This window comes from Carya illinoinensis, chromosome 1, assembly GCF_018687715.1.
Source record: "Carya illinoinensis cultivar Pawnee chromosome 1, C.illinoinensisPawnee_v1, whole genome shotgun sequence".
Lineage (NCBI taxonomy): Eukaryota > Viridiplantae > Streptophyta > Magnoliopsida > Fagales > Juglandaceae > Carya > Carya illinoinensis.
In genome coordinates this window covers 29706209-29778297 of record NC_056752.1, presented here as the reverse complement: position 1 = coordinate 29778297, position 72089 = coordinate 29706209, and the positions used below count along the sequence as shown (strand labels likewise).

Here is a 72089-nt window from a genome sequence, read left to right as displayed (position 1 = left end):
CTTTTGTGTTGTTAGGAAAAAATTTCTCTTTGTTGGGCATTGATGGTTGTGGCTAGTTGCCCAATTTTCACTTCAAGATTCTTGATTGTGGCTCCCATGTCACTACAATGAGTCTCAATGTTGTCTAACTATGAATTATTCTTTTTGAACCTTGCTTTTGTCTCCTCAACAAAGGAAATCATGGTATCCTTAAGTGACAAGTTCTTCTCGCTTGGTTGACTATCAAATCTCAGAGGAGGTTGCAACACATTCTTTATATTTCCATAAGACAAATTTTCAGGATTTCGAAATCTTGGATGGTAGTAATTTGGCATAGGATTACCATGATAGTTGTAGTTCTGATCGTTGATAGACTGAACTTGTTCTTGACTCACTTCATTACTTAAAACTGTCATACTTGTAGCTACAACATATTCTGCACTGTGTGGTATTTTTTTGTGTTGTCAAAGCTGAAATTTGATAGGATAAAGAAGCAACTTGAGTTGAAAGGAATGCTAACGGCTCCAATTCATGACTACTTGCAACTTTCCTAGCCATAGTTTTTTCGGTTGACTATTGATAGTTGTTTGAGGCCATTTCTTCCAAAAGAGAGGTAGCACCTTTAATTGTCTTTGACATCAAAGTTTCACCAGAAGCAGTATCAACTATAATCCGAGTTTTTCCATTTAACTCATTATAGAATATTTGAATTTGCAACTAGTCCATCAATTCATGTTGAGGATAACGTTGAATCAAATCTTTATACCTTTCTCATGATTTATAGAGTGATTCGAAATCATTTTGCTTGAATTAAACAGTCTCACTCCTAAGTTGGGCTGTTTTTGCAGGTGGGAAGAATTTAGCAAGAACAAACGCAATCCCCAGTTTATGTAAGTAAATATCAAGGTGTATATATTCTAGAGTTGTATATACATCAAAACTCTAAAATTCACAAGGTTTAAAGTTTCATTGATTACACTAGCTATAAATGATTCAATCTCTTTTTTAACTGCCAAAAGCATTAGCAATGATCCAGTCAATCATTCTAAGCTAAAAATGTTATCTAAACCCACCCTCTTTTTTATCTACATCAAATTAGTTTATGTTCAATTGAGGGTAATTTTCAAGATTTTAGTTTGATTTCCATTTTTTTTTTTTAATTCTGAACTTTGATTTGGAGTTTGGTTCATTTCGTATATGTTGTTTGTTCATTTCGAAATTACTTTGTGTTACTTTCATATTTGTAGTATTATTATTGTAACAACCCAAAAAAAATTTCCCTATTGAATTCTTTAGCCCTTAGAGATGTCGTGAAATCCCGAATGGATTTCACAAATCGAACGATTGATTAGGTTTTAGTCTATCAGTAGAGTCGGATCCCAATCCATAATAGTGACAGAGTTGCCTTTCAATTTAATTAAGAAACTTAGGAGTATAAATTTATGAAACAATTTACACCATTAGCCTTGGATGAATAATTAGGATTTTATAGTGCAATACAAAGTTTTAAATTTTTCAAGAGAACAATGAATGAGAGTGCCTTTAATATTAATTAAGGCACTTAGGAGTTGAATTTCATGAAAAAAATTGTACCACTAGACTTGTATGAGTATTTAGGATTTTATAGTGCAATAAAAAGTTTCAAATTTTTTAGATGAATATAGTAGAGAGACCGCCATGTGGCACCCATTTCAAACGGTTGTTTAATCATCGTGTAGGATCTTCAAATTCACTAAGGCATACTGGGAATTCTTTTTAGTTTAACATATGGTACAATTCTAGCCATTCATTGGGATAGTAATAGAACACATATCAAGAGAAGAATGGAGTGTGATGGAATGGAGTGTAAATCAAGACATGTGATCATGCCCCTTACACCAAACCCTATTTGGTCAACAAAATAGGATTTCAACCCTAATGATACCCAAACATTGAAATCCAACCAAAACCCGAAGCCACATGTGATGGCCGAAACCAAAAATTTGGTTTCCAAACCCTAAACCACTCGATTTTGATGAAGTCATTTATCATTTGATTAAATCACTTTCTCATATAATTAACCACTCGTTATACACTCATATACCCTTAACCATTCTCTTATATCTAAGTAATTCATTTAACCAACAAAAGTTTAATTTAAGCCAAGCACTTTCCAAAACCCTAACTAGACCCTGAACTAAGTGCATTTCAATTAGGATCTTTTTAGTCCTCCAAAAACTCCCACATAGGCCAAGCTTCTTGGACACATTTTTTCACTCTTACAAAGCCATACTTAGGGTGTCAAGCCACCTCATGATTGACTATAAATAGATGCTTGATGGCACCTCATGAAATTTGCTTAGAAGCTGCTTACCGAAGATAATCTATGGACTCGGTTTTTCAAATCCAAGTATGTTAAAAACTCCCATATCTCTTTACTTATTCCCTCAATAGGTATGAGTTTTTGGCAGATGCTTAGCATTCCAGAAGTAATATAGTTTGCAAGATGGCAAGTCAAGGATGGCAATGTATCCTTCTGGTGTGATACGTGGTTGGCGGATGGTCCACTTTGCAATGACTTTAGTAGTGTTGCAAATTTGTCCCTAAAAATCAAGGATTACACTTTGGAGGACGGCTAGAATTGTGAGCTCATAAATCAGTTGGTTGGTCCTAACCATGTGGAGCAAATCTTGAAGGTTTTGGGCAAGAGGAAAAATGGAGTGGATGTGCTGGTATGGACCCCATCTCCTGAAGGGGTATTCTCCACAAAAAGTGCATGGGATTTTGTTTGGATCAAAATGCCAACTGATGTGTGGGCTGGCTGGGTTTGGCATCCTTCTCTTCCTAAATTCATGGCTATTACTATGTGGAAGGGGCTCCATGGGGCTTTGAGTGTAGATGACCGACTGAGAAGAATTGGCATCCCTATTGTGTCAAAGTGCAACTGTTGTAACCATGGAGCTTATGAAGATCTAAATCATGTGCTGGCTAAAAGGGAGTTTGCTAAATGTATTTGGAGAAAAAGTGCTTTATAGGTGGGAATGAATGTGAGGGAGGGTTGGTCTTGGAAGGAAATAGTTGGTAGTTGGTTCAATACTGCCACTAAATCTTCTACTATGGGCAACCTTATTGGAATCATCCCTTCTATTATTAAGTGGAGATTATGGCTGAAAATGTGTAGAACCTATATGGAAGGCAGCGGCGAGTCCGTGAAACATGTTTGGAGAAGTATTCGGTTTTGGATTACCAGAATTGGTGAGAAACTAAGGGCTGGAAAAAAAAATTGGAAAAAAGAGATGAGGTGATTTAAAAGAGCTAAATGTTCCTCCAAAAATGGTTACAAAGAAAACACCACAGGTAGTCAAATGGCTTCGACCATACCAGGGTATATACAAACTCAATACCGATGGAAGTAGCTGGAGGAGTAATCAGAAATTCATCAGGTAATTTGGTTAGAGCCTTTTCGGTTTCTCTAGGTCAAGGAACAGTTTCCTTTTCAGAATTCATGGTGGTCTATCATGAAGTAAAATTGGCTAAGAGTATAGGTATTGTTCGATTAGTAATAGAACTGGATTCTAGTACTATGATAAAATGGTTGAAAACATCACTTTGTGGTTTATGGTATATGGAAGACTTTTAGGAAGAACTGGCAGTGATGATAAGAAGTATGAATGTAAATGTCACTCATGTTTACTGAGAAGCAAACGCTCCAGCAGATCTCTTAGCTAGAATGGGTTCGGAAGGATGCACTAATTACTGGGAACACTATTTTGACTTACCTTGGAAGCTTCGTGGCCTACTGAAGACGGATAAAGCTGGATTGCCATATAAACGAGATGGTTAAAATGATTTTTTGTATTTGGTTTTTGTTATATATGGAGTTTTTGTATCCATGATTTTCCTCCGCCACACGTGAGGTTTTGAATATACCTCGGAGGGTCCCTCCCCCTCTTCAAAAAAAAAAAAAGAGCATAAGATTTGCTATTGCACTTTGCAGCCCTCTTTCCTCCACATTTTCGATTGCCACTGATGTATTTAATTTCTATATAACTTTTTTCATATTGTTACTCTTATTTTTATACTAGTTTGTGTTTAATTTTTTTATTTATTAGAGTTTTTATTAATTTTGTTTATTTTTGTTTAGGAATAAAAAAATTGAATGAGTCATGGGAATTAAGGAAAAACTTTCATTTTCAAACTCAAATTCCCTTCATCAAGAGTCCATTAAAACTTTCCTTTCTTAAATTTTATGAAATACCCTTCAGGATTTTGAATATAGCTTTTCCTAGAGAACTCCAAAAAGGGCGGTCTAGGTATCTACAAAAATCTAAGACAAAACCCTACAACTTTCATGTTGAAGACTTTTGAAAAAAAAAAAAAAAGATCTCGATAGAGCAAAAAGCATATCAAGGTGACAGTAGAGAAATAACCGATTTGGGAGAATCTTGTTTTGGGGAGATAAGAGGGAGGACGAATAGAGTCTTGAAAATGGAGGATTTTGTTCACCATTGAAGGGGAATTCAAAGCTTGGGAAAAGCAGAAGAAGACAGAAGCCGAATTGGAATTGTTGACGATTGAGATTCTCGATCTACATACAGTTTCCTTCTTAACTATTTCATCTTCTCTTTGTACAATTTTTATTATGAATTTCTAAATTATTATGGTTTGTTTTGATTCTATTATGAGCTAATTTCTATTGCAAAGGCTATGATGTAGCTTCTCCATGACAATTTCAAATCTTATTTCTATATGATCATAATTTTATCATTCGTTTTGAGTACACTTAATTGAGTTTATTGTTTTCAATTATCTGGTCAATAATTGCGTGATTTTTTGTGCATGTTAATTTGAGAAATAATGCATATAATGTAGCTTTGTATGATGTATGCTATGAATTGAACGAAAGACAGGAATGTGTCAGCGTGATTTATGCGGCTTTTATGTGAAATATTATAAATCTTAATGTTCCCAAATACTTTTAAATTCGCATAAACATATCGTTTGTTATCATATGTTGGGTAATTCTAATTCTGCTTGAGAAAGGGTCTTAGATAAGTTAGAATATTTCACCGTCAACTCGAATAATTATTGATTGATTGCATGATTAGGATTTGGGATTTGATTGGTTAGTTGAGTCAGATGCTTTAGTGTTTTTTTATTGGGTGAAATCTTCTTCTTTTTAAGTATTTGGTCAATTCTTCATTTTCTGATTTAATTTTATTTATTTATTATTTTTATTTTTCAGATTCAAAATCCACCACTTTTCTTGATTTTCAAATAATTTAGAATCGAACAATTTCAATAGTTAACAGGTAAATAGTCTTCGTGAGTTTGACATCCTTCTTTATCACTATATTACTTGTGACGATTTCATGCACTCGCAAATTTTCATAACAGCCCCTTCCATCCAAAGGTCGCTTCCCACCCACCATGTCAGCCTCCATCTATACCTCACTCCCCTTGCTCCTCGCTTCACACACATTGCTTTTTTTCCACTTGCTTTCCAATAGAGAAACCGAGAGTGCAAGAAAGGAAAACTGGGCAGTTTTGGTTCTACCTTCCAGTCTTTGTAATTTATTTTCCTATGGCTCAGTCATCTTGTAGTTTTTTCTATTTTGAGTCTAGTTTACTTGGGTATGTGTTGGAAAATATTTCATAGAGTTTTAATTGGGGAAATTTGAGTTTGGATGTGCAAAGGTTCTGTTTTGACAGTTTTTGGTGTTCATTGATGAACCTTGGAAGTTTGGTATTATTGGATGAAATAATGTGTGGGTCTCAACTTGATAAATTGCTTACTTGGTTTATATACATGTTAGGATGTGAATCAAAGAATGATAGGTTTTTATAAAAGAGTTTTGCATGATCTTCAAAGTCATAGAAACCAAATGACTCAAAACAATTTTTGTTTTGGTGTAGTTTGTGCTTTTTCTTCTAAGAACTAGATCTAATGGCTTTTATTTTCATATATGTTGTTCTTGAGGCTTTTATATATGTGTTAAGAGGTTATTTTGAAAGATTCATGGTTTAGAGCTTTCATGGAATGTTGATAAACAAGCAAAAGTTTGTTTAAAACTCAATCTAGAGGCTCTCCGGTATGATGATTTGTTTGGATGAAATTTTGACCATGACATGCTAGATTTAATGCTTCGATCAAGTTAGAACTTGAATATGAGGTATATTTTTTTGTTATGTGTAGAGTTATTGCATAAAAATCAAGGATCTAGTCGCTTTGATTCAAGTCCATAGCATGCTATACTCAGTTTTAGTGTTTTAGAACAAGCCATTGTTCTATGAAGTGTCTGGTGATTTTTGGTTGTTTAGTCAAGCATATCACCTAGGTTTGAATGATGAATGTGTTAGGAGAGTGTTTATGGAATTTTGGAGTCATGCAGTTGATTTGGAACGTGTTAGACCAAGAACATCAAGGGTTAGTTCTCTTTTACCTAATCTTGATTTTTTTGGCATTTTTCTTTTTATGATGAGTCTAAGTTTCTGTGAAATGTATATTTTGATATCTTAGTATGATTTAAGAACTAAATAGATGGTTTTTTAGAGTTGATGAAATGGGTTTATGCATGTTAGTACGTTACGAGGTCAAGTTACAATAAAAATCAAGTTTTTGGCCTATGAGTGATTCGGCCTAAGCATGTTTCTCATGGTTGTGATTATTTATAATTTTCTGAGTTAATATTGAGATTAAGGGCAAAATTTATATGAGAAATGTAAATTTTGGTAAGTTTACATAACAGTAACCATGTCATTATCACATGCCACGAATGCCATGTCATCTATCACATGTTTATCTGTCACAAGTCATGAATGTCATGCCATCTATTACATACCACAAATGCCAAGTCTTAATTTCTGTTATGCGATTATCTGTTACCTGCCATGAATGCCACCATTGAGTATGTTATGAAATATTTCTAAGTCATGCATAAGTCTTTTATGTTATCACAACCCCAAGCGCATAAGAGTCTATCACAAAATATTTTTGAATCAAGCATAAAACATTTATCAAGCTAAATTGTATTACAGTCAAGGATATACGATCTCTCGAGTACTATGGCAAAAGGCATACATCTACCATAATATAAATGGTACTCAGTGTGAAGGCGTGCTGGTTGCCTAAGTACTCCTATTCTTAGTTAAAATACATAAATTCAGTTTACACGAGCAATCATGCCATGTTCATATCAATTTAATTGTTTTTACTCATGTCACGTTCATGTGAAGTTGTGCTACGTAGGGGTGTAATTAGTCCAATTCGGTTTGAGAAAGATTAGGGACCAAAAATTTAGTCTCATTTTTGTCAGACCAGACCATTAACTATGGTCTGGTCAGTCCATGAATATTTTTTCTCGTTTTACTTATTTTAACAAAAAAAATGATTAAATTAGTAAAATTAAAATATAGTGATCTCTTTAACATTTTATATATGGTTAAAACATTTTAAATAATTTCATTGAATATATGGTTAATGATGATCCCTTGGATGAAAGGTACATAATTAATTTATACAACTATTATATAAAATAATATATTATATATATAATATTTAAAAATATATACATTTGGTCAGTCTTAGTCCGGTTCGGTCCACAAAACCCACACCCTGAGATTGACCAATAAGACTATTGGTTTGGTCTGATTAGTTTTTCCAGTCTAAACTAATAGTCTTATACCACTAATGCCATGCTCAAGTCAAGTCATGTCACATTCATGTCAAAGTCATGTTCATGTATAGCAATGTTAATTTCAAGTCATGTCACCCATGTTCAAGTTCATGTCATGATGCACAAATATCATATTACTGTCATGCATGCATATTCATGCTATTAGTAATTTAGGAGATTTACTTCTTGATGTTTTATAAATTTCATTGTTATAGTCCCAACTACCATTCGGGTAGGAGTTATGTCAGATTGGATAAAGTCGAGTGGATCGGGGACAAGCCTCGAAAAATTAGTGAGGATGATAATTTAGTTTTTTAATGTGATCTTGGCACTGATAATTGAGCTACGTGATTGGCTTGGCACATAGTTAGATATCTTTTAGTTTGTAACTAAGGAGTTTGAACTCCAGTACCATGTCTATTTAATTTAAAATCTTATTGGACTAATGATGTTACTTTTGAGTATGCTTATATGAATGAAACATAAATATGTTTTTGGGATCACTATTATGGTATATTGTGTATTTCTTGAAAAGAAAAAAATTATCTATTGCAAGCACTGCATACTGTTAGATGCATGGTAGGTATACTATATTTTTAACTGTCATGAATAAGGGTTTATAACCTTGTGTTGTATGTTTCAATGCTTCAAGTTTCGTCAAATTGCAAGTGGAACCTATGGGCATCACAATTATATATAAAATTTTTGTGTTATTATCTTGATGAACATATTAATACTGCAAAAGATCAACTGTTAATCAATATGCGAGCAATCTAATTGCTATTATTCTGGTGGCTATTTATCAACAGAAGCTGAATGATTAAGATTAGTGTTATATATAAACAAGAATACTTGACATGTGGCTTGAGATGATCAGCCTGGTCAAACTTAGATTCGATTGGACTTATTTATTAAATGAGTCATTCATAAACAAAATATTATGACCGATTATTAAACTATAAAATTCATCTAAAACTTGGCTCGACTCGTATAAACTCAACTAACTTCTTAATTATTATTTTTTTTTTATTGTACTAACTATTTATAATGAAAATAATATTCCTAATACTGAATACGTTACTTGAATCATTATAAATATAATCATTGGAATATGTACCATATATTAACTTTATAAAGATATTAGCAAAAAGTACAGATTTTTTTGGTCAAAATTTGTAAATAATTTCATAAAATATAATATAAATAATCTATTATTTTATTTAAATGAAGTAGATTGTGAAAAGCTCGAACTTGCTTGAATGTTAAACAATCTACTTGTGAACATAAAATGCAACTCGTTGTAAAGCTTGAACTCGACTAACATCAAATAAAAGTTAAACGAATAAAGTTTGACCCACTAGTTGTCACTCGAACTCAACTCGTTTACACACCTAATAAAACTCTGGAAGGTATTGTTTATTGATAAAATTCAAATATCTCATTGGAGTGCATAAGCTACCTAAATAGCTTTAGAAATTCAAAACTAGGAGAAGTTTTTTCGAAAAGCAAACATCATAATTATCCCATAAAAATTAAATCGAACTAATTAAACAAGAATATTCAGCCACAAATCTGGCCACTGGAGTGATCAAAATCAGTAACTAATTATCAAGATCTAATTTTATATATATATATAGTTATATTTTATAATTTTTAATCTCTTTTATGTTACATGATAATGTGTCACACGATAAAAAAAATTGTCCTCCATTACAAGAAAAATAGATTTTTACGTCATTTAAATTAGATATAAAAAACATAAAATAGTTACCAAAATTTCCAAATGGTTGCTATTTTATCCATCTAATTTAAGTTATGCAAAAAATTACTTTTCTTATTGTTAGAAAGTACAGCGGAAAGTACCTCAAACTCAGCTTGTAAAGTTACTCCACAAGTTTCTCCAGATTGTCAAATCTCAAGAGTTTTCACTTAGTGGTAAAGCGTACTACGTAGTTTAAAACTAGAGTAACACTTTAACAAATCCACATCCTAAATACTATTTTAAAAGAGAAAAAAAGAGAGAGATTTTTACTAATTCAGATGATTACCAAGAACCAAAAGAGGGGGGCTATATACGGCTGACCTTAAAGGCCAACCTTAAACTGCCAATTAAATGGCAGTAACGCATGGCTTTAAGCCATGCGTTTAACCAAGTAACGCATGGCTTAAAGCCATGTGTTATGCAGTCCAGGGGAGGGGTCTGCCCCACGTGGGCCCCCTTCCATTTAACATCTCCCACTCGCACATAATGGGCATAACCCCAGATCAGCATCTCTCTAATGTTCTCAATCTTATTCATACAAGTAAATAGGCTGTGCAACCACCAAGCATATCTGTAGGAAGGTGGGAGTACATACACTAAATCTCTCCCAGAGAAGACTAGCATAGTAACATCCCTAAAGTGTCTAGTTTTGTCCTAGACTCATTCGATCACATCAATTCAAGCATTTTCGAAACCCTCTTGAGTTTCAGAAAACTCAGAACAATGCTTGACTACCTCTAAATCATTTCAATATGTTCAGAACCTTAGTCGCTACCAGTACGTAGCGTCATAGCTTGACGTCAGCAAATACTATCGAAGATGCGATATTGAAAAATCTTCCCTTTGCACTCATATCATTCAACTTTGGTCAAACCGCTTTTCCAGTAATGCCTCTTTAGACCGTATTGATCATGGCCATAGACAACATGCTAAAGTAGCAAACATCATAACCTCCATCTTGTGACATAGTCAAAAGTAAAGAACACTTAAAAAATGAGATTCACACAGTGAGAAAGAGGGGAACCATTTACTCACTTACTCATTTGGTCGAATAAGCACATGTAGTATGAACACATGCTACGGTGGATTTCTCTTTCTCAAAGAGCATATGTCTATATCAACACCGTACAGATCTTAGTCTAGCCGCTCCTTAAGCGCCTAACCCGAGTTCCTCTATTTGCTTACCTCCAAGGCGTTAAAGAGGATCTCACATCTGGCTAACAACAGGCTACATAGGTTGTGGGGTAACCCATGCATAGTCCTCTCATTGGACCTCATCTTAGCTCCCACTAAAATGACATATCTTTGTGTCAACTAACTTATCCATTTGGACAAGTATCCAAGAATACAATGTCTCATCTCTACTCGCTTCTCAAGCACTAGAGGCGATCGCTCGTGTGAGTGAGACGATCTAAGCCTGTTGACATATCTTGTGTGTGAATTAGAAAAACAATATGATAAAGACAATAACTAAATCATATTGTATTAATATCCCAAAAGGAAATGTTACATTTCAATTTCTTTTGAAACACAAAATACATTTACAGTCTACGTAGTCCTAGATTCCTAACATGAGCCTCAAATACATCTCTTGTTATGGGTTTCGTTAAGGGATCAGCAACCATGCAACTTGTAGAGAGGTGTTTCAGAACCACTTCCTTTTGCACTACCATATCTCTGATGTAGTAATATCTGATATCTATGTGTTTGGTTCTTCCATGGTACTTAGAGTCATTAACATATGCGAAAGCAGCCGTGTTATCGCAGAATATTGTCACCAGATCTAAAGTATCTGTTAGATCTAGTGACAATGTCTAAATGCTTGAGGAATCTCTGTAACCAAACAGCTTCTTGAACTGCTGCAGAACAAGCTATGTATTCTGCTTCCATGTTGGATAAAGCTATACAGGGTTGTTTCTTGCTACTCCATGTAATGGCGCCATTGTTGAGCAGAAAGGCATACCCAGTGGTTGATTTACGCTCATCTAGGTCACTGCACCAGTCAGCATTGTTGTAACCTTTTAGCTGCAAATCTGAACCTTGATAGCATAGCACACAGTCTGCAGTTCCCTTGAGATATTGCATAATCCTCTTGACTGCTTTCCAGTGAGCCAGTCCAGGGTTAGATTGGAATCTACTTACTAAGCCAACTGCATAGCATATGTCAGGCCGAGTACACATCATTGCATACATCAAACTACCCACAGCATTAGCATAAGGGACACAGGCCATCTTTTCTTTTTCTATTTGAGTCTTAGGACATAACTCTTTATATAAGTTTGCAACAGGGGTGTCAATGGGTTTACATCCATACATTAGGAAATGCTCGAGAACTTTCTTTATGTAAGTCTGTTGGGACAAACACAAAAGTCTCTTTGAGTGATCTCTGTAGATCTTAACTCTCAGAATGTATTCTACCTCACCCATATCATTCATCTCAAAATTGAAGGATAACCACTCTTTTGTGGTGACTATCAACCCTTTATCATTTCCAGTTAGTAGTATGTCGTCAACATAATGAAACTCTTCTTGGATCTTTCGACATAGACACAATGGTCCTCTGTGATCATCATAAACCCATTCGAAAGAATGGCTCGATGGAATCCAAGGTACCATTGCCTAGATGATTGTTTTAAGCCATATATTGATCGGTTGAGCTTGCACACTTTGCGCTCTTGACCTTTGACCACAAAACTCGTTGGTTGATCCATCTAGATCTCCTCATCTAGTTCTCCATTGAGAAATGCTACCTTAACATCCATCTGGTAGAATTCCAAATCCATGTTTGCTACTATAGTTAGAATCAGGCAAATTGAAGCAAACCTCACCACTGGTGAAAAAGTTTCCTCATAGTCTATACCCTCTTGTTGGGTATATCCTTTCGCCACTAAGCGAGCTTTATACTTATCTATCTATCCATCCAACTTGCGTTTGACTTTAAGAACTCATTTGTTCCCAATAGTCTTACGCCCTATCGGTAGATCAACTAGATCCCATACCTGGTTAGTCTTCATAGACTCAATCTCATCATTAAGAGCTTTCATCGACTTATCTTTAGTAGAAGATGAGAGAGCCTCATGAATTGTCCTAGGCTCATCATCATCATGCAGAGCTACCATAAAAGATTCCCCTTCAATCTCAAAACAACGACAGGGAATACTTTCACGTGTGCTTCTACGCGGCTGAAGTTGTTGTGATTGATTGACAAGTGGTGTGCTCCCACTAGGATTTAAGTCTTTTTTATTATTTGTAGGAGCTTGAAGAATTTCTTCCTCATTCTAAACTAAATTCCTTGGAGCACTTTCCTCTTGTTCCACAATCTCATGAAGTTCTAAACTCCTATCAACCTCACCTCTACGTGGAAATTCATTTTCAATGAAGTCCACATCTCGTGATTCAATCTCAGTTATACTTCCATCAGTTTGTTCACCTATTAACATATTCCCTTTGGAGTGTTCTGAGTGCCTTATAAAGATACAATTCTTCCCTCTAGGGCTTAATTTCCCATACTTATAAGAAAGATCATGAACAAAACCTGTTGAACCCCATGGCCGCAAGTTACTCAAATTTGGTTTCTCGCCAGTCCATAGTTCATATGGGGTGGAAGTTACTGATTTGGAGGGCAGTCAGTTAAGCATGTAGGCAGCAGTCAAAAGTGCATCCCCCCAAAAAGAAATTGGCAGGTTTGATTGTGCCATCATTGACCTAACCATCTCAAGCAGTGTTCAATTTCTCCTTTCCGTCACACCATTTTGCTACGGCGTATTTGGCATCGTTAACTGTCTATTGATTCCTTTTTCATCACAGAGCCTTTTAAATTGGTCAGAGAGATATTCTCGTCCTCGGTCAGTTCTTAGAGTTTTTAAACTCTTGTCTAACTGATTCTCAACCATTCTTAGATATCTCCTAAAACATTCCAATGATTCAGACTTATGGGAGATTAAGTAGACGTGACCGTAACGTGAAAAATCATCTATAAAAGTGATGAAGTAGACACCTCCGTGTCTTGCCCTCACACTCATTGGACCACAGATGTCTGAGTGGACTAATTGCAATGGAAAAGATGCCCTAGTGGCTTTTCCAAACGGTTTTCTCTTAGCTTTTCCCATTAGACAATGTTCACATATGGGCAAGATGACCCTAGTGAGATTGCCTATCAGGCCTTCTCTAGCTAACCGAGTCATTCTATCTTGCCCTATATGGCCAAGCCTAGTATGCCATGTATATGAATCCAAATTATCAACAGATGAAGAAAGATAAGCAATAGATTCATTTATATTAGAATAAACCAAATCCAATATCATAAAACCGTCTTGCAGAAAAGCATTGCCATAAAACACATGGCCCAAATGAAAGGAAACATAATTGTTTTAAAAAACAATCCGAAAACCAAGTTTTAATAGAGTAACAACTGAAAGTAAGTTTCGTCAGATCTCGGGAGCGTATAGCACATTGTGGAGGAAAAGAGTGTGGCCACCCCGCAAGTCCAGCTTGTAGGTACCAAGTCCCAGTACCTCCACGCTAGCTCCATTCCCCACCTTGATATCACGGCTCCCAGTTTGAATCTAGCTATACTCCACAAATCTAACTCTATCTCACGCTATGTGCTCGGTCGCTCATGAATCAACAGTCCATAAAGGATAGAAGTCGGTAACCATCACATGGCTAGTTACAAAAACAATGCGAAAAAAATCAGAGTGTACCTTCTTCGGCTCTGTGCAGTCACGAGCAAAGTGGTCAATCTTTCCACAATTGAAATACTTTAATTTTAACTTGTTTTTCTCGTGCTTGCCCCTCTTGGTGCGCTGACAAGTTCCTAACACCTTTTTAATTTGTCCAGCAGTTATCCCATTCTTGGACTTCTTGCACTTAGGCCTTGATGCCTTGCGTGAACCAATATTAGCCACATAGGCTGTATGATTGGGCTTAGCAGCCTCTAGGCACTCAGCCTCCAATTCCAAGTGACGCGAGACATCATCAAAGTCTTTTATATTCTCGTTATGCGTCAGAATCTGGCTCATATTCTCCCAAGAATTTGGTAGTGATCTTATCATTGCCTATACTTGCTGCTCATCTGTCAGGTTGTTTCTTGCCGACCTAAGCTCGTGGATCATAGTTGACATAGCCCTAAGATGCTGCTTCATCATGTGGTCAGAGCGTATCTTATAGAAGTTGAACCTCATGGTTAATCCATGCAACCTAGTAGCTGAAATTCCACCAAACTTCAATTTCAAAGCCTCCCACACGCTTTGGGTAGTGTCATAGACCTCGAATTCATACATTAGATCATTGTGCATGCTGCTTAACATTATTATGCGTGCGCACCGATTTTTCTTAGCCCATTGAGTATAGGATTGTTAATCTATCTTGTGTTGTTCCAAGTTCCCTTCCCCAGGCACAGTAAGGGTGTGAGATAAGGCCTCCAAGACCTCTTGCTCATCTAAGACATATTGGATCTTGCGATACCATATGTCATAGTTTTTCCCATCTAATTTCTCCCCTTTGTTTAAGTCGGCGACAATATTCTTGGATGCCATTTCACTACAATACGCAAAGAAGGGATATTAGTTACACACCTAAGAAATTTGCCACGTCCTTTCAACTAGAAAAAAGAATAATTTAGACATATCGCAAGATCGAAAAATCGCTAGACTTCAGAATCATCTCTTGCGCCACAATATCCAATTATTAAATTTCTAACTTAATTCCCGCGCAAATTTTAAAAACCAAATATGGGAGAATTTATCATCATAAATCTCAACCATACTCCCACTATCTTAAGTAGTCATCTAGGCCTAGTCAAATGTAAAGACATAACCTACTAAAACTGCAGTAACCTTTTGGGCCAGTTTACAAGGACAGCTACCCAAACCATAGCAAGCTGTTGGGCCAGTCTACAAAGACAGCCAGACTACAACAACCTGTTGAGCCAGTCTATAAAGATGGTTCATATGAGACCATTACAGTCTATTTTTCTTGTTCCATCAATGCATTTACAGTTTTTACTGGAGCCATTGTAGTCTTTTTGGCTATATAGTGCATTTACAGTTCTTACTGAGGTTACTGCAATTCTTTCAGCCTATCATTCACACTGACAATTTTAACTAGGACTACTTAGTGGGATTCTCTATTTTATCACTAAAAGAAATAAAGACAAATGTGTAAACATTCAAGTCTAACATTCATAAATGATAAAATATCACATTTCCACATGTTCAATACACACATACATGTTATCACATTTAATCTAAAAAATTAAATAAAAGATCACATGTAATATAACATTATGGAAAAAAATAGCATGAAAATAGCCAAATATTCACATGTAATCACATTTAATCTAAAACATTAAATAAAAGATCTCATGTAATATAACAATATATCTAAGCATATATTAAATCATGCCAAATTTTTTTTTTTATTAATTTTTTTTAACAAAAACAAACTATTATAAAAACATTTAAAACCCTCACCTAAACCAAAGGATATTTGCAGCCCAGTGGTGCACCCATTTCCTTAGTTTAGTAGGAGGTCTTGGGTTCAAAATCTATTATGCTACTTTATTTCAGTTTTTAAAAAAAGACATAACTTAAAAAATAGAAAAAACACTGGGCTGAAAGGCCCATTCCCCCTTTTTTTTTCCTTTTTAATCCCAAAACATAGTGGGCCCGCCCATGCAAAAAACCAGATGACTTAAGTCATCTTCTTCCTCCAGCAGTTACTGTTCACGTGAATAGTAACTGCAAAACCAACAAAAAAAGCCGCTGCTTAAGGATGTCACTAGTGACGATGTTCACCAGAAACAGCTCCCAGAGGAAGCTGGGTGCTACCGCAGCACCCTTGAGGCGGTGTTTACCACACCAAAATGGTGCTCCCATGGTGCACGGAGCACCGTGGGCCCCTTATGGTGTGCGCGGCACCGTGGTGCGTGTAGCACCATTACAGGCGTGCCACGCTACACCTCAACTAACAGGTGGTGCGCGCTGCACCACCGTATGTGGGTGGTGAGCGCAACACCCTTTGGTGCGCGCTGCACCTACATGCACAGGTGATGCGCACAACACCGCTACAAAGCGGCTTAGCCCACTTTTTCTTTTTCTTTTTTTTTTTTAAAAAAAACATTGCAGCACCACATGTGCACGAATCACATGAAAAAAAAACACAATCACAGTTTACATGCATATGCAAAAAAGAAACTAGAAGCAATTATAAAATCTCTGATACCAATGTTAGAAAGTACAGCAGAAAGTACCTTAAACTCAACTTATAAAGTTGCTCCACAAGTTTATCTAGATCGAAAAATCTCAAGAGTTTCCACTTAGTGGTAAAGCGTATTACGTAGTGTTGAACCCAAGATTTCAAGTTTTGTGTAATTATATATTTACACATGGATTTTGATGATAACAAATGAATTCAAAGAATAAAGAAGTCTCAAGCTCAAGTTATCTACACAATGGAGTCAAGCACATCAAGGAAACAAGCATGAGCAAGAAGGGAACAAGTTCACATTAAAATTATAGAGTAATGTTGTAAATCTCTTCAACATTCAAAATTAGGATTAATGCTCAAAATTAATATTTTATCATAAAGCATTAAAATACATTTTCCACATGTGCATGAATATTTTTGAAAATTAAATTTGAAAATTTTGAAAGATGATTGATTGTCATCTTTTGCATGTGCATGCCTTGATTAAAGGGTTGAACTTTGAAAATATTAAAGATGATTGATTGTCATCTTTCACATGTGCATGTTTTATTTGAATATTTTCAAAAGTGATTGATACTTTTTTGGACTTATACAAAAGGTAGATGATTTTGTTTGAAAAATTTGAAAAGTAAAGTGTGCTCATTTTGTCATATGCAAAAAGTAAAAGATTAGATTTGAATTTTTTGAAAAGGAAAATGTGCTCATTTTGTCATATGCCAAAAGTAAAAGATTAGGTTTGATTTTTTTGAAAAAGTGAATGATGTTGTCTTTGACAATTGAAAAAGAAGAACCTTTATTTGAATTTTTTGAAAAAGTGAATGATGTTGTCTTTGACATGTGAATCTTTTTAAATTTGAATATGAAGTCTCATATGCCTATAAATAGATCATTTGAGAGCTTCACATTCACAACACCAAGAGCATACAACATTCATTCAAAGCTTTCATTCTCTCTTCTCTAAACATTGAGCATTAATCCTTATTCATTTTGAGAGATATAGTTTGCGCTGTATTATTTTTATTTCACTCATTGAGGAGTGTTTTCTAATAACCTACCCACTATCAGCTTTTGTATCAGAAAAAGGGTGTGTATAACCCTTATACGTGTAGAAAGTATTCTACACGGGGAATAGTTGAATCACCACATGTAAGGTGATTGCAAATGTAGAGGGTGTCCTACACGGATCCTTTGTAGCAGTATTGTTCAAAGGTGTAATAGGTTTCTATCTCCACCTGAAGGAGGTTGAATAGTGAATTTGGAAATCCTCAAGGGGTAGCTTGAGGCGAGGACGTAGGCAGTGGAGCCGAACCTCGTTAACATACTGAGTTTACTTCTCTCTTACCCTTACTCTTTATATTTATTGTTATTTCATATTTTATTTATATTTTATATTATATATTTGATTTATAATTGTTATTTTTTTTAATACAACTCAATTCACCCCCCTCTTGTGTTAGTCATCTGGGCAACACGTAGTTTAAAACTAGAGTAACACTTTAACAAATCTACAACCTAAATATTATTTTAAGAGAGAATAAAAGAGATAGAGATTTTACTAATTCAGATGATTACTAAGAACTAAAAGAGGGGAGCTATATATAGCCCCCTACACGGCTGGCCTTAAAGGCCAGCCTTAAACTGCCAATTAAATGGCAGTAACGTATGGTTTTAAGCCATGCATTATAACCAAGTAACACCATGCATTATGCAGTCCATGAAAGGGATCTGCCTCACGTGGACTCCCCTCCATTTAACACTTATATTAGCTAGTACTGTTCCGCTACCACTTTCATGGAACTATAGCCTTGATAGAGAGGGGGGTGGAAGATCAATAATGAAGGTCAAAATAGTCAGCTGGAGAGTCTGGATCACAAAGTAATACGTAAATTAACATGGTGAAATTAATGAACACATCTCAGAGAAGCAAACAGTACTACCATATCTACGTACAGAGCTTGAATCACCTGTAAAGTAAAAATCTCGTTTTTCATGCAGGATGTATGGTTCTAACCTCAATATATATATATAAAGCTAGATAGATCAAATTAATTAAAAAATAATATTAGATATAATCATAAAATATATAAGTATCATATAATTATTTTAAAAAATAATAAAATTTACTATTAAAAAATTAACTTCTTTTATATAAATTTTATATTTATTTTTATTTAAAAAAAAATTATACAATACTTACACGTTCGTTATCGTAACTGTCACTTCTCTTTCTCCTGGTTGACCAAAAGTAGGTTAGATTGAGGTCCAAGACTCTGCACGTACTAATGTAAAGCAGATCATATATATCCCCCAAATCTTGGCCGGCATTGAAAGCTGGAAATCAAATCAAATCAACTGATTATCGATGGGTAAATAGCGGCAATAGACAAATTAAGTCAGCTTTCACTCACTCTTTCTTTCCGTCATTCTACTGCATTATTCATAATTCATCATACCAATTAGCGACAAAACCCGCATTAATCGTACACGGTCAAAAAGAAAAATAAAATGGAAACATTAACGGATGCTCGAGTCTTGACGTATACTGAAATGACAAATCCATTTTTCTTCGTAAACTCAGATTTTCAAAACGTTATACAGTTGGAAAAAATGAGTGCTTTGAAAGTGAGAAAAAAGACAGTTCTTTGAGGTTTGCTGAGAGTACTTAAAACTGTTGTAGGGAAAGGAACAAGCTAGCAGACAACATTAAAATAATTTTGTATGGAACAGTCCCGGATCGAAGCACTTCTGCTGATCCTAATAAGTAGCAAAATAAAGAGCACTAGTGTGTAACAGAACAGAGTGCAAAAGAATAATGTGCAGCAAAACCATTTTGTATTTCCACTATGAATTACAGTGTGCAGGACCCTCTCTTATATAGAGGTTGAAGGAAGAAATAAAAGACAAAAGAGAGGAATATAATTCCGTTACAATATGTCAGAGGATCAAGGTATTTTTCTTCTTGAAGGTTCTGCCAGATCATTGTCCAAGTCACTTGCTGAGTCACATTTCTTGTGTGATGTGCTGCTTATGTTAATATTCCCCCTCGAGTCCATTGGGATTTGCTTCACAGTGAGACTCGTTTTCAACATGTTGAATCTGTCAGCCATTATTGGTTTAGTGAAAATATCAGCTAGTTGGTCTTTACTGCTGCAGAAAGAGACCCGGAGGGTTTTGGCAGCCACTCGGTCCCTTACAAAATGAAAGTCAACATCCAAATGTTTGGTACGAGAGTGGTATACTGGATTGGCAGTTAGATACGTTGCACCAAGATTGTCACACCATAGAACAGGTGGTTGAGACAGTGAGAAACCGAGTTCTTTAATGAGAGTTTGCAACCAGATTAATTCAGCTGTGATGTTTGCCAAAGATTTATATTCGGCCTCAGTACTTGATCTGGCCACTGTGTGCTGTTTTCGTGAGCTCCATGAAATGAGGTGGCAGCCTAAGAAGATACAAAAACCTCCTGTGGAACGCCTATCGTCTGGACATCCAGCCCAGTCTGAATCCGAATAGGCATGCAGAGTAAAATTGGATTTATATGAAAAGAAGAGGCCATGATTGATGGACTGTTTGAGGTATCGAAGGATTCGTTTTACTGCAGTCCAGTGACTAAGTTTAGGCTCATGCATGAATTGACAAACCTTGTTTACAGAGAAGGAAATATCGGGTCTGGTCAAAGAGAGATATTGTAGGCTGCCTACAACACTTCGAAAAAGTGTGACATTTTCAAATGATGGAGAATCGAATTTAGAAAGTTTTAAGGAAGCTGACATGGGGGATGAAATGGGATTGGCTTCCAACATATTTGTTTTACGTAAAATATCATGAATATATTTTCTTTGGGACATGATGATTCCATCAGGTAAATAATTGAGTTCCAACCCAAGAAAATATGACAAAGTACCTAAATCAGTAACAGGGAATGCTTCTGCCAGATCAACAAGTAATGTATCAACAGCTTTAGATGATGATGATGTAATTATCATGTCGTCAACATAGACGAGAACGAAAATGCAGAGAGCATTCTTGTGATAGATGAAAAATGAGGGGTCACCTTGAGAGGCTGTGAAGCCGTAACTGAGGAGCCATGAGCTCAGCTGTGCAAACCATGCACGTGGGGATTGCTTGAGGCCATAAATGGCTTTGTTGAGTTTGCAAACATGATCCGGCTTGGTGGGATCAACGAAACCAGGGGGCTGTTGCATGAAGACCGTTTCCGTTAACTCGCCATGTAGAAAAGCGTTCTGGATGTCTATTTGCCTTAAAGACCAGTGATGTGAAATAGCGATGGAAAGGACCAGCCGGATGGTGGAGGGCTTGACAACTAGGCTGAATGTCTCCGTGTAGTCGATTCCCGGTTGCTGGTGAAAGCCCTTTGCAACGAGCCGTGCCTTTCTCCGTTCGATGGTGCCGTCGGCATTTAGTTTAGTCCGAAAGACCCACCTGCAACCAACAAGATTTGGAGCATAGAGAGCTGGAACTAAAGTCCATGTGTCAGTTTTAATCAAGGCATCATATTCACGAGCCATGGCCTGCTTCCATTCAGAGTATCGGGAGGCAATAGTAAAGGAGCTGGGTTCATCCGGCACCGTTGTGGTGGAGAGGAGACAGCGACGAGTGGGATACAGAACTGTGCCATCAGTGTATTGGCGTGGTTGCAAGGAATTTGTTTGAGACCTGGTGATTATTTGGGTGCGTGGTGGAATTAAGGGAGGTGAGGTTTGAGCTATGGAATCGGAAGGAAAGGAAGCAGGCAGTTCAGGAATGAGGGAAGAAGGTAAAGTTACGGAAGGTGAGTGACTTGTGTGAGCTGGAGAATTTGAGTGGGTATCGGTGCTGGTTTCAGGATTAGAATGGGCTTGGGTGTTGGAGTGGGCTTCGGTGTTGGAGTGGGCTGCCGAAATTGAATTGGGGGTGGGCATAGGAACTAAATAGGGAGGAATGGAAGGTCTTGGGCCAAGGATTGATGGAGTTAAGATAGGAAGAGTGGTGGTGGGTGTAGAGATCTGGGTGGGAGGGGAAGAAGAATAAGGAGAAATGTTTTCAGCAAAAGTGACGTCTCTTGAAATATAAAGACGTTTGGTTTTGAGATCAAGGCACTTGTAGCCTTTATGAGAAAGGCTATATCCAAGGAAAAGACAAGGAGTGGAGCGGTAATGCAATTTATGGCGATTGTAAGGTCTCAAATTTGGCCAACATAAACAACCAAAAATTTTAAGAAAGGTATAATCAGGAGGCTTATGATGGACCATATGATATGGAGATTTGTTTTTGAGAGTTGGGGTGGGGAGTAAGTTGATTAAATATGTGGCGGTTTGAAAGGCATCATCCCAAAAGGAGAGAGGGAGTGCAACTTGTGAGAGTAAGGTGAGTCCAGTTTCAACTATGTGACGATGTTTACGTTCGACGAGTCCATTTTGTTGATGAGTGTGAGGACAAGAAAAGCGATGGGAAATTCCAAGATTTTTGCATAGGTTAGTTAAAGGTCGAAATTCCCCACCGGCATCAGTTTGGATAGTTATGATTTTGGTGTTAAAAAATCTTTCAACAAAGATAATGAATGAATTAAATTCATGTAGCACATCGAACTTCAATTTAAGAGGAAAAAGCCACGTGAATCTTGTATAATGATCAACAATTGATAGATAATAATGGAAACCATTTCGTGAGATTAAAGGGGCAGGGCCCCATACATCGGCCCATAAGAGTTCAAGGGGCTTTGAAGTCCGGATATTACTAGGATAGAAAGGTAATTGACATGCTTTTGCAACTGGACAATCATAACAAGTGAAGGTCGAATCTCTGGGAAAATAAGGCAAACAGTTGGTGTTGAGGATGCGAGAAACAAGATCAAGTGAGGGGTGACCCAATCGCTTGTGCCACTGTCCGAAGGGAACTTTAACGTCGATATGTGTGGATGGGCGGAAGGAAGATGGCGGTGGAAATTGGTAGAGACCATCACGAAGAGGCCCGCTGATGAGGAGCGTTCCTGTCAGCTTGTCCTTGACCAAAAAATGGGTAGAATGAAATTCAAAAAAGCATTGATTGTCAGTACAGAATTGAGAAACTGAAACAAGATTTTTAGTGATTTCAGGAACATGAAGAAGATTAGATAGAGTAAAGGAAGAGGAGTGTGATTGGATGGAAGATTTACCAATGTTGCTGATAGGCAAGCCAGTTCCGTTTCCCACACGTATCTACTCAGGTCCATCATATGGTTCGGATGAAATATTGAGATGAGAGAGATCATGAGTTATATGGTGTGTTGCTGCAGAACCGGGATACCAGGAAGAATCGGGTATAGTAGAAGGAGTGGTGTAATTGGCTGAGAAGGAACGAGGAGGCTCATATTGGTAGGCATGATCAAAACGGTAGTGACATTGAAGTGCTACGTGACCTGGTTTGCTACAAACTTGGCATGTGGGTCTGTTCTGGGCGTAAGACTGTGAGCTGGAGGATGAAGTTTGAGAAAAACGGCCACGATTTTGGTAACCACGAGAGCGACCTCGTTGAAAGCGATTTCCCCTGTAGGAAGATCTTCCTCTGGGATCACGAGGTCCAGAGGTAAGATGTGCAGAGGGTTCAAGGGAGTTTGAGAAATGTTTTGAGTTATGAAACATGCGATTTTCTTGTATGAGCAGAAGATGATATAACTCAGTGGAGTTTATGGGATCTGTGCGAGTTGTGATTGAAGTTATGAAGTTTTCATAGGCTGGACCGAGGCCATTTAAGAGGTATGTGACAAACTCTTTGTTGGAAAGAGGAGTACCAGTGGTGGTTAAAGTATCAGATAGCAGTCGGGCCTTGTTGAAATATTCTGAGATGGATTGATCACCACGGTTGAGATTTGTGAGTTGAAATCTTATCTGAAATTCTTTTGCCTGAGAAAGGGAGCTGAACATGGAGTTAAGTAAGTCCCATAGTTGACGAGAGGTGGTTGCAGATACAACATGTCCGATGACCGACTCAGATAAAGAAGAAAAAAGGATGCTAAAAATTAGTTGGTCTGTGCGACGCCACGAGGTATATGCTGGGTTTGGTTTGGGAATAGAACCAGAGGAGGCAGGGAGAGTGGCGGGAGGTGCAACCACAGTGCCATCAACATAAGAGAACAGATCTTGACCTCTAAGATAGGCCGAAATTTGAACTTTCCATACCAAATAATTTTCGGAATTAAGTTTAATGGTAACTATGTGAGAAAAAGAGGGAGAAGAAATGGGCGGAGAAGGGTCAGTGATGGAAGAAGGGTCTGTTACTTCACTGGCCATGATGAAGATGATGGATCATGAGACTGCTAGTCAACAGCTCTGATACCATAACAGAACAGAGTGCAAAAGAATAATGTGCAGCAAAGCCATTTTGTATTTCCACTATGAATTACAATGTGCAGGACCCTCTCTTATATAGAGGTTGAAGGAAGAAATAAAAGACAAAAGAGAGGAATATAATTCCGTTACAATATGTCAGAGGATCAAGGTATTTTTCTTCTTGAAGGTTCTGCCAGATCATTGTCCAAGTCACTTGCTGAGTCACATTTCTTGTGTGATGTGCTGCTTATGTTAATAGTGTGGATTACAACTTAGTTAATATATATATTTATGTATATATATATATATATGTGTGTATATGATCATCATCACTTTCTGGGGCTCATGGACATGTTATCTCATTGGGTATGTGTGTGTGTGTGTGTGTTAACTTCTTAATTAGGCGAAGTATCATCTCAACTGTTGAGTTCTAGATCAGATAGGGTTTAATTAACTGAAACATGAACATGTGTATATGTATAATCTCGATTCTTCACTGCTCTCTTAATTTCTTTGACTAAAAGCCATCAAGGATGTAATTAATGGGAGACAGCCCCACCATTAGAGAATGAAACAATCACTTTTAGGTGTCAAAGTACCTATAGGTACTCAATTTGACATATACAGACCTTGTTTTTTTCCTCGACGACTTTCCATTAATGAAGCCATAGCTATACAAGCTTGATCTCATACGTACATAGAATTTAATGCTCGGAAAGAATATTGGGAGCCGGATTTGGTCATTATTGCAGTGAGGAGAGAACTTTAATTTGGTACGTGATATGAAAAACATGTAGGTAAATGTTTATAAACCAAGTAACAGGGCAGCATGGGTTTAATTAATTGACCGAGTTTGTTTAGATCGAACAAAAGCTGATCATGAGATCTTTGGGACCACAATATTCTCATTTACCTAACTGTATGTATACTAACATAAACTAATCTTCAGTGTTTTTCTTCTCATATATCGTGGATTGAAAATGCATGTTATGGGATCCAAATGTGTTTTACCTAACTAGCTATAATATGAACCTTTTTTTTTTAATAGTAGTTATAATATGAACTAAACTTTAATGCTTTAATTTGATCATGATCCGTATATATATTCTCTTAATTTATGAGGCATTTTGGTCATATAAAGCTGCGGACAAGAACCCTTGATCGCGGTGGAACTGTTATAGGGGAGAAAGTAATTTTTAACAGATATGACTATCTAGAAAATTAGAAACATCGTCCATGTGTTTCTTGCACTAATTAGTCAGTACTGTTGGGCTATACACCTAAAAAACAAGGCTACTGACAGAAATTATAAGCTTTGTGTCCTTTTAACATCACATATTCTGGCTGAAACGTCCCGTATTCTTCTGTTCTGACTGAACAACCAAAAAAAAAAAATATGAATTTTCCACAGGACAGAAGAATGTCCAAACTGAAATGATCAGCTTTTTGCATCCCTTCGGGCTTCAAAAACGATGAAATATATATATATTTATTGTAAAGCCTACTGTTCTTGCGTCTATTATTTTTTCCCTGCAACTTATACGGGCGAGAGGGAGAGGGAGATCAGAGAGAGAGAGAGAGAGAGAGAGAGAGATCGGGTGCTGACATCAAAGTGATCCAATCGTATATGCCTTGGAGCGTCAAAATGTTATGATCTGTGAAATGTTGTATGAACGACGTTCCTAATAGCATTGTACCTTGACGTTGCCATCAAACGTCTTAATTGAAAATCCCATTAGTAATCAGAAACGTCGCGTTCAAATGATACGATATGTACTCCATTAGAGCGACAGTTTCATTGCAAAAGTCCAACCCTCGGACCCAGAAATTAAGACCGCAGCTTTCACTCATTAATTTATTCTAGAAAACAATATTTTATCCTGGTACTTGTGGTCGGAAGCTTAACTGTGGAGGAAAGTAGTTATATTATTTTGATTTTCTTGATCTTAAATTGAACATGTTGTCTGACTTCATTATTATACTTAAAATATATAGCCTCCACTTAAACAGTTATTTCTAACTATTAGAAAATAAATTAAATAATTAGATTGGTCTCTATTTATTAGTTGAAATATTTAAGACAAATCGCCCCTAGTGATGTATATATAGTTGAATCTACTAGCTACCGGAAATCAATAAACAACACATGAAGAAGAGACTTATTCTCGGTGTGAAATCCCCCTTATTTCAAAAGTTTAAGTTGGTAAAAAATATGGAATTAATTATTTATATTATATATTTAATATTAAAAAATACACTAAATGATTAATTAATTTATCATTTTCTACCAGTTTAAAGTACATTTCAAAAAATCTGGAATGAAAAATCTAGAACTTTTGGAGGCATAATTCTGCAAAATCAATCAAAACATACACACTTGCAGCATGAAGTATCTTGAAATCGAAGGCAAATTCTTGATAAAACCAATATTAATATCATAATCACATGCTTTAGGTCGATCAAATTTCGCGAATAAACATATTAAATATATATGATGGCATGACTTGCGTTCGTATATTCAAATAATAGTCGTATCAAATGGAAAATGGGCTGCATCTTTCACCTGCAAATGATCTTTTGTCCTGGTCGACAAGGAGAAAGGACAAGGAAAGCTTCTCTCTCTCTATCTCTCTCAAGTGTTATCATCATAATATATAATCTTCTCATGTGGAGCAATCAATCAACCGTATACTCTGTTTACACCGAACATAAAGTCCCCCAGCATTTGACTTTAAATAATACTACATACAGTCATTTTTATATATTTTTTATACACTTTATTAATATAATTAGTTGTATCAATTTTTTTAATATACAACTAATTACATCAGTAGAGTGCACAAAAAAATATAAAAAAAATAACTACACTTAGAATTTTTATTTGAATTTTGAAGTGTAAAACTTCGCAGCAGAAGAGCACACTTTTTCATTTTTATATATATTTTCCCCCCTCTAAGCTTCTCGTAGAAGACATGGAAGGCTTGGAAATAGCTTAAGGGCCTAGGGTTGGTAATTTGACCAAACTATCTAATCTCATTTTATCATTATAAAATTTTCAAACTAGCACACAAAATATAATAAACTATTCAACTTTTTTAAATTTCAAAACAAAAATTATATTAAAAAATTATATTATAACAATATTTTATATTTAGTATTTGAAATATTATATGTTTGAACTTATCTATTCTTTTTGTTTTAGTAAATCGAGCATAAAGAAAAATGATCCTACAAGAAAAGTTGTATATGATCTGACTAAATAATATATATCATCTAACTTGACCTATGTAAAGTTATATTTCGATCAATGCCCAGTTGTTTTTAATATTTATGTCTAATCGCTTTGTAAATACAACAGGTTGTTGTATATTGGTTTGGTTATATTAAACTAAACAATCTCATCTCATTTCATCTCATATATTTATTACAAATTTTCTAAACTTTCACATAAGATATAATAAAAAATTCAATCTTTTCAAATCTCAAAACAAAAATAATATTAAAAATAATATTATAACAATATTTTATTCAACTTTCAATAAAACATTTTATCTCATCTCATCTAAATTACGTAACCAAACGAGGCCTAAATATTCGAGAAGAAAAAAGAATCATTTTCAATTCAAGTAAGATTTTCCATCATGAATTTGAGAGATGTTAGTTTATAAAATTTGATTTGATTGGCTGAGTTTCAGTAGTTGCAACGAAACGTTTGTGTCCAAATAGTGACAAATCCAGAATCGTTGCTATAGCCCAGATGCGGCGTTTTTTAGTGTCTATCCAAAGGATTCGAGCACTGGAAGAGGGCTCTTTCTTTGTAGTGTTATCACAATCAACTCTCATCTTAATTAAGAATGATTTGATTACTCAAATCATTGCCTTTTATTTTATTTGTTAGCGGGTAATCAAATTAAATCTAGCTTGATTTTATCTTCATATTTAAATTATCCTCAACTATCTCTCTTATAAATATTGAGAATTGGGCTAATCCCACCAAGAGCGGTAGACCGAACAATGCGAGCAAAGAGCAAGCTGGCAACCAAAATAAAGGCAGGCAAGGCTTACCCTAGCTAGTAGGGCGCGCAGCAAAACAAGGGCACGCAAGACCGAGAAGGCAAGCGGAAATAATCAAAAGTGGAGTCATCAATTGCACTGTTTAACACATAAAAAGCAGCTCACAAAGGCAGGCAGTGCGATTACGACAACAAGAAAATAAAATGCGCTTGCATTATTAAATCAAAGGAGGTATATAGTGCATAGTTAATGGATAAAAGGGTAATGACCTGACTAGCATTAAATGTAATTATGGGAAGTGGCTGACCGAGGACAACTACCGATTTGACTCGCTTCATTTAAATGCAATTGCACAAGCGCAATGTGGCAAAGGATATCCCTTTAACAATAGCTAGCATTATAAGCTCTACCATACATATTTAATTGTAATAATATATTGTTAAAATTGTAATCATATATATATTTTCTATTAAATTGTTATCATTTTTAAAGTAAATAAAAATGTCTATATATATTATATATTATGATTGACAATGAATTAAAATATTTACGAATTCATAAATTAATTTTATGTAATTAATTTAAGAATATTTTAGTTAAATAAATATTACTTTAAAGATAGTGTCATTTTTTCTACTATCGTGAACATTAAGTATAATGAAAAAAATATATAATTCGTGAACATTAAGTATAATGAAAAAATATATAATTAACAATAAAGAGGCTAACAAACACTAATAATAAAAACTATATATTAATTACATCCCAAAATGAGTTAGACATTCTATACAACATAAAAAAAGTAAAATAATAACAAACAATATTTATTTGTTAAGTAAATCAAAATCCTCCTGTAAGGTATATAAGCGTCCATCCAGGTCCTTAAGTTTCTCCATGATGGGCTCAATGAACTCCTGCTTTATAATTTGGCCGTGCTAAGCCAATAGAGCTCGTACCTCATCCAAACTAACCTCAGCAGGCTGTCTCTCAACACGGTTAGCAGCAGTAGAAGCTTGATTAGTAGGCAGAGGTAAATCTGTACTACATGAGTCTTCGGCAAGTGACCCTTACTCTTGCTGAATGTGATCTTGTTATCGGGCCCCATCTGTGGTGACCTCCGCTCACTTGAAGTCACTGTAACCCCCGATTGGAGTAGGAGGTTAGATATCAACAGTGCAAATGGTAGACTACCTCCACCCAAATAGCATGAATCTATTCGAATGCAAAGGAAGAAATACAATGCAAGAACAATCGGCTCCCCCTATGCTATATGTAACAAAAATCTAGCCCGCTCAATCCCGAAATCAATCTTGTGTTTTTTCAAATCAATGTTATATCTGACAATCAAATTAAGCATTCTAAAAAATGCTATACAGTCGGCATGTCGGATCACTTTACTGCCATCATATGGAGGAGCTGAAGGGTCTCGCACTAGCTCATGAACCTGATCATATGTGAGACTATCATCAAGTACCTCATTGCCGCTCTCACTATCATCTGAGCTAGCATCCAGCTCTACAATCTTTACACCCGGCACTGGAGATGAGGATACGGCTGGTGTGTCCGCATCAGATGGTGCAGTCGCTGCTCTCGGTGCTGCCGCTGCTGCTGCAGGATATGCACCAGGCTCTCGTCACAGATCAAGAACTCAGCAATAACGCGGGGAGAGAAGATAAAACTCATGCCTCGGACTACTAAGTTGTAGCACATAGCATCACCATACCGCTCTCTCATGGCATGGTAAAACTCACAGACCATCTCAGGATATGTTGTGCCCCTCTGCTGACAGATCGGAGTTTATCCACGATCAATGATGATGTCATGTATGCTCCGTCCCTCCCAAATAAGATCACGGAAGTCATCCAGAATGATCTCCAGCTCAACTAGTATAGGCCTCACGGTCGGCTGAGAAGGAGCTGCTCCTTTACTTTGGCCTGTCTAGGGTCGGGAACGTTTTCTTCTGCTGCTGCTTGCCATTAGTATACTTTTGATGCACAAAATAATTATGTAATCTAATTAAAGTAAAGAAGTTTGATGCTATTTGCCGAGTGTTTAACAACTGCTTATTCAAATGGATTCCAATCCGTTAGAATAAGCATTGACAAATATCATCTTTAATTCGAATGGCCTTAAATTCCATTCGAATGACCTAAAATTTCATTCGAATGACCTAAATTTTCATTCAAATGACCTTAAAATTCATTCGAATGACCTCATAAAACTCTATTCAAATGACCCTAAATTCCATTTGAATGAAATTATATTCCATTCGAATGACTTTAAATTCCATTCGAATGGCATTGAATTTCATTTGAATGACATTAAATTCCATTCGAACGAAACTGAGCCAAACAGACATGGCTGAGTCGAGTCAGTCCCGAATTTACAAATCTTGGATTCACCATAATCCTTGGTTTTAATCGGCAGAAATGTTTTAGGAGTGAAGCCCCATCATTTCTACCGATTACTTTTGTGTCATTTGGCCCCAAAACAACAAAATGGAGTCGAATTGATTCAAAATCCAACCCCTTCAAAACCAATGTTTATTTTCAAAAAATAACAAACCAACAGACAAGATGAGTACCCATGCCTCTTGTTCTTGGAGATTTGAGGACTTGGTCGAAGTTGGTGGCAGCGTTGTGGCTACGAACGGCTGAGGATTCAATCCGACAGTTTGAATGAGAGAGCACAAAATGAATGGAGAAGAAACTGTATTGCAACTTATATAACGTCATTTAATTAGTTCAAACGAAAAAGGGTATAAGTTCGAACGGTAAGGGTTTTAGTTCGAATGAAATATATAATAATGAGAAAAAATATATAAGTACAATAGGTAAAAAAATACATTTTATATTATTAATACTAGTATATAATACTAATATTAGTAATAATAAAAACCTATCTATATATATATTATAAGTAACTAGTATATATAATATACTACATATATTATGCATTAAATGAATATAAAATAGTATATAGTAAAACATTGCATTAAATATAAGTATAAAATACATAAATATACTTATATTGTATATTAGTAATAAACTAAGTACTCATAATATATTATAAAGTATTATAGTACTATTAGTTTTCATATATTTATGCTATTTGTATTATAATATCACTTAGTATTATACTATTAGTGATACTTAGTATTATACTTATAGTGATGCTAATAAGTATAACACTATTAATGATACTAAATAAAATATTATACTATTAGTAATACGTACTTAATATTATAGATTTATAAGAAACTTAGTATTATACTATTAGTGACACTTAGTATTATATAGTGTATATAGTGTTAATATATAATAATAATAATATTGGGTGTATTATGTATATTTATATATTGCTATAATTATCTGTTCGAACGAACTTCAAAATAGTTCCAATAGAGATAAAGTCTGTTCGAACGAATTTTTTTTGTATATGTTGTATATGTTGGAGAATATTCCTTTTTTTTGTTTGAATTTTAATATTATCAGTTCGAACGGAAAAATATTGTGGAAAAAATTCACAATTTTTTTATTTTCACATTCTAACTTCTAAAAAATCCGTTCAAATGGAAATTCACTCATTATTAACCCGGTCATTTCATTTCATTTTCACTCGGATTGAAGTTTGAGAGAGGGAGAGAGAGTGACAGACGGCTTTGAGAGAGTATTGTGGAGAGAGAGAGCTTGAAAGAAGTGAGAGAGAAGAGATTCTTGAGAGAGAAAAGAGGTGCCCCAAGAGGTAATATATTTTTATTTGTTATTTTTCATTTTGATTTTCGTTTATACTTATCTTGATATTTGTTGCATTTATTCCAGAGATAGAACAGATGTTTAATATGTTTTATGCATATACAGGTATTGTGGATTGATATTTTTATTGGATTGCAAAAATTAGGGGTAAGTTTTTATAATTTTCTAAGTTATTTAATAATCATATTTAGGTGTAATTATATAGTTTTCAATGTATTGTATTGAAATATGTCATCATATATGTGAAAATTAGATTTTGTGGTTCAGTTTTCTGCTCTGTTTCCTGACTAGTTTCTGACTTGGCCACATTCGAACATTCTGAATCCCGTTCAAATTGAATTTACCCAATTCGAATGGAATCTTACTCGAATAGAATTCGGTTCGAACATTTGGCTAATTTGTTTGAACAAAATCAAACTCTTTAAGCACTCTAATAAAGTGATTAATACTTAAAATATACTTATAAAATATTTAATTAAAAATATTAAAGCACTCTAATTAAAATGATTAATACTTAAAATATACTTATAAAATATTTAATTCAAAAATTATAATGTATAATTCAAAATCTTTAAGCACTCTAATTAAAATGATTAATACTTAAAATATACTTATAAAATATTTAATTAAAAAATTATAATGTATAATTAAAAATCTTTAAGCAATCTAATTAAAATGATTAATACTTAAAAAATACTTATAAATATTTAATTACAAAATTATAATGTATAATCAAATAATAATTTATTATAATTTCAAACAGATATATCTTCTAAATGCAAAAGAATACGTGAGCCATCTCCACCACTTACTAACTCCACGTGTGGTTCACCTGCCAACAATGGTGGGCCAACATCACTAGAACCAGAACAACATATTTTATTATTGTATATCTTTCAAATAAAATAATTTAATTAAAATATATGCTTTAATTATTGTATATATAGCTATTGTAAACCAGCGCCGATAGAGGCATTACGAGGGGTGTCTGCATAGAGAAAGTAAGGAAAGTGGGTAAAATTAAAGTTGATATACCTGATGATCACCACGGTGGCTCCGAGGATTCAGCAGCTTGGCTTGCTTCTTACGTTAGTACAATTACTAGCATGTATGCACCGATAGACAGTCATTTCGTTTGCAAGAATGCCTCAAGTCAAATTAGCTCGTGATCATGAAGAAATATTCTCGGTATGGCAGCCATAGAAGATGCTGAGGGCTGAAGGATCTATCATCACTACAGACTACATGAAGGGGTGCGACCGCAATATCCACACGACCAATACATATATTTATCATCTATGCCAATATGCATTTTATCATACACTAACATTGCCCAAACATTTATAAACCAGTTGCATCAAGTCTTTTATAGCTTCTTTTGGGGAGATCATGAGGGCCATATATGGGAATAAGAGAAAATGGGTGGCCTGGTTGAAAATGTGTAAACCTAATTTGGAAGAATGCATGGAATAATTAGATATTGAAACTTGCAAGAAGGTTAATTTTTAGATAATAATTTAAACCTATCAATGATATTCTTTATCCGCTTCATGTTAAGTCCTGTTACTCCTCATTGTGGAAATTTACGAGTTAATTCATCCCGTAGTTGCTAAAACATAACACTTGGAAGCTTGGAGAAGGTGTTATAATTTTTTGTTTGTGAACTGAAGGTTTGATGGCTCAATGGCATAGAAAAGCTAGCCCATTTAGGCATTGTTTGAATTCAGAAAATATCTCAACTCAACTCATCTCATTTAGTCATTACACTTTCCAAATTTTTAAATAAAACACAATAAACAATTCAGTTTTTTCAAATCTCAAAACAAAAATAATATTTTAATAATATTTTATTCAACTTTTAACTTTTATCTCGTCACATCTTATCAATCTCAATTTCACTAACGACCAAACTTATTTCGTACTCGATGATCTCCACATCTATATATACTTGTCTCAGTTTTTCTTTTCTCTCAATTGGGTGGAGAGCTAGTACTAGTACTACCTCTGTCGAAGTACATTATTAGATCAAAAAGTGTTGTCGTTATGCAACTATATATGGATATTGCCTTAAAACACTAGTGAATTTTCTCACATGTCAACTAGAGAATTGCTTCGAACCCTCATGCATGCCTGGCCTATTGACATTGCCATCCAAAATTTGCCTTTAAATGTCTTTGCTGCCCTACTCTTCTTCAAATTGAATCTACTGTTCATATATTTGCTGAAGTAAATTTGGCTTATACTGAAGTTTAGAAACATTTTTTAGAAATATTCTATTGATTTTCCTCATTACTAATCTTAAACTAGTTAGACTAGGGCTAGATTGATGCAATGGTGGCAAAAGTCCTAGAGGAATGACCAAGTAATTAGCAATATTTGAGCTTTAATTCTCATGCTCAATTTCGTGGGTAATTTATGGCTACCAAAAAGTAATGAGTATTATAAGAATGAAACCCTCGAGCATTAATTATAATAAAAAGTTTCAATCAATTATAATAACATTGATGTAGGTCCATTAGGCAATTTGGGTGTCGTAGGTTGTTAGGGTATTATGATATATATGAGATTTTTTTATGCTTACTTTTGACTGCTCACATTACTCTGGCATTAGAACCAAGCCTTCACTGAAAGAAAATTGGTTTTTTGAGATAAAAAATTGTCTCAAAAAACTCAAATTTCGTCCCTAGAAGTTTTTGGAGAGAAAAACTTTGTCTCTATTTTGTCTTAGAAAGACTGTCTCAGAAACTTTTTTGAGACAAAAATTGATTTTCGTCTCCAAAAAATACTTTTAGGGACGAAATTGGGTGGAACTAGGTGAAATCATTTGAACGGATTTTTTTTTAGACACAAAAAAGTTGTCTCAGAATCAAGTTCGAATGAAAAAATTTCTGTTCGAACTTACACTTTTGTTCAAATAACATGAAATGTTAATTCAAACCAATAACCATATCTGACCAAGTCTGTTCGAACCACCATATTTTTAAGTGAATTTTGTTCAAAGAAAAATATTAACCGTTTGAACAAACAATCTATTTTCAGAAATCTTTTGTTCGAACGGAGCTTTGAAAAGAAACATTATTCAAATAAATATTTAATTTTTTGAATGAACGTGCAGAATGTATTTCCTGATATGTTCGAATGAGTTGTTTTTATTCAAATGTATGCATAAATGGTAATTTACCATTCAAACGGGTTATTTAAAATTTGAACGGTGTTGGTCAAACAAAATGAAATTTAATTAAAAAGAACATACTAATATTACATAAATTATAATCATATATACACATATTGTTAAAATGTTTAAAATTAAATATCATAAATAAAGGCAATTAAAAAAATTAAATGAATTATGATTGTAATAGTAGTGGTGGCATAGAGTTTTGGGACATCATTGATTAGAATTGTTCAAACATTTTTTGGTTATTTAATTCTAGTCTCTCTTCTAGTCTTGCCTCTAAATCTATTGTTTGATCTAGTTGGGTTAGCAACTCTTTTTCCTTCGACCTCAATCGTTCTATCTCAAATACAGCTTCCTCTAATTTCTTAGTCTTGTCATCATTCGATCTGGCTTTAGAAAATGATAATGATGTTGAGGATGTCTTCACGCAATGTCCTAAGCCTCTTAAATATCTAGAACGTGATTCAAAAACTTGAGAAAATATTTAAGTATCGTTGGCAGATGATTCATCAGATGGATTCGTAGCAGTTTCTTTAGGAGATATCATCTTATCTTACAAAAAAAAAAACATTAAAATTAGTATAGGTAACAAAAATATCTTTAGATAATGGAATTAAATCAACTTAAACTTACATAATTTGCCTCTGCCTCAGGATTGCTCCAAATACCATCATGATTTTTATGTGCTTTAGCATACAATTGGGTCAAATTATAATCAGTAGGACTTTCTTCTTACTGAAAAATGAAAATCAATATCAGAATTTAAATAAAAAAAGTGTATATATTAATATTTAATGGGGACTAAAATAACTAACCATTTTTTTTACAAGCAATGAAAAGATCGAGAACCTGTATGATAGTGTATCGTTAAATTTGATTTATTTACTTTGTTTACCATATTTCATTGTTAAAAATAAGTATTATAATTTTATTTTTAATACATCTATCATATATTATTAAAAAAAGATAGTAGCGAAATTATCTGATAAGCAGGATCTTGAAACATATCACAAACTTTCTCCCATTCGTTTGATGGCATTGCTTGGAATGGATTTTGACGCGCCTCTGTCGTAGTACTGAACTTCTGATAGTATGCATGGCATCAACCTTTGTACCTCCAGAATGCATTCGACATCAGTTCCTCAATCGTTAGTCGATCCTCTCACCGGCCAAAATTTAGTTCAAACTCGTCCTTCAAAAAATTATAAACAATTAGTATAAGTTCAAAAGTTATTTAAATTAAAATATTATACAAAGCAACTTATTATCAAGCAACGATTTTTTATGTGGTCTTTCACATCTTGGAAAACTTTAGCTTAGGAGGATGTAGTCATCGGTACATACGTGCGAGTAAGTGTACCAACGTAAGAAGCAAGCCAAGCTGCCGAATCCCCGTAGCAACCGGTGTGATCATCAGGTATATCAACTTTAATTCTATCCACTTTTCTTACTTTCTCTATGTAGACACCCCTTATAATGCCTCTAACTCAACGTTGGCTTACAACAGCTATATATACAATAATTAAAGCATATATTTTAATTAAATTATTTTATTTAAAATATATATAGTGATAAAATACTTTGTTCGGGTTCTGGTGATATTGGCTCACCATTGTTGGCAGGTGAACCACACGAGGAGTTAATAAGTGGTGGGGATGGCTCACATGTTTTTTGCGTTTAGGAGACATATATGTTTGAAATTATAATAAATTATTATTTGAACAAGATACATTTCATATTTTTATAAGAATTATACCTGCACAAATATCTATTTGAAAATCATTCAGTATCAGTTTTGTTGGACCAGTCTCTCTCATCCTTAGTAGACACTTTAGTTGATTCATGTTCTTCCAATATTTCACTTTCAATTACTTCAAGCTGAACATCTTCTTTGCGCAATGGGACCATATCATATTGGTTTAGATCGACAAATAGATTGATGACTGATTCATTTTCTTGATATGCATCTCATGGTTTGGACTATCAACTTCTTCATGTGGTTTTTCTGCCTCTGGAATATAATCATACGCATTTCTTGATACAAACTTCTCGACTATCCGCCATGGATTTCCATACTCCAGATCATCTACATAAAAAACTTGATTTGTTTGGCATGTGAGAACGAAAAGATCGTCCTGATACCATTTGCAAAATGTATTGAAACTTACAAAATATTCATCTTTACGCACTCCCAACCTAGGATTTGAGACATCCCACCAATTACATTTAAATAATCAGACCATATATCCCCCCACATACTTTAATGCTATGATATCTTCTACAATTCTGTAAAAATCGATATTATCATCTTCATGGCTTCCTCCGATTATGACCCCACAATTTTGAGTTTTCCTATATCATTCTCTGTCTGCTGTGTGAAATCTATATACACACACCAAACATCCTAAATATTAGATGGCCCACTTAGACGGACCACATGCCAAAGCATACACTTCTGGTGAGATTTCACCTGAATATTCACCATATTTCGATGCAACCTACATAAATAAATATTATTCTACTTATATCAATATCATATATAAATATGGTGACATTCAAGGTATAAAGTTCAAAATAATTGTGCATGTTTTTTTTAGTAATACCGTATGTTCAAATCATGAAGCAAATTCTTTTTCGTACGTCTTTTCTACGTCAGTCACACCATTCATGCAAAGTAGTTGTATATGTTCGCTACGCATGTTAATGTGAACTATTAATTTGTGTCAATATATACTATATTATTATAAATGCACTTAAAAATACTATTAAATTAGATGATCATTATTAACCTTAAATAGTGTTTAATCTCTTCACGGTTATTCAAGACATACCATCGAGCTCTTTCAAACTCTCGCCCACATAGGTTATAGCTCACTTGTGCACCTATGGGACGTACTTTCTGGGAAAACATAGTAAATGCTGATGAAACTCCCATTTGTTTACCTTCATAATTTCGATCCGGTCTCGTAAATCTAGTATCAACCCTATGAAAATACATTAAACAAAATATATGACATTCATTATAAATATATGACTCTGTGATCGATCTTTCCGGACGAGCCTTATTCCCCATAGATCGTTTAAGTTTTTCCAAAAACCGTTCAATTGGATACATACATCTATACTGAACGAGGTCAACAACTAACGCCTCATGAGATAGATGCACAACCAAATGAACCGCTACATCAAAGAATGAAGGTGGGTACAAACTCTCCAACTTGCACAATATCAATGCAATGTCAACTTCCATTTTTAATAAGGCATCAACTTTCAACGTTCTACTACAAATACTCCTGAAAAGTCACCCTAATTCTGTGAGAGCTGTACGAACATCTCGAGTAAGCTTTCCACGCACACCAACTAGCAACAATCGCTATAGAAATATATGGCAGTCGTGACTTTTGAGACCAATTATCTTCTAATCATGAGTTCGGACACATCTTGACATGTTCGAAGCATAACTATCGGGTAATTTGATTGTTATGAACTAATCATAGAATTTCTTTCTCTCATTACTTGAGAGTGTATACCATCCAAGGGGCATATAAGTTGACGACCCTGTATCTTATAAATGCAACTCTGATTTTATTCCCAACTCTTTCAAATCTTTACAAGAGTTAACTATATCTTTTGTCTTCCCTTATATTGACATCAGGGTGTCCAAAATATTCTCACATATATTTTTTTCAATGTGTATAACGTCTAAATTGTGATGTAGTGTCAAGGTAGACTAGTATGGCAGCTCAAAAAAATACTTTTTTTTGTCTAATTCAATTCCATTGCTTGTCGTTTCCTCTTTCGACATTTTGCATCCTTCCCAAATCTGTTGTTTGGAACATCTTCCAATTGCGTGAGAATATCAACGCCAGAATACTCTGGTGGTGATGATCGGCACTCAACCCTTTCCTCAAACATTACTCTATTTGAACGCCATCTTTGATCATGAGGTAGATATCTATGATATCCCATGAAACATAATTTTCGGCTATTCGTTAACCATTGAGACTATGAATCTTTGTTACAAATAGGACAAACCATTTTTCCTTTTGTGCTCCACCCAGACAAGCTCCTGTATGCTGGAAAATCATTTATTGTCCAAAGTACTGCAACATGCATATTGAATTCACGCGATAAGGCCACATCATATGTATTGACACCTTGTTCCCACAACTCTTTCAACTCTGCCATCATTGGCTGTAAATATACGTCTATTTCATTTCCTAGTGACATTGACCCTAGGATCAATAGAGTCATCATAACATAAGGATACTTCATACACTTCCATGGTGGCAAATTATAAGGCATTAATATGACAGGCCAGGTGTTATGAAAAGTGCTCATATTGCCAAATGGATTAAAGTCATCAGTTGCTAAACCAAGATGTACATTGTGAGGTTCTCCGGTAAACCATGGATACTTATCATCAAATTTCCTCCATTGTAAGGAATCTGCAGGATGCATGAGGAATTGATCATTTTGAACTCTTTCTGTGTGATGCCAAGTCATATCTGTCGCAGTCATCCAGGAAGTACACAATCTTTGATGTCGATGAATCAACGGAAAATGTCTCAATAATTTATGGGGTACATTACACTTATCTGATATCCATCTTGACTCATGACACACTAGAGATGAATTAAATTCTGCATATTACTTTCAGAAGAGAACACAATCATTCTTACATGTGTGGATGATATTATAATCAAATCCTAAGTATGACTGTTCATCCGGGTTTCAGACCGGATATCCGAATATACCAGGCTTGAAACCCGGGTTTTAAATCCGGATTGGGTTTCGGCCCGGGTATACCTGGTTATGACTCGGTCCAGAACTCGGGTGAATCTGGATTTTTTAAAACCCGGAAATCCGGATACTAGGTTTACCCCTTTTTTTTTTTTTTTAATTCTTCTCTACGTGTTTCGATTCGATTTTGAGGCAATTGTTCTATTTTCTGTGAATCTATTTGTTGAGAGTGTTTTGCTTTTTGGTTTGGAATCTTACAAAGTTAATGGTTAAGCTCGGTGAGTTCTATGGCTACTCCGTTACTCTGAGGTGTCAGTCACCGGGCGGAGATTTGGAAACTCTAGTTTCAATCACCTCCAATGAAGATTTGGCCAATATTATTGAAGAATACGATCGAGCTTCGTCGTCGGTGTCCCATTCTCTGAAAATCAGAGTCGTCTTTTCACCGACGAAATCTCTCAAGAAAATCTCCCCTCCTACATCGACTACTCCTAGAGTCGTTGACCCACCCTATGTGTAAGGATCTTCCGCTTGTATCGGCTGGTTTGTTGAAGAACTCAGGGGCATATCACCTCTTCCCGCGTATTCGAAATTGCTTTGAAAAAGCTTATCGCTGAGGCATATCACTTTGTGTCTGTATTCCTGGGGTGTTCCTCACTTTAATTACTTGCGCCGGGCCCCAAAATATAGAAACGTATCAAGGAAATTACACACCAAGCTAAGATAAATTGAGGGTGTCATTTCGACTGGAGAAGCCAGTGTTTACACGACTGATGAGGGAGAGAGAGAAGCAGCGGCGGCTAGGGTTTCAGAATCTCAGATGAACGAGAGAGAGGGGGGAGGGGATATGCAGGGGAAAAAAACATAAATGAAACCGGGTATTGGGTTTTTAATCCGGTACCTAGATTTTAAATTCATACCTGGACCTACGGTCCGGGTTTTACTATTCGGGTTTCGGCCCGTATTAAATCCGGGCCAAAACCCGAAACCAGAATCTGGTAAATCCGGATTCCGGACCGGATGAACAGTCCTAATCCTAACCCTCACTTCAATTTTTTCGCTTCATAAAAATTTTGATGTACTACAATATCATGTGGGAGAGCCTCTTTAAATAATTCAAGCAGCATATCGATGGCCTTTGCAAAAATACGATAAATAGACTTAGTATGGAGTAGTCTGACAGTGAATGACAACTTGTTATGACGAGTGCACCCTTCATATAATTCTCGTTGTGCATCCTTCCATAGTGTTCCAAAGTCTTCATTTCCCTCAAATGATTGTGTAGATGTTCCTTCTCCATATCTGGCACCAAATATGCCTGTGCCAAGATCCCCTAACATCTCGGTTATATCTTCTTCATTATCATAACTATCATCAGAAACATCAATATTTATGTCTTCCATGTCGATCTCATTATATTCATCCATCTAATTGAACTGACTGTCAAATCTAACTCCTTTAGGCAATGGTTCGCCGTGTAAAACTCAATGTGAGTATTTATGATCAATTCCATTTACAAATAAATGATCCTCCACTATGATCATATTATATGAACTAAGGTTTTTGCACTTATTGCATGGGCATCTTATAAATCCTTAACTGTCAGCACTCCCACAAGCAAATTTTAAGAAAGACTTCACCCCTTGTTCATACTACTTATAGTCTCAACCAAGTCTATCTCCCAACAACATCCAACTCTTATCCATCTATAAAGAAAAAACCCCAATTCATGGGATAAACACTATCAAGAAACTTTTACAATATACGTGTTTAATTACCATCTATTTTTAAGATAGTTGGTCCTATCTTATTCGAAAGACTATCATCTATATTGTATATATACTCAGTCCAAAACTCATATGTTAGCATTTTTTAACAGTATTTCCTTACAATTCTCCAAGTATGTTAGTCATGATAAGTCGTCGACCCTATTCATGGGTCAAGAAACTTACAAACCACATAACCGAAAAATGTAAGAAAATGCTAAACTAAAATTTTAATTGACTAACATGGAAGTTTTAACTTAATATATATGCCATATAGATGATAGAATCTCAAATTGTCCACTTTGGACAATTCAAGAGTTCCAAAACATTCTTTAAGAGAATATTTGGCGACAACTCTCGAACAGGTTTAAAGTTTAACTGCATGTAAAATAACTAGCAAATCCAACAGCTCAGTAGTAAACATAACAATTGTTATAATTACATTCCAAATCACAAATACATTGCAAAATTACATTACAAGTATACATTCGCATAGATTTTAACATTCGAATGGAATTTTAGGTCATTCGAAATGAATTTAAGGTCATTCGAACTAAAGATGATATTTGCCAACACTTATTCGAACGGATTGGAATCCATTCAAATAAGCAGTTGTCAAACACTCGACAAATAGAATCAAACTTCTTCACTTTAATTAGATTGCATAATTATTTTTTAGATCAACAGTATACTAATGGCAAGCAGCAGCGGAAGAAAACGATTCCGACCCCAGACAGGGCAAAGTAGCGAAGCAGCTCCTTCTCAGCAGGCCGTGAGGCCTATACTAGCTGCGCTGGAGATCATTCTGAATGACTTCCGCAATCTCACTTAGGAGGGACAGAGCATACATGACATCATCACAGATGGCTGATGGACCCCAATCTGTCAGCAAAGGGGCACAACATATCCTGAAATGGTCAGTGAGTTTTACCATGCCATGGGGGAGCAGTCTAGTGATGTTTTGTGCTACAACTTAGTAGTCTAGGGAGTGAGTATTATCTTCACTCCCCGCGTTATTGCTGAGTTTCTTGATCTACGGCGGGAGTCCGGTGCATATCTTGCAGTAGCAGCAGCGGCAGCACCGAGAGCAGTGATTGCACCATCTGATGAGGAAACACCAGCCGTATCCTCATCGCCAGCACCGAGTGTAGAGACCGTAAAGCTGGATGCTGGCTCAGATGATAGTGAGAGTGGCGATGAGGTACTTGATGATAGTCTCACATATGATCAGGTTCGTGAGTGAGACCTTTCGGCTCCTCCATATAATGGTAGTAAAGAGATCCGACAGGTTGACTGTATAGCATTTTTCAGAATGCTTAATTTGATTTTCAAGTATAACATTGATCCGAAAAAATACAATACTGATTTTGGAATTGAGTGGGCTAGATTTTTGTTACAGATAGCACAGAGGGAGTCGATTGATCTGGCATTGTATTTCTTCCTTCGCATTCAAATAGAGTCACGCTATTCGGGTGAAGGTAGTATACCATTTGCACTGCTGATATCTAACCTCCTACTCCAATTGAGAGTTACAGTGACTTTGAGTGAGCAGAGGTCGCCACAAATGGGGCCTGTTAACAAGATCATATTCAGCAAGGGTAAGGGTCACTTGCCGAAGACTCATGCAGTGCAGGATTTGCTTCCGCCTACTGATCCAGCTTTTACTGCTGCTGCCCGTGTTGAGAGACAGCATGCTGGGGTTACTTTGAATGAGCTGGTACAAGCTCTATTGGCAGAGCACTGCCAAATTATAAAGCAGGAGTTCATTGAGCCCATCATGGAAAAACTTAGGGACCTAGATGGATGCTTATATACCTTACAGGAGGATTCTGATTTACTTAACAAATAGATATTGTTAGTTATTATTATACTTTTTTATGTTGTATAGAACGTCTAACTCCTTTTGGGATGTAATTAATGTATAGTTTTTATTTTTAGTGTTTGCTAGCCTCTTTATTGTTAATTATATTTTCTTTTCATTATACTTAATGTTCACGATAATAGAAAAAATGACACTATCTTTAAAGTAATATTTATTTAACTGAAATATTTTTAAATTAATTACATAAAATTAATTTATGAATTCATAAATATTTTAATTCATTGTAAATCATAATATATAATATATAGACATTTTTATTTACTTTGAAAATGATAACAAATTAATAGAAAATTTATGTATTATTACAATTTTAACAATATATTATTACAATAAAATAATACCGTTCGAACAAGATAATAACCATTCGAACATATTATATTGCATTCAAATAGATTAATTATCTGTTCGAATTAAATTTTATTAGTTCGAACAGTTTAGACCTTTGGAGATAATCTAATTAGTCCCAGAATCTCCAGTTCGAATTAATATGTATTCGTTCGAATGAGTTTATAAAGTTTTCCATATTTTAAGATGAAATTTAAATTTCATCTCTAAAAAGTATTTTTAGAGATGAAATTAATTTCGTCCCTAACAAATTTTGTCCCTAAAAATCAAATTTGTTGTAGTGCTTATATATCCAACGATCATGGCATTTAAACAGGGTCTAGTATAAATATGCCAAGCATGGATTTACCAATATGTCGTTTGAATCTGAGTTAACCAATTTCACATTGAATAGAATTAAGATTAGCCGTTAATCAACAGAAACTCAAGATCACTGAGATTCCAAAAAGATGCAAAACAGATAGAAAACTCTAAGGGCCCGTTTGTTTACCAAGATTAGATGAAAACATCTCATCTTGCACTGTACATAGATGAGTTTTGCGTAACCAAACAAACATCCAGCACCTTATTTTATCTCAGAAGATTTCTGCAGTTTTTAACCACCATCTGACAAAAAACAGTAAAAAGTAAAGTAAAAAGAACTTTATACAGGAAAAGGCACTGGCTTCGTCCTCATCTCTTCCGTATATTTTTTCTCTCTCTCTTTTTGAAAACACAGCAATGCCATTGTAGCCTTCGCCCCAGCCATGAGAAACGGCACCCATTTTGCAATAAACCACCCCCATGTCGCCTCTCGTTCCGGTGTTGCGCCGCAGTATTTTCAGTCCAAGCACTGATACATCTAGACAACATTGGGGGTCGACGGGGATGTTGGAGCCAAATAGAAAGGTATTTGTACCATCTGAAGATTTTTTTGATTCTTTCCCGCTGAGTACAAATTGTTTTCCCTCTGCACATTTTTTTAGCTATAGTGGTAGAGTACTATAGATTCCCCACGCCTCTGAAGTTATCTGTGGGGGAATCTACTTTTCTCGATTTCCCTTATCAAAAACAGTCCATTCCGTTTCCTTCCCCATGCACATTTCCTCCTATAAATTCAAAATGACCCCACTCAGCAGACCCACCACCTCCACTGCCTGGAAGCGTCGCACCGGCACCCCTAAGACCACCATTAAACGGCGCATATTTTTCGAAGTCACCACGGCTCCTAAGACACGATCAGTGAAGGTAATATATTTTTGTGCACTTACTAATTATGCCACTACCATTTGTTTTATATATATATATTTGATATTTTTATAATCTCATATTTTGCTTTAGTTTGAACAAATAGTCGATTTGAGTATCAATGCTTTAGCATTCACCTGTATATGGATCAGAAACTAGTCATTACCCAACAATTAAAAAATGTTTTCTAGAGTTCTATCACGCCACATGCATTGATAGCCATTACAAACATCTATTCTTTATGATGTTGTTTCCTGGAATGATGATCATTACTTGCCCAAGTCAAATACAATGATTCATGAAAAATGCACTTTTCTACTTTTATCTCGAATCTTGGATTCTCTTTATTTTTTTGTTGGTTTTTGTTTTCCTAACTAATTCATGAAAGTGACATTAAAATCATTTTTCTCATCTAGTCAAAAGGAAATGCCACGTTCTTGATTCAACATACATAAAACCATACCATGGAAATGATGGCTCCAGTAACATCCGCCTAATTAACGCAAGAAAGAAGTTTAGTACAAATCCAAAAATACTTTTAGTACTTGCAGAACCAGAGTATTCAACTCTGCCTGCCTATTTCTTCAGAGCTAGCATGTCCCATTACATATTACAATAATAACTCTATTGTAATATAAAACATGCACACCCATAGTCAGCAAGTACTCTTCACATATAATTATCACTAGGACATGTGTAATGTTGTAGAAATTTATACAGGTAAGATACTACATATATATAGGAGAATGTTTCTCAAATTCAGCTTTGCTAATTTGTTGTTGAACAAGGAAATATTTAATGATATTGGCTCATTCATAAATGCAATATTTTTGTTCCACACTATTGAAAAAAATAGTAAGCAATGAAAGTTTCTATCCTTTATAGAGGATTGCTGATTGGTTTTATAATCACTTTGCTCGACCTTTATTATAAACTTGAAAACCATTAGGAATGAATGCTAAAAGTAGGCTAATGTCCATCGTGTATTATTTATATTTTCAGCATTGATAGCAATTATTTTTGTTAGGGACATATATTCATTATTATTATGTTAACCGTTGTATCCATCAGCTTTGAGTATAGATTTATGCAAACTTTTTACCTTGTGCTTCTTTCGATTATAGCCATACCAACTACGCTCCTATCGAGGAAGGCACCCACCAAAGGTATGAGTTGAAATTGCTCATTTTCACTTGCTGGATTTCTTGTTATAATCTTATGTGTTAATGGAAAATGGGATGATCTTGGATTGATGCGATGACATTTTACAAATTATTATATTTGACTTTGCATTAGCTATATTTTTCAACTCTTGCTTTTTTGTCATTCTCGGTGAATAATTTGTTGCTGGATTTTTAAGTAGAGTTAACTTGTATGCATAATAGCAATATTGGGTCACTTATGATATATATATAGATCCAAAACTGCCTTCCTACACTTATGCTATATACTGCTGGATTATTTTACCCAACTGCCTACCTACACTTATGTAATATATTGCTAGATACATTTACATTAGGTTGATTAATGGTGACCAATAGGGTTGTTAGTTAACCAACAACATTATTTCCATACTCAGAATGTTATTTCTTAATCATCTTATGTATATATGTATATTGTTACTATTGGCTTTAGCTACTTCACATGGATGATCCGGAAAATACACACATTGATCGTGAGCTTTGGTCAGATGAGATGGAGGAAAAGCTGATTGATCTGTTGTATGCAGATGCCCTTATTGGTGCAATAAGGGTAGGGAGGATTACCTCCCGCGACCATGCTATTTATGCTCAACGCCTGACAGCGATGGGCAGAAGCAAATATGATGCTAGTCAAATTAAAGGCAAAATACATAGGCTCAAAGGCAAGCAGCGCCTTTTCTCCGACCTAATCAGCCAAACTGGCATGGGTTGGGATCCACAGACCGGAACAGTCATTGCTAGTGATGAGCATTGGTCCCATGCTATTAGGGTAAGCACTTAGCTCTAGTATTTGAACAATTACGAAATATAGTATGTTAAATTAGGTTGACGCATAGTTATCCAATTAGAATATTAATAATGACTATTACGTTTGTGTTAGGCAAAATCACAATGGAAGAACTTTCACCATGCTGGCTGCCCTAAGTACGAGGAGCTATGCACTATTTTCGGGGCGTCCATAGCCACTGGGGCACATGCGCATGCGTCAACTCAACCACCGCCAACTGCTGAGGAGGAGGTCCAGCGTGATGAAGATATGCGAGATCGCACCAATGTGCGTCGTCGCATGAATGTGGGCAATCAAGATGGTGTGGTGATGGACAGTCCTGAGATGGACGGCTTGTTCGGATATGGGCAATCATCCGTGTCTTCGGGCCAAAATCCACGTCGTCGAAGGAAAGGGGCCACCCCTGGGTTACAACAAGAGATGTCGAACTGCCTGTCCGAGCTAGCGCAGACTTTCATAGCGAGACGGAAGCGCTATGAGGAAGGGGATGAGGCTTCAGGTTCGAAGCGCAGTAGAAGCACACATAGTTCCAAGAGTGATGCTCATTTTGATCAGCACACTCAATGTGTAAAATTACTGCAAGAACTTGAACCTCCACTGCTGCCAGAAAATTTCCTTCGGGCTTACAACTCATTGATGGTCAGCAAATATCAAAATGGCTTCCTTGCGTTGGAACCTATAAATAGGAGACTTTGGGCCATGAGCCTTTGAACATGCTTTGGCGGGTGGCCATGCATAATTTAATTTATCTATGATATGGACTTTTTATTTCTTGGTTTTAATTTTCTATTAGTATCTATGGAGTGATGCAAAAACATGGTTAATGGTTAATTTTCTATTAGTAACTATGCTTTGTGGAATGTTTATGCCAAACTGCTTTGTTAATGTTAATGTGTTTATAAAATTTTCAGTTACCATTAGTTTATTACTTACAAACAGAACTGCTCGTGGGGTAATATCATGCATATGTGGAATGTTCGAATATGGAATTGAAGCAATATTATGTGCCAAATCTGTGAATATGGAATTACAGCTAATCTATGATTTTACAACTAATGAGTATGAGGCAAATATTCTGGGCACATGGGCATGCTTCAAAATTATTATCTCTTCTATCTTCAATCACTAATATCTTTTGAATAAAAATAAATTTATATTTCGATTATGATCGTATATTTTAGTTCATTAGTTCATTCCTCTCCTCCATTAACTTTAATTTTATCTAGCAATTGGTGACATATTTTTCACTACAGTAAAGACGCACTTCGACAATGGATAGTGATAATCTCTCAGCGGATAGTTCGTCAATGGATGATGAGAGCAATGAAGGAGAGGTAAACTCTGAGTTAGGGTCAAGTTCTAGTGGTTCTGACTTTGAGCATGAGGCGTATTCAATCGTCGTGCTTATTCGAATTATGTGTGATGAAATGGGCATTAATCTTAGAATGCCCCAACACAATATTGGTTTACGTGGCCATCAATATATTTACGAAATACTACATGGTAACCCCATAAATTGTAAAGAGTTGTTTCGATTAGAGGTGGACACATTTTGGGCATTATGCTCGACCTTGCGTGGAGAAGGATTTTTAATGGATTCCAGACGTGAGGTCAGTGTAGAGGAAGCAGTAGCCATCTTTTGTATTTTGGTGGGACATGCACAAGGGCAACGTATGGTGGCGGACAGGTTTCAACATAGCAGTGAAACCATTAATCGTCATGTGCGTACAGTCATGAATGCGCTATGTGAGCTTGGGAGGCATATTATTAGGCCAACGCACACAGACGAACCTCATCCCTATATTGCGGGCAACCCTCGGAATATGCCATGGTTTGAGGTAAGCAACATCATTTTTTTACTTCTGCATTTTCATGTTATTGAATTGTAAGTGGAAATAACAATTAAAAAAAAAAGGAAAAAATAAGTCTGGGCATTTCTTGGATTTTTTTTTGTGGTGTTACAGGGATGCATTGGGGCGATAGACGGAACGATGATCGATGCGATCGTACCGACTGAGGTACGTGAGGCATACAGAAATCGGAAAGGACGAGTTGCACAAAATGTGTTATGTGCATGTGATTTCGACATGAAGTTCACATTTGTGTACACAGGATGGGAGGGTACAGCTCATGATGCACGTGTCTTAATTAATGCGATGACTCAGTCAAACATCAATTTCCCAACTCCGCCCCCTGGTAAACTTCTAACTAGTAAATTATTTTTTACTCTAGACTTGGGGATTATTTTATTCGAATTCCTTGAATAGTGTTCATAGTATTTTCAACTTTACACTGTTGAATACCACACAAATGTGTACAGGTCGCTATTATCTTGTGGATTCGGCATTTGCACTTTCTCTTGGATATATGCCACCATACCCAAGAGAACGATATCATAGAAGCGATCGGCATAATCAGCGTACATTCACTAGCTATCGAGATTATTTTAATTTTCGTCATTCGTCATTGCGGAATGTTATTGAGCGCACCTTTGGTGTGATGAAAGAACGCTTTAGAATTTTAAGTTTAATGCCTTCTTACTCAGTTGGGAGGCAAGGGAAGATCATAAACGCATGTTGTGCACTACATAATTTTATTAGAATTACAACACCAAATGACTGGTTGTTTGCGGACGCACATAGCATGCGGATCTGCCTTAACCAGTCATCTGGCCCGACTGACGCTGCATCATCATCTCACCAAGCAAACATGACAAGTGCATCAGCCCAAGCAATGGGTACAATACGAGATAATATTGCACTATCAATGTGGGCAGCTATGGGTGAGAATTGAATATTAGTACTTTCAAAAATTTATGTAATGGTGTAGTTTGTATTGGAGGTACATAATTTTGTGAGTGGAATATGTAACTTGATACATTACACACTTGAAATTTGAAGTTATTTGTGACTCTCCGCTCAATTATGCAATTTGGAGTTTTAATAGGAATTTGTAATTCGATGTAGAAAAAAAATCTCCAACACTTTAGGGACATATATAATTATTTATTACAATTCATATAATTATTCTAATTTATAATAAGGAAAAAAATTTCGAATTTTCTATATATAGAAAAATAAATAGGTCATTTCTATTTATAATATGCTAATATTTATAAATAGAAAAGAATTTCAAATTTCCTATATATAGAAAAATAAATAGGTCATAATTAGATTAATATTCTAATTTAAAAATAGTAAAAAATTTCGAATTTCCTATATATAAAAAAATAAATAGGTCATAATCAGAATAATATTCTAATTTATGAGATGAAAAAAATTTCGAATTTCCTATTTATTTTAGAAAAATAAATAGTTCATAATTAGACTATGTTTTAAAACATAATTATTTTTCTAGATTATATAGAAATTTCGGAAATTTTGGGATAATCAAAAAATATTTATACATTATTTTTCAATTACTCATCAATATATCATTTTTTTATTAATATATTAATAATTATATAATCAATAATTAACCAATCATTGGTGGGACCCATCACTTTATCAAATCCCAAAAAGTCAACACTATCTCATCTCACTATCCAAACATACTTTATTTTACAAACTATCTCATCTCATCTTAACTCATCTAATCTCATTACTATTTAAAATATCTTATCTTATCTCATCTGAACTGTGTATCCAAACGGGGCCTAAAAGTAAAGTTTATTGATAAAATTCGAAATCAATTTCTAAAAACCATAAGTCGAGCTTAAATAGCTACAAAAATATGGAGTTATAAGAATTTTGCTTGAAAAGGGAGAATCTTGATTATTCCATAAAAATAAAAAATGTAATAAAATAAGAATCCTACAAAAAATCTGGCCCAAATTGAATCAAAATCATCTCTCTAAAACTGAAACTGAAATATTTCCAAAAGCTAAAAAGTAACCCAAAGTGGCAGTTAGAAGCGGAAAATGAATTTTTTGGGGTCAAAATGTAAATCACAAATTGTATATGGTGATCACGATGTGCGTGCCTAAAAAGTTTCTCTAATTAGGGTCTTATGCTCAATTATGATACCCATAACCAAAATTATGATCAAATCACTCATGACACATGCACAAGAAAAATTATATTTTTCTTTTTTACTGTCATTTATCTCTTGATGTGACATCAAATAACTGGCTCATAAATGGATTAATATAGCAAGTAATCTCCAATTATTAAACACCATATAATGGGATGGTGTGAGCTAGGATGATGGTAAAATGGATGGTGGGTAGCATTACGCCATGTGCAATATTGTTGTCCCAATTTGAGGAATATTCACCATCACTTGCCAGCTTCGTGAGGTAGTCCAACGCTCTTAATGTACGTAGAATCTGTTAAATCTATATCATCATATCTGAATACCTTGCAACACAATCTCATCTCACTTACTAGATCTAAGACATTTGGCCGGATGATAAATCTTTTCAACAAGTTCTATCTTTGTGATCTTTTCAACATATATATCTACATAGAAGGTAATTCAATTACGAGTTCCCTTGCTAAATGTGGAGTTAATGGTAGTTCAAATCCTATTTTTTATCCTCTAATTTACCGGAGGTACCTAAGGGCAACAACAAACTAGACCTTGTTGGATTTCCATATTAATTTAACTGGCACAAAGTATAAATACATGTCCTGCAGGTCTTTCTTGTAATCCATCATTCTCTTGTTTCTTAGTGTTGGGATTTCTATAAATCTTTACGACTTTCTTTGTAATATCAAATTCACTTTTAATAAAATTTGGGAGACCATCTTCATTTAACCAAATAAAAAGGAAAAAGAAAACTCTCCCTATTCTTTTTCACATACATATGCATGCATGACAGAATTCGAATAGGACAAGTTCCTTTAATCCCATTTTTAGGTCGATGAGTGGTAAACCTAAAAGAAGAAAAGACACTTAAATATGTCATCTTCTCGAATCCTTCACACATGCATCCGGTCAATGGGGAAAGTTTTTCAAAAAGAATCTTTTCTTTCTTTGTTTTGTGAGCTTGCCGGTCGTGATCGAGAGTTCTCATATGAGAATATAAAAATTCTTTCCTTTATAAGATCCTCATGATGAATGCATCATGATGAATGAAGGGCTTAATATTGCTTTAGTACTCTGTTCAAAGAATGTACTCATAACTGATCGAAATGCATGATGACCAACTTTAGTGTCATGCATGCATTGAGATAAGATCAGATCGATGGCTTTTTCCTTTTCCTCCTTGTCCGTTAAAAATCAAAAGCGTGGTTTGAAAAATATCTCTTTCTCATGATCTTCTACTAATTAAAGAATTGATCAAAAGAAGATCGATATTTACCGCGTGCGCGACGATGGACGTCCAAATTAGTACTTAAAACTTAAACCAAGTTGTGATCATACGTCGTCTCATGTAACAGCTTATATTGCAAAATGTAAAGTCTCAAAAATCAAAGCGACAATATGCATTATATATTCATATAATAAATATATCGAAAGTTCATGTTTTAGTCTTGATAATAGACATTAATTTGAGTAGTAGTTCACGAATTCACGAAATAAGAAATGTACCTAATTACATGCATGCACCTATATATATATATAGAGAGAGAGAGAGAGAGAGAGAGAGAGAGAGAGAGAGAGAGAGATCATATGTACGTTTGGGTGGATCGATATCAAACCTCTCATTGCAAATAATAATAATGCATGTAAACCAAAATGTCTTTTCGAATATGCATGTGCATCCAAACATATTCATGTATATTAGCTGAACTTTACTCAGTCGATTAAACTTTTTGACTGAGAGTGGAAGACCCACCTACGCTATAATCATGATCTTCATTATCTTTTTAATTATATATGTCATGCACGACTAGCTATAGCTACCTAGCTACTGTCGTCCCAGCCAGAAGAATATTATACATATATATAATCAATATTATTCAATAATATTGGCTTATAAATGGCCGGCCCCACTCTCTATTTAAAATTAACTAAGTACTCTTTTATAACATATGGTTTCATTAAAGCGTAGATATAATTGTGTCACGACTATTTTTTGTCCCACAATTCACTCAAGGGATTAGTTAATATATATTGATCTTTGGACTCGATCTTCTTTTCTTTGTGCGTCAGATATAAGTTCAATATAAATTTATTAACAAGGCCAGATCATTTGTTCTAACCTACCTACGTTTTTTTTTTTAAAGAAATTATATATAAATACTTGAATATAAATATTGCATGAAATGGACGTGTTAAAGTATTTATTGATGTCTGTGTTAAATTTTTTTCAATCAATATTATTATAAAGAATAATGTTAGAATGATAGTCCATTTAACCGCTCATATATTTAATTTTTTTAAAAATATTTTTTATTTAATAATTAAGAAAATAAATATTAGTATATTTATATTTTTTATTTTTTAAAAATATTTAAAAATATATATAAAATAAAAAAATATTATATAATTTATGCTAGAGACTCACCAAGTGGACAAGTTGAAGGGCAGAGTAGCGCTGCCCGGCCAAAAACTTGACCCGTTCCTAATCTGTACGTAGTACTTACTCTAGAACACCACCTTTTTCTTCCTGTTTGAATATAATATAGTTATGTGCCCTATAATTTCTTATATTTTTCATTGCTATGTTTGACCTTCGTACTCTGTTTATAAAAGTCCAACACTCTTTATTCAAACGAAAAAAGTCCCAACACTCATGAAAAGCGATCTCTAGGGTGTAACAACTACAAAAAAAAAAAAAACAGATTTTTACGATCAATTAATAGTAATAAAAAGATTATTAATAATTAATTTTAATTGTAATTATCTATTTTTCTTATAGTGTGCATACACATATATATAGTTATAGTTATAGTTATATTATATACAGTTATTTTTATAATTTTTTTTAAATTTTATTAATTTGACTGATTAAAATAGTTATTTTATATTTAAAAAATGACGTAGTCAATCATATCAATAGAATATATAAAATAATATATAAAATTGATTATACATAAAATTTTTGATATAATATAATAAATAATATTTATAATTTTAGAGTGTACAATTTTTATATACTCCTTTTAAAAAAATAGATAAATCTAATACTCATATAAAAAAAATTATATTTTGATGATGATCCCTATATATTTTTTTAAAAGGGAATAAACGAGAAATCCTGTACACTACATAATTGTAAGTATATATAGGAAAAAATTTCTTGCAAATATATTTTGTGTATCAATTTACGCATCGATATTGATATACAGAACATATATTTAAAGAGACAATGTAAAATTAAAGATGAAAATAATTTTCATAAAATAGAAGATTTTTTATATTTTTTAAATAAAAAATTATCAATACATGAATTATACACAAAATGCGTTTATATATAACAAAAACTCATATATCTTCTATATATAAAAAGTGTGTATGAAACGGAAAATCTTATTTTAACGGTTTTTCTTGTTTTTCCGTTAAAGTTAACACCGTTTGTTTTAACGGTTTGACACATAAAATGAAGACATAAATGTTGAGAGAGATAGCATTCAATGTTGTTATATGATTTATTAATCTCAATAATTATAATACTTAATAGTTTATATAATAATAAGTAATTAAAGATTAGTTATTATATTTTTCTCTTTCTCCTTAACATATACACGTGTATTAGGTGCATAAGACGTGAATCTCTAAGTATAATATACGTGTATTATACGTTTCATTAACTCAGATTATTGAGTATTCCAAATTTAAAAATCTCATATAATATATAATATAAGTGTGTTTAATCAAAGTTTTTTTTTTTCTCCATGGTAGTAGGACGTAGCTTCCGCTAAGTCATATTCCATACGTGGGCTTGCTATAATAGGCACGTGACAAAGGCCGTGATCCTTGATTTAATCAATAAAGAGTAAATTCGACCAACAATTTCAAAATATATTTTATGATTTATATATATGCTATATATAGAAAATATTATACCACAAATTTTATAAAAAGATTATGTTTTAACTTTATGTTGTCCCTGATCGACTCAACCAACAGTAAAATAAGAATTTCAATGTTGTCTCTATTGATTGTCTACAGGATGACATAAATTGATGAATTATAATACAAACATCAAACGACACATATTTTGAACTACCGTTTGTGTTAGACTTTTATTAAATTTTTCGTATACATCTTTGCTAAAATTATAGATGTTATAAATATGTATTGGATTATATGATACTTTGAACTAATTTTTTTATTTTCTCCAATATGCCTTAAATTATTAAGTGACATCAATAATTTTTATAAAATATATATTATTTTTTACAAATAATCATTTTATAAAATTAGACAAAAGTGCTTTGCACGTTACTCTCACCTAATATATATATATATATATATATGTATGTATGTATGTATGTATGACATTATCCATATATATTTATATATATATATATATATAAATTAAGATCAGGAATGGAGACGTACGGACAGAGCTAGTTGCTTACACGTGTTTCATTCCTGAAGGTAGATTTTTGGTCGGTTATCTATAATTTTGCTGCCCATACAATTTGAGTCCGCGTATCTACGTTTCTGCTCACATTTTTATGTTCGTTTGTAAATTTCACAGGCCATTTTCCTTCTGACAACTTTAGGAGGAGAGGTCCAAATTATTTGGTACATGTCTTAATCTGAACAAACAGACCAGACTGATGTCTGACTTTAATTGTGTAAAGGTCCTGCTACATGTCCTCTTTCCTTCCGTTGCTTCTCCAAATATTTATGATCTGCAACGTACGTCTAGGGATCATAATAGCCTAGGTTTCTTAAGACGCAATCTCTAATTAATATTCTCGACGATCACGGTCGATCGGGACGTAACATTAATGGAAGCTCAGGCAGCATTTCTTTCTTAGGATTAATATTCCGTCTAGGTTTCTCCCTCACAATCCAATTATATTCTCCTCTATTTTAATTTTCAAATTTTTATTTAATAATTAAAGAAATGATTGTTTTTTTTTTCTTTTATAAATGTTTAAAAATATTTAAATAATAATAATAAGTAAAAATACACTATGGATCGAACATATTCAACAGCACACGCTAGATGACATAATATATAACAGCGTCTTTCTTTCTTGAGTGAGATATGAATAATGGTAAATGAAAATAAATATATATACAAAAAAAAAAAAATGAAAGACTCCAATAAACACCCGAAACAATCGTACTTATAACAATGCTGAGAATAAAGCCAAAATCTACGACGAGAAATTGGTTGCTAGAGGTTGATCAAGCTAGGAAGTGTAGATAAAGTTATTACAAAAATAATGATTATTTGTGACGAATTATATCTACGAAAATGACTATCTGCGATTAAAATAGACTTATTTTAATTAAAAAATTAATTATTTTGTAGAAAATAAATGACAACAACTGGATAATTTTCTTGCAGTGAGTAGTACTACTCCAAGTTGATGGATGGAAGAGAGTTTACTGCAGATCATGTTTCTAGTATTTGTTTTTTTTTTTTTTTTGAAGGAATAAAACAAACCAATTGAAATAATTTAGGTTTTGTGAAATAAGAAAGAAAGAATTGAGGGAAAATGTTTTATTAGATTTTGAAAAAGTATTCGAATATTATTTTTGTTTTAAATTTGTAAAAGTTGTATTTATATTTGTGTTTAAGTATTGATTGTGTAATAATTATAAGATGAAATGTTTAAAATTTGAAATGGAAGGCTATTGAGTTTGGTGAAAAATATCTAATCACACATATATAGATCATATTCTCAAGGTCAAGATTTAGGTTTTCTCTTTCAAAGAAAAAATTATATCTTTATATCATTTTATCAAATTTGTAGAGTACGTCGTTTTTTTAAATCAATTTAAGTGTGTGTTTCATGCCCAAACACACACACACGACATTATATATATTTATACAATATACAAATTATGTTTTTTCTTTGCCGAAGAGCCATTCGATCGATCCTTCAAGTCAACTTAGGGCAAAAGATCAGTTTGCATGAGTTGTATGTCAGATGAAGATGAAGTTAGCTCTTCAATTCATGAATGGTTAAACCTTTATTAATTTGGACGACATGACTTAGATGGAATCAATGTTGGACAGGTCTAGGGTTCTTTCTTTTCTTTTCTTTTTCAAAAAAGGGGAGATATATATAGATATATACATACACACACTACAGTCTACTGTTGAATATTTAAAAAAATAGAAAAAAGAAAAAGAAGAAGAAAGAGAAAGAAAAAAAAATGTAGGAAATAGATTAAAAGGACGCGCGCGAGGTAATAAAGGGATCAAAGCCCAAGTTTCTCCAAAGGGGGTCACCGGAGATCTTTATATATTTTTTAACCCGTTTGGATTATCATTTCATTTTATCTCATCCCATTTCATTATTACAATTTTTTCAAATTCACACATTAAATATAATAAACAATTCAACTTTTTCAAATCCTAATTCAATTTTTTCAAATCTCAAAACAATAATAATATTAAAAAATAACATTCTAACAATATTTTATTTAACTTTCATCTTTTATCTAAAACTATCTCATCTCATCTCTGAATCCAAAAGTCTCAAAGGTGTAAGAAAAATCAACCTCTTAGAGCACTCTCACTGGCTTATGTATAATACAAAAAATGTAAATTACTTAAAAAACTATTCATAAAATGCGTTCCATCTGATTATGAAAAATAAACTATAAAATACAAATTGCTATAGTAACCAGCTACATGTAGCAGGAACTGTTCATCTTATAAATAATTTTTAATTATTATTTAGAAAACTGCTACAGACATAAAGAGATTATACAACGATAAACTCACAACTTAACGTAACTTTACGTGATGCACTAGATCTAATTTATATTAAAAATAACTTTATAATTTGATGTACTGCATCAAGTTACATCAGTTTATGAATTTATTTTTGTGTAATTCTTTTATGGCTAAAGTATTTCTCTATTATATATATTATTTGTATTTCATTTACTCCCTTATTTCCTTTTAGTTTTACATTTCAATACAAATTATTTTTTTATTGTTCATCATTTAAAACACCTCTATTTTATTTTATTTGTAAAAAATATATTGGAAATATTATTTATCCAATTTTTTCATAATTTTATTTTATTTTTTAATTTTTCTTTGGTTTATATATTTTTATTTTGTGTGTATATGACTAATTATATGACATTGTATATAATAATATATTGCAAATATAAAAAAAAATATAGATATTACAAATTTATTAGTATAAATGAAATGTTTAAAAAGAATAAAAAAATATAATTTAAATGATATGAAAAAAAATAGATAAGCTGATATATAATATATTGTAAAAATTAGTATGTAAAATAGAAAAAGTAAAATGTAGTAATGTATTTTAAAATATAAGATAAAAAAACCATTTTGAATACTCTTACGGGAAAAACAGCATACGTTTTAAGGTAGGCATATACATATGGTCTAAAAGAAAATTATGTCGTGTCAAATGCGCATGCATGGTGCCTGTCTTGGTCTATTGCGTGTGTGTATATATACATATATAGTAGTAGTACTATTATTTATTTTAAAGTGTCTTGTAATTACAGACTAGCTTTAATCCTAACATTAATAATTTAAATTTGAATGAAAAAGTTAATTAATTAATAAATTAACAAACAAAGAAGCCGCTCATTGTTTACTTTGTTACTACTGCACGTTGTAGTTAGGGAATACTGTACTACACATGAGGATCATGATAAATATGCAGCGAATGGCAAAAAAGTATTCAGTCAACAGTGTGCATGCATATGTGCAGTTGTACTAGTTCTCGGTCTTAATATGACCCTTTGTAAATTTTACTCGTACCCAGATTTCGAAGCCGTGAGCAAACTGATAACGCGCTTTGCACGTGTTTGTAACCACCCTTGTTGTAAAATATGGAAAATTTCTTATTTTCCTGTTAGTTATATAATAATAATAATAATAATTAATAAAGATGATCTATATAAAAAAATGTGGGCGTGGTTTAGATAATGGGTTGAATTGAGATAAGTTGATATGAAAGTTTAAAATATTATATTTTAATATTATTATTATTTTAAGATTTAAAAAAGTTGAATTGAAATTTGAAAAAATTGAATTATTTATTATATTTTGTGTTGAAAGTTTAAAAAATTATAATAATTTGCCTTAGTGACAAATTCCAAGCAGCACTACTCTATTTAAAAGAAAGTGAAGTCTTATTATATCATTGTAAAATTAAATTTTTTATGTAAATTTTATATTTCTTATATTTTATAAAAGGAGTGTGCGATATTTATATACCATAAAACTACGAATATAAGTATAAATAGACTCGAATTATTAGAGTTTTATCCAAAACAATAATAATTAATTAATTAAGTGCAGTCAGTCAACTCCAGATAATTCCTCCTTGACTCATGATCCGCCCAAAAATATTTTAATAATGTAACGTCTGAAAGACATGGGTACACAAGCCTCGACCACGCTTGTAAAGTTTCATTTTTCTACCGTAGCATGTTTAAATCGCCTTGGCTGTATATCATGCATCATTGCGAGTAGGCCAGTCATACAAGTTGTACTCCAATAAAAGGTTAAGTACTCGGTCCCTGTTGGAAGTTGATTTATATATATTAAAGCATGTTTAACGAATACGTTAAGTGGAATATTGAATATGATCTTATTCTAATGTATATTATATTAATTCTATATAGGAAAAAAAGATTATGGTCGAGTGATAAAGAAATAGACATATGAAATAGTTGTTAAAATATTTATACAGGTAAGACTTAACTCCCGTTTGATTTTACTGTTGAGATGAGAATGAAAAATCTTTTACGTCATGTCAACTTTTACTTTAAGCTGAGTCCTGAATTACAGCATGTCGGAACTGTTGGAATTACAGCTCTCGATCATCCCGATATGCTAAAAGATACATGACCATCCATCGTTGAAGCACTATTAATCAAATGAGAAAGGAACTCATCATTTTAACTTTTTATTATTTTTGTATTATTTCATGATATGTTATTAAATAATTAGAGATTAATTATTATATTTTATTTATAAATTTATTATTTAATATCATATTATTAAATAATACATTTTTTATAATCAAATACTTAATTAGTACGATACCTTATTGCATGTTATTTCGGTCTAATCCGTTTCTATTGCATCATTAATTGCGAAACCAAGACATTATTAATGTTTGTAGTCTATTTAGGACGAGTTAAAATTCAAGTTATCACCTCCTTATACTATATATCATATATAATTTTTTAATTTTTTTTCTTCTCAAATATGTGATGTATACATAATGAGTTGAAGAATTCAACTAGTTTAGGAAGAATAAAATAAAAAAATTTAAAATAAATGAAAATAAATATGATGTGTGGTGTCTGTGAATGATAAGTAGCAAAACCCATCACTATATTAATTTATAATGATATATTTAGCATTTTTTATTTTTTGTCAGTGATGCCATGATCGGTCATTCTGGATTTTCCTTTTAAATATATTTATATAGATATATATATATATATATATATATAATATATATATAGATATATATATATCATTCATTTAAAAACGTTAAAATTCTCCATGAAATTAACAAATTCTTTGTAAAATTATGATTAAAAATTGAATAGTGAGGCTGTAGCACATGAAGAGATGCTACCGACATGGTGAAATGGCCTTTTTCTTTCTTTTATTTTTTATTTTTTTATACTTAAATATTTTTTTAAAAAAAATTCACATAATTATTAAAAAATGCTTCCTTAATCGTTAAATAAAAATAAAAAAATAAAAAAATTGAATCGATAGTTTGGTTTCTCAAGAAAAACCCTCTAAGCATTATCCTTAAAAATTCTATAAAATTATTCTTAAATTAAATTTAAGAAAAATCATTACACATTAATGATAACATATGCAGGATATATATCTAGAAAGTAAATATACTCCTAAGCCAATCCGTTTTACCAACACCACATACCGTGACGTGGCGAACCCACTCTAGTCTCTGCGTTACAGTTTTACACCCCTTCACCTCAAATACCATTCTCACCCAGATCCCTTTCTTTTCCCTCGTATCTCCCTTCCCCCTATCTCCCCTCAGATCTCAACTCCTCCTGTCTCTCTTCTCATATTCACTTCCCTCCCATCTCTCATCTCACTTCCCTCCCATCTCTCCTCAGATCTCAACTCCTCCCATCTCCAATCTCAGACTCACTAGTTTAGTTATAAAATATGTGCTCCCAAAGTTCAACCTAACCAAGTACCACAAGCTGTGCTACAGTCAAAGAGCATTTCTTCATGACCATCTCCTTAAGGGTCTTAACTATAAGTTAGTTGCTAGAATAATTTATGAGACTATTAACATTTCCGATGCCATTAGAGCCTCATTTGCACATCACAAGATAAATTTTCCACTTGGGAAAAAACTTTGAAGACCTTTGAGGTGGACATGAATATGGGTTTCCTGCTTGCATGGCTAGAGCAACTTATGAATAGTTCACTTAAATCAGAGAGGTATAAAGAAGCTATAGTTGAACGAACTCATGCAAAAGGGGAGATAGAAGCTTTGGAGACAAAGCTTCTGGAAGCAAAAGAGAAAATAAATAGCCTTGATACCGAGATTGAGAATCTAGAGGTAACTGCCGATAAGCCTAAACTTTTGTTTGTAAAAGTGGCTAATGCCTCTTGATAATGAGGAATGTTTGTGTTGTTGATTAATAGTCTTCTGCGGACTATAGTATATTTCGGTGGTCAGAAGGGCGAAGGTGGGCACAAAGAAGAGGACAAAGTGTAAAACCTGGGTGTGAGTTTGTTCAGTCGACTAACTTCGTCGACACTGCCAGACGGTGGTTGGAGGGACAAAGGCAGGCACAATGTGGGAGAGGGGAAAAAATTGAAATGATTACTGGGATAGAGATTTGGGATAGAGACAAGGGTAAAAACTGTAATTTATTTTTAGGATAAATAAAAAGCCACGTCACCACTGGTGTGTGGTGTTGGAGAAAGATGAGCAGATGAGTAGAAGTATTCATATCTAGAAGACATTAATTGGCAAGTAAATATATATTCCACCAGAAAAAAAAAAGTAGTACAGCAAGAATTTGAAAAGTTATTCTTCTTCATATTACAGTACTGATCATCGACTGTAAATAGACCATCATCAATCATGTCACTGATCGATGTCTTATCTCCAAGTCAAAACAATTGCATGCATGCATCAAAATTAAGTACTATACAAATAATTTCGATTATGGTTTTCGAGTTATTCCCGAATTATATATAAATATATATATTTAGAAAAAACTGTCCTCATTCATTTATCAGATAACCTTATATTCATGACTGGATATATTTAGGATGACCCATATCAAACATGACATCATAATCCAAAATAATGCATTTGAAGCTCTACTAATACACTATATTTCTTTTTGTCAATAGTCTGGTTTTCAATATTGTTGATAATAAACGTTCAAGATATAATACTCGACCTCCATAAAAAGAGACTCAACCTTACCCTTCTTAGAAAGAGAGAACTCAACCTCTACAGACAAACGTCCGGGAGACAAACTTTTTTTAATTAACATTAAGGAAATAAAAAAGGAAATCAGTAAGACAAATACAAAAAATGATCGATTATAGTTTGGACAAACTACTCCGGTAGACTTCAGAATATGTGACTGTTTGTAAAGATAACACACTTGTCTCTTTTTAGCTACAAAGGTAAGATCTAAAAGGTTTGGTGGTGGCAAGTTCAGTGATCTGACGCCTGTATTGTGAAGAGTTACAAAAAGGGATGGCATGTGAGAACCACACGCAGTGATTTTTGCAAAATCACAACTTTCCTTAGAAAGATTTTCGACTAGTGAATCTACTTGTGTTGCGTGTGTCTCTTGAGAGTTGCCAAAAAGCTATAGATATGTCTTTTTTGGCTTTAAAAAAAAGTAAAATAAAACTAAGCAAAAGAAACATTTAAAGACAAGGTAGGTGAATGGAGGAAGGAGGGAAGGAGTGGGAGGAGGTGGAGGAAGCTGATGCCTCTTCCTCTTTCGATGAAAATTAGATTTGGAGCCCTTGATTTTTTACGAGAGAAAAAAGGGGGGGAGGGGTGGGCGAGGGGTGGCAACTAGGGTTTAAGATCACATAGTGCATGTATTCATTTCAAATTAAAATGGTTTGAAATGTACATAGTCTAGATTTAAATTGATCAAATTATATAGATTCATTTTATACCATTAATACGAAGAGTTATGCTACATACATTTATTTTTTACGTATTTTTTTAGCACTCTACTGATTTGATCGGTCAAAACGGTTATTTTGTATTAAAAAAATGACGCAACTAATCACATTAGTGAAATGTGCAAAAGAGTAAATAAAAATAACTGCACATAAAATTTTTGTAATATTAATCATGATCTAAAGTCTCAATGCTACTTAGCATCATGATGTATACTATCTTAACATGAAACTTGCATTCTGCACGTACGCACGTACGTACGTTTTATATATGATCTACAAAAACAATGAAGTTCATGTGTACGTATATTAATGTTTGTCATTTTATGAAATATCCATGAGTAGGCCTAGTCTCAAACCCTGATTCGAAAACTGATCACCTGCATGCGTTGGTTAATTTAGTTTGAAATGATATATTTCTTAAAGAAATTAATTATTATGCAAGATAACAAACTTAATTGGTCTTTGCCAAAGCAAGTAATAATGATATATAAATAAAATTGGGTAATAATATATCAATGAAAAAATATTGATCAATTAAGGACAAGATCCATGATTCATATATATATATATACATGAAAAAAAGCTACTTTGCTACCTCATACAGCTCCGTTTGATTGCTCGGTGATTTCTTTTTCTTTTCTATTTTACCTAATGATTAAAAAAATGATTTTAAATATATTAATGCATTTTTTTATTTTTAAAAAATATTTAAATATATTAAAAAGTACGAAAAGAAAGGAAAAAAAAGCACAAATGTGCCATCGGTCAAATAGTGCAGTGCTACTCAAGTGGCAAACTAGCCCGCTCATATATATATATATATATATATTACGCATGTATGGATCGATCGACGTTGTTTATTTTTTAATTTCTCCACTACAATTAAGGATTGTGAATATACATGAAGTTCTCTAAGTAAGGTACAGTACCGAAAAGAATATTAATCATGAAAAATTAGATTATATTCAATGCCGCCGGAATGACCCAGGGAATATGGTTGATCAGCTAGCGATCCCTTGCGCACACATTAAACGTGAGATCGATCGAAGTGCTTTTAGCAAGAAACCAGCAGCTAGCTTCGCTTGAGCGTGACCAGGAAGGAAGAAAAAAGTACTGCCCCCACACTGATCATGAGCTGCAGCCTATTAATAAGACTTTCCGACGACGATGCAAACATATATAATGGTACATCATGATCATCATGCGATGACATGAATATCAGGACCTTGAGATTTTTTTTTTTATAAAGTAGCTTTGGCACGTGCAAAGAATATTACTAGTACCACTGGTACACATGAATATGTAGAGAACCATGCATGATACATGCGGCTTTGAATATAAATCTGTTTGCAGGTAGAATTTCCACGCGATATTGATATATAGGCACGATCATCCACTGTACAGTTGCAGGAAAAAGGGCAAGACAAACCGCGCGATATAATATTGTTACTGTCATTTGAATATCTGTATAATATTGTTACTGTCATTTGAATATCTGTATGTCCGTAGAATTTCTAAGCTTATAATGTTTGAAGCACTACACATTTGATGGAATTAGTACTGCGTTTCATACAGGCCACAGCTTGATCCCATTCCATATGCATCATGTTTATATGGAAAATATAATAACGATAACTTTATTATAACTTTTGTACATTTATGTGTCATGTCATGCTGCATACATACATACATACATACATATATATATATATGTATAGCATGTTAAAAGATTTGGGAATTTCAACACACACCTGTCATCTTAGAGATCAATATATGTACATATATATATATATATATATATCAAATTTCTTTGTTTCTTTTTTGACTTTTCTTAATATGACGTATTTAGAAGTAAAGAAAGAGGAATAATTGAAGGAAGAAGGGTGGAAAGTCTTGTACTGAGACTAATATTTAATGGTGAATAAGTACGACGACTGAATAAATGATATATATAACATTAATGTTCAGTACTTGAGATCGATGCTCTTAATTAAGATGACATGCATGGTTTTATAGTTATATAACAAAAAAAGGTAGAGATACATATTTATAAAAAAAAAAAAAAAAGGGAGAGCATATATTGATGATGAGTTATTTGCAAAGAGTGACTATTTGCGACAAGAATTAATAAACTCATTTTGACAAAAATAATTATTTTAATATAAATAATTGGTCATAAATAAGCAAATTTATAGTAGTGTATTGGCTTTGATGATATATAATATATATATATTGTGGAAGATGATGGATGGAATACTCAATACTGGTGGTGTCTTGTTATGTTTAGAGGCTTGTGTAGAAAAACTGTTAAGGCCGCCCGAACGACTTGCCCAATAAAACCGGTTTGGATTGACTTTCAAATCGAACTAGTTAAAAATTGGTTCCAACCAAAGAAACCCATCTCACGTTTAAACTTAAGCTTGCAACAAATCTAACCCTAACCGCTAGCCTTTCCCACTCTCATCGTCATCTCATTGCGCCTGCGTTCATCATCTTCGTTTCCTGTCACTTCCATTCATTGTCGCCTGTGTTCCCCTCTTTTTGTCTTTCTCAAAGCAAGTTTATCAGAGATGTCTCTGGTAGACTACGACTCTTCATTAGATGATGATGCTTCGTAGGTCGAAAAAGAAGAACCTCGAGACGAACCCGAAAAAGGTCCAAAGCACATTCCACACTGTCCTATTCTTCCTTAGATTTGGTGTGAAATTTCTCTGTTTGCAACCCATATCATAGATCATTCCATAATGGAATATCATATTCCAACATATCGTGCAAATGATATTCTGAGGCTGAAGAATCCCAGTTCAAAATTCTCACCCTCTGATTTCACAGTTTACCTGTCTTTTTGGGATTGGTTTTGTGTGATTAAATTGACCGCATGGCAAAACAAAGAAACAAAATAGGAAATGAAAAAGAATGACAACAAAAAGATGCCAACTTGGTTTCTTAGTCGTTATGCCCATCTCACAATGGAGACTCATATGCTACTATGAAGTCCAAGGTAAATGGTCTCTACTATCAATGGAACATCTTCAATGGCTATCCTTTTTTGCCATTCTCAATCCGAATATGATGTCAGGCAAACAACTTAGACTTGAGAAGCTTACGAAAACATGCATTCACCATCCGGAGTACTAATACTGATTGATGATGGGTAAATGCTGATGGGTTAGGTGAAGGCTATAGACTCTTCAATCTTCAATCCCATATGCTTTTGACATGCTTATGTTTTTCCTAAAGTTGGTCTTTAGAAAGGCAAGGTGATTAAGATGATTGCTTAGAGCTAGTTAACCCTCTCAAAAAGGAAGACTCCCTTAAGATTATTTATTTATTTAACTAACAAAAAAAGTGAAAGAAGTAAAGGTTGTAAGTTTCCCAAAATGGCAGATATGTATATACTAGAAAGGTCATGCATGCGTTGATAAATGAAAGAAGGCTTATATACATACATAAATACATATATATATTATATATATATATATATATATATATATGTCTTTTGAAAGATATATAAAACAATATCTCGCATATATGTCTTTTTGGATTTAATTAAACGTCCAAAGTCTACTTTCTTATTTATTTTATTGCAAGATAGAAATTAATATTGTAAATAGGAATATCCACATGATAGCATGTGAGAGCTTAAAGAAATAAAAATAAATACAAAGGCGAGGAGGCTTTTTAGACAGTGAAACCCATATATAAACACCTTATAAATCTCATTCAAATTATAAGTTATTTTATGTCTTTATTTCCTTTTCATTGATCGTAACCTATAAAAATTATATTGTTTCATTTTTTAAATTTTGATTTATCTAAATTATATTTTGTATGTATTTTTTATATATTTAATTTTCACCTTAAGCTCCATTAATCATCTTGAGCCACCCCTCGATAATCAGATAATGGTAAGAAAGAGAAAAAAAAAAAAACTTAAAATTGAATAAAGTGCAAGAATAAAATAATTACACGAGTTCTTAATTAATGAACACCCATAATAATAGAATTGACCAAGTAAATGTTTGTTTTAAAAAAAGAATAAGATACATGCATGGCATATATCGACCTTTACATATATACAAGACATATAATGCAGAATTAATGCACTAAAAATATTCACAATTAGTACTACTTCTTCTTCCCTGATCTTATATATCGAGTTTGCTCTTAACCTAGCTAGCTACAACCTAATTTTCTGGTGATTGCAGATGAGAGAATGCTTATATACTTAGTGCACTAAGCTGTATCCACAATCTAAGCTCCTCCATGCATCCCGGACCTTAAATCGAGTTAATTTGCTGTTAAAAGTACTAAGCAAGAAGATTCTGGCTATGGTGATTTCATATGAGACGTATATCCATTCCATTCTTCACTTGATCATCAGGATCATGTGTAAATTAAGATCTTACCATGCGGGAAGAAGAAGAGGTGAAAGTACTTCATACTTGAGAAAAAAGGGGGATAAAATATACATAAATTTCCAGGAACTGCGCGCCTCGATATATGTCTTTCCAGAGATGGTAATTCTTCGACATACAGCAAGAACTCGTATATATAATGATTCGATCGCTTCTATTTCGAGGCTAGCTAATCAAAATCTTCTCTAAATGTTGGTATTAACATATGATTATAAATTCCTCCACCCACAATGAACAAAAAAAGAAGAGAGTACTACAAGGTTTTTAAGGATTTCAGGAACAAATATTCCTTGTTCTAATTATGAACAACAAATTAATTAATATGTCTTTTGTGACCGAACCAATACAGTGTTGGTCTCAGCAGTATTCCTGATCCAGGGCAACATGTTAAAATTTTTTGCACTCGTCAGGAGCATCTCTCTTGCCCTGTCGAGTAAATCTACGCTATGTCTTTGTATGTCCAGCCGCTTCGGACATCTAAGCAAGTTGATATATGTCTCCAAATCATGAACACACGAAGGGTTATGCATGTTGAAGAAGTCAAGGACTAGTTCAATACCCACATGAGAATAACACGAGCAGCTCCATGGCAACTCGTATCTTCCCCCCAAAACCCTAAAATTCTCGTTGAGTAAAACCCCCGGCATCTTCGTTATGGGGTCATTCACATTCACTATTCTTAGGACTTTAACACCCAATTCCTCACACCTTTGCTTGAAGCCTGCGTTCCCGACTCTCGGGCCTCCGAATGAAAACACTGTAATTGGTATGTGTCGACTCGAATTCTGTTTGTTCAATCCGAGCTCGGCGATATCGTAAGCAAGCAAAAGAGCCAGAGAGCTCCCCATGCTATGCCCGGCCACTGTTATGCTCAGTTCCTCACCTTTGTACTTTGTTAGCAGCCGAGACACCTCTGAAAGAAGCTGTTCCCGGCAACTTCCGAGCCCAAATTTGCTGGTACTCTCATCTGAAGTGTAGAGGCTTAGAAATCCAGCCTCCACCTTAACATCAGGCCGAGGATTGTGCGGGTCAAGCCGTGCCGGAGTCAATGAGCTCATTAGGTTTGCGATCCACTCGTGATTAGTGACTGTTCCCCTGAAAGTAATGACTATATCTCTCCTCCCAAGCCTCCGGACAGAGTCATCGGAGGACACGGCAACATATCCAACCCAACGTCCGCAGGAAGCACCAGTTTGCGTCGGAATATTGATGTCCGGGGTGGCATAGATGTACTTGGTGACTTCGTAACCACAATTCTCCATCCCCACCTCTCTGAACATGCTCTTCCTCCCGTATTTGCAATTCAAGTAACGTTTTGAGTTGGGTTCGAGATCGAAAGCCTTGTAACAGGCGGTGACAAACTCACCGTACCGAATAATCTCCTGCCGGAGGAGAGGGTGCAATGGTTCCAAGAGATATTCCCAGTCGTCGGAGCCCTGGATCTCTCTCCAAAAATGAGCCAAACTCGAGCTCGTTTTGAGCTGTGCCCCGGAAGTGGCCACGGCTGTTGCTGCTGCTAGAGAAGCAAAAACTGCCTGTCTGGCGGATGAGGTTCCGGTTTTCTTGGGCATTGGAACTTGCCCAAAAGAATGCGACCGAGTTCTAATATTGTCTGAAAATGCAACATGGTTCATGTTCATATTTGGGTTTGACATGAAACTCGTGGAAGCCATTAATTATGGTTTCCAAGAAACACACAGAACACAGAGATCGAGAACCTCTGAGCCAAAGACACACAGACAGAGAGATCAGAGGGAAGGAGCTAGTGAGAGAAGTGGTGAATATTGTGGACGGTGTGGGCTAATACCTATTGGATTTACAGCATAATAGATAGGGGGGAGATTGGAAGTATGTTAAATTTATAGGAGGATCGAGTACACTATTTGTTTGTGTGCGCGTGGGGAGCCACGGAGAGAGAGAGAGATAGACAGATAGATAGATAGAGAGAGAAGGAAGTGAAGAGATTGGGAAAGGCATGTTTGGCGAGGCTTTGACTGAGAACATCAAGAATTCCAAAGCTTTTAATTTTATGATTTAAATGGTCGGTTGGGTAAAGAGTCTCATCCCTGGTGTTCTTCTCTCCCTACCCTCTTTCTCTCTCAACATATAATAAATAATAAATATTGCGGAATGCGGCGGGTTTTTTTTTTTTTTAATAAAGGAAATAATTATAAAAGTAAACCTTTCTACTAATCAATCAGCTTAAGTACTGTTCTTGGGGATTATTTTATTCTCTCCTTTCCCTTTATGTTTGACTTTTTCAGAACTACCACATGGTACGTACGCTTAGCAACACAACTCATACCGTCTCATACAATTAGCTATACGTTACGAAGTTTTTAACTGTATTTATTTTTTTCGTTCTCCACTTATAAATTAATAGCCTTTTTACTTATCTTCACTACCCCACAAACTATATTTAATTTTTAATTTTTGTTAAATTAAAAAAATTATTCTGCTCGTCATCTATATAGTATAGACCGCACATTTAGTAAGGAAAAAAATAATAAAAATATATACATAATATGTAGTATAGAAATGATGTGTAAAATTTCTCATAAATTATTATAGAAATGTATTACTTATTGTAAAAATACTAGAATTGTAAAAAATTAAATTAAAAATATTTTAATATTAAGTATTGATGAAACAATTTTTAAAAATTCCAAGTATATAAGTCCGGTAGCTAGACGCCCTTGTAACATAAGTGGATTCCAATATGAAAAAATATATAAAAAAATAAAATCACATTTTTCTGTGGGGTCAAATATTTTATAAAATAATTGCACGAGACTTAACAATCTAATTATACGCTGATATTTGTATTTAACATTACTCAATTTAATTATTTGTAATTTGGCTTTTAATTTGATAATAAGTATGGCTTTTAATTTGATTCCGTATCCCTTGCAAATTAAAAAAAAATTATAATACTCCTTCCAAAATTAAAAATAAAAATAAAAAAATTCTCATACAAAAAATCATTATATTTTTTTTGTTTTTTGTTGATCTTAATTAATAAAGATTGATCTGCCTTGGTTCTGTTTACAAGTTATGTATACAAATTATTTTCATTAATTTTTATATATTAAAAAAAATTAAGAAAAATAATTATGTATTAAGAAAATAGATTTCTAGTGATATTCTTGTTGTTTACGGAACAGTTTGATCCCTTGAGTTGACGCCAACGTGTGAATCTCCAAGAGATATCATGATGTGAGTTTACTTATGCGGCATGACACGATATCTGACGCAATCTTGACCACGGCAACTCTTCCCCTACTTTATTAAATATTAGAACAATTATATTATTACTATTCTTTCAAATATGTTTCAAGATTTATTTATGCCTGGGTGAGACTATTCTATTATTATTTAATATTTTATTATTAAATTTTTATTATTATTTATAAATCATCTAAAATTATCTCATTCCTCAAACGTAGTATTAGAATCTAAAAAGAAAGAGAGATTTACCTAACTATATAGTAGTCGTGTATAATTAATGTTACTCACGATATTCAATCTTTGGATATGTTCAATAAAAATTATAAAATCAATTTTATGTATCTACGACTCATGTTACAAGTAGTTTTATACCACGAACAAGAAAGTACTTTGATGTATAAAATTAACAAACATGATTTGGAATTTTATGTTTTTATAACTTAAAGCGCCATTTTTTAATTTTTCACAAAATTGATACATAAACTTTAAGAAATTACCAATTAAGTAACATTCGTTAATCTTTTATTAGAATATTAAGGATAGCATTATCAAATGACATTAGCATGTCACATGTCAATTTTTGATTGACTTATGCGATATACTAATGTCACATGTCAACTAATAAAAAATTGACACATAGACTCCTATTAGAATAAGTAACGAAATATGATCAATAGAGTACATAATTGCGAGTTTTTTAAAATTTTAATATTAATTTTGTGAAAGTTAAAAACCGAGACTCGAATTGTGAAAATTCAAAACTCAATTACTAATTTCACAATTAATCCGACCAAAATTAAATGCTATCTTCTTGATCACTAGCCATAACATATATAGAAGAATTAGGGGTAGAATAAAATAATACACTTTTGGTTTCAAGTATTTTTGCATAAAAAAAATGGAGAAAAAAATAGAAATATTTTATTTAAAAAAAATTTAAAACTATTTAGAGTAAATTTATTAGGATTAAAAATTTCGATTACGCATGGCATAGTAGGTATGATATATACGACTTTCAAGGGATGAGGAGACGTATGGACGGTGGGGGCCGCGCCGACAATTTTCTCTGGAGTCCCCAAGTTTGATAAGAATCACATGCATGGCCCCGGTTAAAGATAGCAGGACCAGGAGTCACGACTAATTGGGAGTCGCAGTCGCGTCGGAGGCGGCGTCTAACAAAAACTAAAAATAAAAATAAATCAACCCACGCTTTGTGCGCGCGACACCTTAATAGTCGTTTGGTTTCCATTAGGGGATATTGGAGCGAAGCTTCATTTGCTAAAATTAACTCAACCAAACAATATTCAACGCGGCGTGTTGTTGATGATGATGTTATTATTGTAATTACTAATTACTATATTTATAATTTCAAGAGAAATA

The 72089-nt window shown here is 33.9% G+C and overlaps 2 protein-coding genes across 2 annotated transcripts; one reads left to right on the top strand and one right to left on the bottom strand.

Annotated features, from left to right (window-relative positions):
* The first annotated feature begins 48082 nt into the window (after nt 1–48082).
* Nucleotides 48083–49604, top strand: LOC122282407 (putative nuclease HARBI1). The gene is made up of 3 exons (XM_043094387.1): nt 48083–48649; nt 48776–49007; nt 49132–49604. The coding sequence occupies exons 1-3, from the start codon at nt 48083–48085 to the stop codon at nt 49602–49604; spliced, it is 1272 nt and encodes a 423-aa protein (XP_042950321.1).
* Nucleotides 49605–67798: 18194 nt separating this feature from the next.
* LOC122282341 (galactolipase DONGLE, chloroplastic) lies at nt 67799–69255 on the bottom strand. Its single transcript, XM_043094317.1, has one exon. It carries the CDS (start codon nt 69152–69154, stop codon nt 67799–67801), a length of 1356 nt encoding a protein of 451 aa, XP_042950251.1. The 5' UTR covers nt 69155–69255.
* Between the last annotated feature and the right edge of the window lie 2834 nt (nt 69256–72089).

Bases quoted from the DNA above. Each gene is read 5' to 3' on its own strand.
- LOC122282341 (XM_043094317.1), bottom strand. From the start codon at position 69,154: ATGGCTTCCACGAGTTTCATGTCAAACCCAAATATGAACATGAACCAT.
- LOC122282407 (XM_043094387.1), top strand. From the start codon at position 48,083: ATGGATAGTGATAATCTCTCAGCGGATAGTTCGTCAATGGATGATGAG. The intron at 48,650-48,775 runs GTAAGCAACATC...GTGGTGTTACAG, and splicing joins GGAATATGCCATGGTTTGAG to GGATGCATTGGGGCGATAGA. The intron at 49,008-49,131 runs GTAAACTTCTAA...AAATGTGTACAG, and splicing joins TTTCCCAACTCCGCCCCCTG to GTCGCTATTATCTTGTGGAT.